This window comes from Piliocolobus tephrosceles, chromosome 4 (genome assembly GCF_002776525.5).
Source record: "Piliocolobus tephrosceles isolate RC106 chromosome 4, ASM277652v3, whole genome shotgun sequence".
NCBI classification, from domain to species: Eukaryota; Metazoa; Chordata; class Mammalia; order Primates; family Cercopithecidae; genus Piliocolobus; species Piliocolobus tephrosceles.
The window spans coordinates 153,665,850-153,737,938 of NC_045437.1; the positions used below are offsets into that span (position 1 = coordinate 153,665,850).

The 72,089-nt window shown below is 38.5% G+C and overlaps 1 protein-coding gene and 1 long non-coding RNA gene across 4 annotated transcripts; one reads left to right on the forward strand and one right to left on the reverse strand.

Annotated features, from left to right (window-relative positions):
- Positions 1-4,907: 4,907 nt before the first annotated feature.
- Positions 4,908-55,237, reverse strand: SMAD5 (SMAD family member 5). 3 transcript variants are annotated; one of them, XM_023195710.1, is made up of 9 exons: positions 55,102-55,237; positions 40,675-40,749; positions 35,400-35,483; positions 33,987-34,558; positions 26,657-26,908; positions 24,353-24,472; positions 14,925-15,146; positions 12,950-13,206; positions 5,433-10,290 (listed from the first exon to the last, which is right to left on the reverse strand). In XM_023195710.1, exons 4-9 carry the CDS (start codon positions 34,387-34,389, stop codon positions 10,147-10,149), a joined length of 1,398 nt encoding a protein of 465 aa, XP_023051478.1. In that variant the 5' UTR covers positions 34,390-34,558; positions 35,400-35,483; positions 40,675-40,749; positions 55,102-55,237; the 3' UTR covers positions 5,433-10,146. The 3 variants fall into 3 exon arrangements, with proteins under 3 accessions (XP_023051466.1, XP_023051478.1, XP_023051472.1); XM_023195698.1 differs by lacking the exons at positions 35,400-35,483; positions 40,675-40,749 and having other exon boundaries at positions 4,908-10,290; XM_023195704.1 differs by lacking the exons at positions 35,400-35,483; positions 40,675-40,749 and having other exon boundaries at positions 55,106-55,237.
- Positions 53,182-58,560, forward strand: LOC111528859. The gene is made up of 2 exons (XR_002727179.1): positions 53,182-54,714; positions 58,292-58,560. It is a non-coding gene; the product is annotated as an uncharacterized LOC111528859 (long non-coding RNA).
- Positions 58,561-72,089: the final 13,529 nt, after the last annotated feature.

Below are 72,089 nucleotides of genomic sequence, written 5' to 3' on the forward strand. Positions count from 1 at the left end.
TCATGTCTCCAGTTAAATGTTTCTTCCTCAAAAAGGGCTTGCCTAAATCCTCAGGTAAGATTATATCCTCTCAAAACCCCATATTGCCTCCCCAATCACAGCTACTAAATAACTGCATAATTAGTGGCCCAATGCTTCTTCCCACTAGTAAGTTGTATAACAGAGAACAGGGACATCATCTGTCCTGTTCACTGCTGTTTTCTCAATGCCTAGCATAGTTTTAAACAGAAAATAGGCAATAAATATTTATTGAATGAAATATAGTGGGAAAACAGAGCTAGAGGTTAAAGTAAATTTGAAAGGTGTATTTACATCTAAGCACGTATCTTTTGATTTTCCACCTTAAACTAACCTTGTATCAGGTGAAATACTGAGTTGAACATTCCTTTATTGATTGGTCTTCCAAGTGGCTAGTTTCCTAGGGGTGGTAATCCAAAGTTGTTAGCAACTAACATTTCCTGTCTCCACCTAGGTAACACTTCAGTTATTACTGTATCTCCTGCAGAGACTAAAGAACAAGCAATTTAAAAGTTTGTACCTTTAGCTATTTCTGCTTGAATTACTCCTTTTCCTGCAGAAAAGCACAGATCATTGCAGTAACATTCACATGCCTTCTGATTTGCCTTGAATAAGAACTGGTTAAATCACTGTTTCACATAACAACTTCCTCTTCTTCCTGGACTTTGATCAAAGATTATTTACTCAGTGAAACTTTCCCTGGCTACCATATCTAACATTATAATTCCACCTTGTTCCCCAACCCTGGTATCTTCCTTTCCTGCTTTTTTTTTTTTTTTTCTCTTTGGAACTTACTAGTAAACACACACATATATTTTATTTACCTTGTTTGGTGTCTTCATTAACCAGAATGAAGATCCTCAAGAGAAAGAATTTTTGTTTTAACCACTGTTATTCCCTCAGCCTGACATCTAACAAGCCCTCAAATATTAGTCAAATGAATGAACAAGCTCATATGGCTCAGGGCCAGAAAAAAATAAAAATATTCAGAAACACAGGAGTCTATAGTTTAAAATCTCCCTCATTTGTGGGTCTTGCTTCTCCACCCTCCGAAACTGATTAACCTAATGAACTTGGAACTACTCTGTTATAGCTTCACTTTCCATGAGGACAAGAACTATGATTCCAACTCTACTGCCTAGCATAAAGCTTGACCTGTAGTAATCACTGAATTGGCAAGTTAGTATTAATTGGGTTACAGTCCAAGCTGCTATAACAAAGCCATCCGCCACTCAAGTTTCTTTCTCACAGTACTCTTTCAGGGGTAGCACAACTGTCATCCTCATCCCTCAGCTTCCATGTCCACTTCAAGGTGCATACTCCAGATCCTGCCTTCATATCTGCATTCCAGCCAGAGAAGGAGAAAAGAGCAAGGGGTGCATTCCTCTTCCAGATATAATGCAGAAGTGGTGCCTATCACTTCTGCTAATATTCTACTGGCCAAGCTTAGTCACATGACCATACCTAGCTGAAAAGCTAGGAAATGTGGTATCCAGCTGGACATAGGTGTTCTGCAATGAAAGGGCAAATGGGCATTGGTAAGCTTACAGCAGTTTATTAAACAGACAATAAAAGGAAAGGACCTTCTTTTCATATGAACGTCATCTCTCCAGCCTTACTATTTATACATTACTAGTTTGTGCCTGCATTCTTCACCTTCACTGAATTCATTAACTTGGTCTAAACAATTCTAAGTTAATGAAAACCACATTTCACAAAATTTTATATAAACAAAAGGCAATTAGGGAAAGTCTACTGTTAATTACACTTCTGAACTAATGTTGGCAAAACTATAAAGTGGACAAAATCTAAAAAGCCCTCCAGACCCTTTGTTGTTTCTCCTTCCTGAACTTCTCCCCCTATATCACCCACACACACTCTTCAGCAAAATTAATCTTTTATTCTGAAGCACAAATATGGTTCATATATTGGTTTTGTCTGATGTTCCCACTCCCACCTAAGTGCAATGAAAGGCTTGCCCCTTATGTACAACAGTTAGGGAAGGATATTATGGAGTCTAAACCATGGCACTAAAATCACACACCAAAATTTTTAACACCCCAGCTTCTGTAAGCTCTGAAATTAAAAGTACACTTTTTGCGGTTATTTTCTCTTGTCAAGTGTATCAAGGAAACTATGCCCTGTCTACTTTCTTTGGGAAAATATTAAATGTTAACAGGTTAAAGCTCTAACTTGACTATTAATTTTGCAGGTTCTACAAGCAGCAATTCCAAGCATTTGGTAACTTTGGAGCAAAGTCCAAAAGTTCAAAGAGAAAGGATATGAGTGCTTTCTTAGCTGAATTTCCCCCTTTCTTCTCAATTATACTTTAGCCAACCCTCTCAATACCCCACCTCACATCAAACCACTTCTCAGGCATAAAGAGATCTAATAAAACATTGAGCTAGAAGCAATTCAACTAAGAAGTATATTATTACATTATTTAAAAGGTAAATTCTAAATACTTAAAAAATTCACATCTTGCTTCAGTACTCTCATTAATTCAACACATACTGGCATGCTTGCTTATATCAAGAACTGTTCTAGCAGTGGCAACACAGGTCTGTCCTCACAGATCTTACATTCCCATGAGGTAAGATAGTAATAAACAGGGTAAATAAATACATAATATGTTGGATGGTGATAAATGCTACGCAGAATGAAAAGCTTTCTTAGGTACAAAGAACTCAAGAAACACTTTGGAACCAAACCAATTTCTCTAAGAACTCTTTCAAAAAAGGAGCTAGAGCTCCATCCATAATCAGTAAAGTATCTGTGAAAGAAAGCCAAGGATCAATGTACAGTGACTACCAGAACAGGTTAGAAGGGCACACTCATAAACCTTTGCTACTGGTTTGGGGGTTTCAGTTTTTACTTTTCTCACCGTTAAAATTCTCAGCATTTATCTCAGATGAAAGTATTATTTAAAATGAAATAATGGAGGTGGCTTATTAGATGGGGAAGAGGTGATTAAGACAAAGTATAAGGATCTTTTCAAAATCCATCTCTAAACATCAATAAACTGCCTCAGAAAATCTCTCACTAGGAATTATACACACACCCACTTGATACAATATGGATAAGTCTTAACCACCAGTCTAAATCCCTCTTCCCACCTCCCATCCAACATACTTTAACATGGAGACGGTTAAGCAAGTGGCCCATAGCTCTTCTTTGTATTGCCCATTACCCTTTAAAAAAAAAAAAAAAAAAAAAAAAACTAATTTAGATAGAAAGAATAAGTTATTTTTATTTTTGCAAAGTTTATTATAACTTACAAATTCGACAAAAATCAGTAATATTTAAAACGTTAAATGGGAGGGGTGTTTTAAAAATGCTTCCTTCTTTTAATCATAAATACTATAGAGCTCTAAATAAGCACTCCCTTATAAACATTGCTGCAGCCTACTGACAACCTTAAAAATGTTTATAAAATGATACCTGCATCAAAACTGCTGTAATACAAATAGTATTAGCCACTGTCCCACCCCCTCATCACCTGAACTGTTTTGGCTACAGCAACCTGAAAACTAATTATCTTAAACCCAAGAGAAGCCAACATCCTCTTAGTGCTCACTGAACCTTCTTCTGCCAGGACAAGTGTGCTTTTTTAAAAAAATACACTTCTAAAACAACCAGTGATGTTGCTACAAAATACCTTACAAAATGTCTTTTAAGTAAAAAGACATAGGAATGAACTGATTCTCAGAAATTGGTAGGAATGTCCAATCTTTTGGCTTCCCTAGGCCACAATGAAGTATAATTATCTTGGGCCACACATAAAATACACTAACACTAACGATAGCTGATGAGCAAAAAAAAAAAAAACCAAACAAAAAAACTCGCAAAACAATCTCATGATGTTTTAAGAAAATTTACCAATTTCTGTTGGGCCATATTCAAAGCTGTCCTGGACCACATGCAGCCCATGGGTGTGGGCTGGACAAGCTCGAATACAGGAAGTCTTTTTTCTTAAAAAAAAAAAAAAAAAAAAAGGAAGGAGTGCTTTTACATTTATCCTTTTAGGGTTAAAATATGTAATTTGGTTTTTCTACATTTCTGGCAAGGGCACATGATTTTTCACCATTCCTTTTTTTTTTTTTTTTTTTTTTTTTGAGATAGAGTTTTGCTCTTGTTGCCCAGGCTGGCATGCAATGGCACGATCTTGGCTTGATGCAGCCTCCGCCTCCTGGGTTCCAGTGATTCTCCTGTCTCAGCTGGGATTACAGGTACGCGCCACCACACTACACCCGGCTAATTTTGTATTTTTAGTAGACACGGAGTTTCACCATGTCGGTCAGGCTTGTCTTGAACTCCTGACCTTAGGTGATCCACCTGCCTCAGGCACCCAAAGTGCTGGGATTACAGGCGTAAGCCACCATGCCTTGCTCACCATTCCTTTCTAATTAGAATGAGTTTGCACGTCTTCTATATGTAATTCAGAGGTTGGTGAAAGTGTGCACCACAGTGACAATGATGCAAAGTCAGTCTGTGATTTAAAATTTTTTCAAAAAAGAAGACAAAAGAAAATTAAAAATCGTAAATTCACAAAGTGGATAATCAAAGGCTGGTACACTGAGGTTAAGCAACATCAGAAGTAATTATTCTGAATTAAAGAACTAGTAGAAATGTAAAAGATAGTAATAATTTTAAGATTTGAGTTATTATGTTCTAAGTACTGTTTTAAATACTGTACTGTATTACACTTCAATTAATCGTCCCTCAAATCCTTCCTATGAAGTAGACTTTTCCTTTACAGGTCAGGCAAATGAGGCATAGAGTGGTTAAGCAACTTGTCTAAGCTATGAGGCCCATGACTCAAACGCAGGCAGGACAACTCCAGAACAAAACAAAACAAAACAAAACAAAACAAAAAAAGACACATTAAGCAAGTTTTGAGGTTTATTAAAATAAAGAATTAGCAAACAATATGCAAAAACAAAGTTCTTAAGAGTTATGGCTTTGAAAAGCACAATATAGTAAAACCTAATACATTTTTATAAGTATCAAAATAACAGAATTGAAGCATGTTGCTAGAATTTCAGCTTCTACAACATAAACAGAAGCAAAACAAATACAAATAAGCAGCAGACCTACAGTGCAGCCATCAGCTTGGTCTTCATTATCTGCATATGAAATATCTTAAGAAAATGTGGGCAGGTAGATACAAATATCAAATTTCCATGATTACAATCCTCTTCGATTTTAAAATAAGTGAATTTCAAAATACAACTTATGCCAACCATGTTAAAAAAAAAAAAAAAAAACACTTCCCTAACCATTATCTTCTAGAATTCCTATAGTTAAAATACTTTATGAATAAACCAATGCAACATTATCTCCAATGATATTAAAAGGGAAAATCTGACCCTAAAAGTTTTTTTTGTTTGTTTGTTTGTTTTTTTTTTTTTTTTACAAAGAACTTGGGATTCTTTGGCCTTACTGGAGTTTTGTTATAGCTAACACCAGTCTGTATTAATTAAGAAGGCACTATTAATGAGGGAATCTACCTGTACAAAAAATTATGTACTTTAACAGCATCTTCAAATAAACCTTTAAAGGATAATGGTTTATGATCATTTTAAGAATTTTAAGAACTGAGTTATTTGGACAAGAACCATACTAACCTTTTTCACTCTGCCATGAATGATCGAAGAATCCTCCTCTAGGATTGGATCTTTTCATAGAAAATAACTTATCACCTGTTTTACTGCAATTGCTACTAGCAATTATTATATAGCATGTGCTCTTCAAAACAGAAATAAAAATTGATGTGTGAAATCCCTTTCATTGGTTTTGATAAACCATCCAATTTGGGGCTGTCATTTCAACTATAATACAGTTGTATTTTAGGAGATAAGATAATCCAATATAACAAAGGCTTGATAAATATTGTCACTCTGTAATCAGGACATACTAAACTGCAATTCAGCAAATTCCAAAGAACTGTCCAGGTTTCTTTCCAGCAGGTTGAATTCTTTGTTTATGCAGAAGAAATGCCTTCAATTCTCACATTCGATTCATGCATCTTGTGTGGTAAGAAAAGTTAAGAATCTTACTTATATCAATGAGAAAAATGCTGCTGCTCTGGGGGACCTGAGATCAGTCCCCCAAAAGCTGCCCTAATAATATCTGATACCACCTATAAACCACCACTTAGGAAAACTCTCTCCATAAAAATCACCAAACATTTCTAAAACCACCAGGCTACCTACTACCCTAAGACACTTGCTCATCTAGCTGAACAATATAACGATGACACACATTTATATTTATACCCAAGAGAATTAGGTGAGGATTTAACTAGTAAGACAAAGAAGGGATCTGACATTCTTTGAAGTTAAAATATAGGTCCAAAATATAAGTCATCACAAAAGGCTGAACTCAGTAATTATCAAAAAATTCTTCCTTCCTCATGAAGTAAAAAGGGTATTTATATATTTTAAGTGGCAAAGGTGATAATGATCCAAAGTACTATTAAGCAAATGACTGGAAAAAGTATAAAGAAATAGATCTAAATTGGTACATCAGACGTTCTCTATCACAGAAGTACAGCACTTTGGTAGGTACTATCAAACTTTCTAGAGTTTCTCTGCTGTTGGTAGAATTTCATTTTTCGTATAAACTTTCTCTTCCAACAAAATACTACCACACGGGAAGGAACTGTTCCCCACAGGTACCCTCAGGTAATATGGAAGGTTTTTAACATGAACCCCAGTTCTAATCTTGACAACAGATTTCAGGTATGAGTACTTAATGATTACATCCTGAAGGATATCTTACTCTCAACTGTTATGAAAGGTATAAAATAGCTACATCCTCTATCTGTGCTATTAGATGTGGCTTGTTGAACTGTCTAGTACTCTTACTCTGGATTTCACCTCAGAAACCCAACCAATTCTATTTTTTTTAATATAGCAACAATACAATGTGAAAAATTATTTATATTCTGACACACATATTTGATATTTTGATTGACGTCTTCCTTAAATTTCCTCTTAAAAAAAAAAGGTTAATTTTAGTAGATCAATAACATGCCTACTAGTTTACATTTCACGTCAGCCAGGCAATACTGACCAGACCAATACTGACCAGATCATAAATATTATGTAGAGATGTTAAGCAACTGCATCTCTTATATCTTGCTTTTTTGCCAATCAACATCTTTTTGTTGCTTTAATTCATTAGGGAGATTTCATTCTATTCTGCTTTTTGCATTACCAAACTGGTTGCAATTTTATTATTCCCAGATTCTGTCTTTTCAGCCAGCATAAATATACTGTACATGCTATGTGATTATTCTAGTGGTGCTAGAATTTTACTATAAAACATTCTGTAGATTAAAACGTATAACCATAATTTGCTAAAATGGTTTCTTTCAGAGGTACTTTCCTTTCACTAGCCAGTTTTTAAAAATCTTACTAGCAAATTTTATTTCCTATACATAGATAAATGAAAATCCTTAGGGACTGTAAGAATAGCTGGACTGAATAAAGTTTTCATTTAAAGTCCAAGGGTGTGGAGTTGACAACTTTTAGGAGATACAACAGGCTTATAGTTCTCTGTCAAACTCTTAATTGTTAATAACTTTAGTACTATCATTCATGAGACACAACTCCTAAGAAAAAACAAAGAAAAAGCCAATCATGTAAGATCTTGTTAACTCAATACTGTGACATAATGACCCCAAATAAAAACAATTTTTAATTAACTCACAGTAGAAAACACCAATAAAACAACTCTTTAATTTCCACTAGTTTACTGCAGCCCAATGAAGTTGATTACATACATCCGTTATTCAATCGGAGTAATTTTTTCCCACAAATTTGTTCCAGAGATCGTGCCGCAAGCCTGGTAAGTAAAAGAATGATGAAAATGCCGAAGTTCTATCAAGTAAGCAAATATTCTCTCTCATGTGGCCGACAGAACTCTGGAAGAAACAGAATGCATGTCATGTAATACTTACATTTAAGGCTCAGGTGACTGTCAGAAAGTATTTCCTTTACCCAGCAAAGAACTGTGAGCTGAAACACAAATGGCAGTTCATCTGAAAGAACTAAAACCATCCACTGGCTGCACATTGAAAAAGCAATAAATAATGACACAGAAAACAAAAGAAATTGCATAATTCTTTCCTCGAAAATGCTTTTTTTTTTTTTTTTCTTCACAAGAGCAGAAAGGACAAATTGGAAAGTCAAACCAAACTAACATTTTAAACAGAAGAATGACATGACTCCATATACTTTCAAAAGGCACCAGAAAATAAAGCTTTCACTAATAGGTAAATTAGGTATTTTTTTTTTCCAAAATAATTTCTTCATTTTCATGTCATAACTAAGTGTCCATTTGACAGCTCCCGAGAAAAAAACTGGTTCAAAGTCCTTTATCCAAAGCCAAAAACATGATTGATTAAATGAATATTCATGTCTTTTCTCTCTAAAGATTGTGTTTTGGGAGACTAGCTTCCACGTAAGTACTTAAAAAACTGGAAAAAGAGCATCATTGATAAATGAGAGAAGAGTCTATATTCGTTGATGAATGAATGTTTTGTTTTGTTTTGTTTTGTTTTCTAAGACGGAGTTTCGCTCTGTCACCCAGGCTGGAGTACAGTGGTGTGATCTCGGCTCACCACAACCTCCGCCTCCCAGGTTCAAGTGATTCTTCTGCCTCAGCCTCCTGAGTAGCCGGGACTACAGGCACGTGCTACCAAGCCCGGCTAATTTTTGTATTTTTAGTAGAGACAGGGTTTCACCATATTGAGCCAGGCTGGTCTCGAACTCCTGACATTGTGATCTGCCTGCCTCGGCCTCCCAAAGTGCTGGGATTATAGGCATGAGCCACTGCGCCCAGTCGAGTGTTTTAAAATCAGCTATCCCTACATCCACTGCTGATTCATTTAGTATCAGATCAGTAGCCTCATCCTTGGGGCCCAACTGAAGAGCCTCCTACGGCCCCAGTGCATAGGTACTTGCATAGGGAGGCTGACGCAAGTAAGAGCAATGGGATTAACTACATGATTCGTCAGCCCTGGTAACACCCATAAAACTGTAGTGAATTAAAAAGGCACCTTAAGTTGGAACTATAGAATACAGTCTTATAACCTAGGTTGAAAGTAAAACAAAAACCAGAAAAAAGCATAACTTCCTACAAATGTAATCTATAAATTGCAGTGTTTAATACAAAAAAGGTACCAAGGATGTAAGGATAAGCATCTAAGTCCAAGTCACTTGAGTGTATTTTATCAAAGGTTACGCTAAAAACTGTCACCCATAAAAGTGCAAAATAAAAAGATTAATGCATGTCAAAAATAGAGTTCTTGCAACATTGTCCAAAAGCAGCAAACATAGTTGAACAAGGCTGTGCATGAACTGTCACTAGCTATAAAGTAATGCTTATGACAGATTTTGAGTAAATGACATATACTTGAGATCAGTTATTTGCAATAATTTTTTTTAAAAAAGGAAATGTTTTACAAAAGATATATAGCATGAAGTCACATTACACTGAAGAACACTTATCTGTATTAAATGTAAATTTTATGTCATCTAGAAAACTATCATTTTGCTTTTACTGAACACTACTGGTTAGAGCAGTGCATAGTGTTCCTTCAAGTAAAACTCTGTTTATAGTTTTGTTTAAGCCCCTACCATACACTTTCGCAAAACAATGAATTATATTTTAAGTTGGTGGGACAAAGAAACTGGTAAAAGTACATCTTCTGGAAGATCAAGAGTAGGAGGGAAAACTTACTCTTCACTGTATATACCCTCTTATAAGCTACTGTAACTTTTCATCATGTGATGCATTTTCAAATAAATTTAACAAATAAAAAAATTTTAGGGCAATAAAGTAAAAGCATGTTCCAGTTTAAGATCAATGCCAAATTTCTGAACTGGGGCATAATACTTACTCTGCATCTTTTACAACACTTCTGAGAGTTAATCACATGAACATGAATACAAACAAATGTAGATTCATCACAAAATACAAATGTATTGGTCACAATTATGTAGAAAAAAATAAGCTGTAATATCTGTTTTCCATGTAAGCTCACAGTATCTGTACTCAAAGTTTCTCTAAAATTAAAACAAGTCCACTAACAATATAATTGAAAAGAATACTTCTGCATTATGAAACAGACGATATGGGGTTCAGAGGGGAGCCCATCTGAGTAAGGACTTTATCCAGCCACTGAAGAGGCCCATGAAGATGAATCTCAATCCAACATGGGGTGCTGGTTACATCCTGCCGGTGATATTCTGCTCCCCAACCCTATGAAAATGAACAGATATTATCACAAATCCCTCTTTAAACTGTCAACCACTCTAAATCAATTTTACCATAACAAAAAGATAGCTTTTAACAGTACAGATATGTAGAATTTACGTAAAGAGAATAATGATCACAAAACCAGTCTTAGTATTCATCATGAAATTAAAAAGACAACAGCTACATTATTTAAAGACACATGAATTCTAAAATAATATATAATTCCCTTAACAGAAACCCTTGGAGTCAGTTATATTTCATAATTTTTTTTTAATCTTAAAAAAGTAACACAGTACAGTATCTCATAATTAAAACAAATATTTCTGCAGTGAGATACATTCTCCCTAAATGGGATAAATGCAAAATAGAAAATCACCACTAGGGCACCACAGTAATAATTACTGTAAACAAGATATATTGAAGAATGCAAAAATTGTGGGTAAAATATAAAGGAGAAACAGTGTATTTACATAGCCCCAAAGAATCTGCCTCCAAATATTTATAAATACCATTTTCTCTTAATTTCTTTATAAGACTTAATGACTATTTACAGGAAAAATTATGACAGTATTATAAGATATATAATGTGCAGAGTAAAATTTATGAATAGCACAAAGAATAAAACAAAGTAATTAAAACTCTTCAACAGCAAGGTTTTCATATTTTACATTTTAAGAATAGTACAATATTAACTCTAGGTAGATTGGGGTATGTTAAAGATAAATGTGTGGTAATTCCCAGAGAAACCACTAAAAAATGTAAAGAGATGTCACTTAAATGTTAATAAAGGAATCATATATAAAAAATAAAAATAAAACTCATAAATAGCCTTATGTAAGATCACGTCAGACTTTTTTTTTTTTTTTTTTTTGAGAAGGAGTTTCACTCTTATTGCCCAGGATGGAGTACAATGGCGCAATCTCAGCTAACTGCAACCTCTGCCTCCCAGGTTCAAACTATTCTGTCTCAGTCTCCCGAGTAGCTGGGATTACAGGCACCCACCACCATGCCTGGCTAATTTTTGTATTTTTCAGTAGAGACAGGGTTTCACCATGTTAGCCAGGCTGGTCTCGAACTCCTGATCTCAGGTGATCCACCTGCCTTGGCCTCCCAAAGTGCTGGGATTACAGGTGTGAGCCATCGCACCTGGCCCAGGTTTTTTTTTAACCAAAAATTTTTTATTTTCAAGTTGTCTGAAAATCAGATAAGGCATCACACATATTGATAAATACATGCATGTATAATTTAATGTGGCAATCACATAGTGATTATCCTTTAAGGTGGGAAATTACTGGGATGAACTGAGCTGAAACCTTTAGCCTAAAACTCCAGATAAAAATTAAAATACAAATTTTTCACTTTTATTTTCCTGGATTTATCAAGCTCTCTGGTTTACTGCTTATGATAGTCCTGGCCCAGGAAAACTGGGTGGGGGAGGGAGGGAGGTCAGGGGAGTGAAGAAGATTGGGCAGCAGAGATTAAAATAAATATGCAAAAGTCACATTACAGTACAAGAAGGGAGAAATGCCTTCAGGGTAACCAGTAAACTGATGTATACAATAGACCTACAGCAAAGTATCATGAAAACACTGGACTGGGGCTGAATACCAAAAAGAAAAAAAATCCATGCACAGCATGTGACAGGTACTCTTCTTGTGCTAAATTCTTAAGAACCATGTAGATATAGTACAGATTGGTTAAATACATGACTAAAATTCTTTTCAAATTTTAAGCACAAATCTTTGGAATGTCAATACGATTAGGTCAAGAGAATAGATGATAAACTTGAAAAGTTCCTTTGAAATTTGCAAATCCTTAATATTAAGGCTAGTGGAAAAGTAATTGTGGCTTCTGCCATTACTTTTACTAACAGTACTTAGCTAGAAATGAAATAATTTTAGTATTCTAAAGAATTCCACCAAGTCACCCTAATGAAATCTAATAATAATAATCAAAACTGTTGAACCTAAGAGCCTCAAATAGCAATTTTAATATTAAATGCTGATACGGTTTGGCTGTGTCCTTACCCAAATCTCATCTTAAATTGTAGCTCCCATAATTCCCACATGTTGTGAGAAGGAACTAGTGGGAGATAACTGAATCATGGGGGCAGTTTCTCCCATACTGCTCTCATACTGGTGAATAAAGTCTCATAAGATCTGATAGTTTTATAAGGGGTTTCCCCTTTCACTTGGCTCTCATTCTCTCTTGCCTGCCGCCATGTAAGACGTGACTTTGCTCCTTTGCCTTCTGCCATGATTGTGAGGCTTCCCCAGCCACGTGGAACTGTGAGTTCATTAAACCTCTTTTTCTTTATAAATTACCCAGTCTTGGATATGTCTATTAGCAGCATGAAAATGGACTAATACAAATGCTTTCCAGAAATTTAGTCTTTTAACCAAAATTCCTTTTAATCTCAGCCCCATTCAATATCAAAATCAGTATCAATCATGCATTTTATAACGTCTAGATTACAAAATGAAATCTTAGATTATGTAGTTAAACCGACAAATTCAATAGTTTTATTTAAAATCCTGTTAAATCAGGTCAAAAGCAATTATCAACTTTCATTTAACAAATAATTTTTTAAAATTATAACCTAAAGTCATAATATACATATTTATAGTGACTCAAATTACGTTAGAGGTCACAACTCACTTACCTTGACAAAACTCATCCGAATGGTACACATTTTGGTGAGCTCATATACTGCCTCAAACCCATGGTTGACAGACTGAGCCAGAAGCTGAGCAAACTCCTGATTGTTAAAAATTTTGAGGCTGCAGCTGCTGGGAATCTTACAGACAGTGGTGGGATGAAAGCCATGATGAAAGTTGCAGTTCCTACTCTGTACAAATATGCTGCTGTCACTGAGGCATTCCGCATACACCTCCCCACCAACATAGTACAGATGAACACCTTAAAAAGACAAGCATCACAAGAGTCAGCTTAAAGAATCAGTATAATGAAACCAAATAGACTGTATGGAGCAACGAAGTACCCATTAATCCACAGCAAACTTCCAACAGTCTTTAGACAGAAGTTACCACTAGATGGCCTTCTGCTGCCAAAGATAATCAAGAGGTTAACGTCTGCCTCCATCTACAAGAGTGAAGCCTCAAATGGGCAGCATATTAAGTTATCCATTTTTAGGTTGTTCTCTTTTTCCTTTTCCAACAATTATTTATCATCTCGATAAGAGAAAGAGAGGGCTAAAAAACCCAAACCTTCTTTTGATGAGTCCTTTCAAACAAATGCTCAGTGCTATCAACTATCATAAACAGTCATTTGACAGACTTTTGCACTCTTTGTGTTAACAAAGAGGACAGCAATACCAAAAAAAACCCCAAAGTTACATATATAATTTCAGGTCACAAGAAGAGCTTTGAAATGGCAGATTTATCTTACTTAAAATGTATATTTAAAAATATATATATTCCTTTGCAAGATGTGAGGGCAAAAAAAAAAAAAGAATTTTAAAAATACATAAATATGTGGAAATAGCTTTAACATTAAATATTCAAATTATATAACTAAAGCTAGTCACCTAGTATTTTCCCAACATATCCCTCCACCACCTCAAAACTAACCCATGAAAGAAAAGGTCCTAGAACTATATGCTGGGGAAAAAGAAAAAACTGATTCTAGAATTTCAAAATTCACAAAATAGATTTCCCTTAAATTACTTCTACCGTGATGGAAGAAAAAAAATAAAATAAATGCCTAGAAGTGAGGCACTTCGCTGAAAAAAACTAAAGCAAGTTGGCAGTAAGCTCAAAAGACAATGAGAACTTTGCTTCTCAACTTATTTTTGGCCATAGGAATTTTAAAATCACTTCTATAAGAAATTCTACACAATGATATTTATTTACCTTTTGTTCCTATTTTGGACCAAGATTCCCTCAAGTTAAAGAAGCAAAACGCAGCAAGGGGTAAAAACAAAACATCTCAAGAAATAGGCAATACACTCTACCTGGGATGGGTTTCCTTCCTGATCACTTGATGCATGAGACTTTGACATTTTATTGCAGTATGAAAAGGGCCCAGTTTGTTGTGGCAACTATCTTGCAGGACAAATTATTAATAAAACTTTATTGCCTAAATTTAAAAGATGGGAGCAGTGGTGGTGAAGCTACTGGAACATCATTCACACTAGATTTCCCATTTCTAATTCCACTCCTCTCACATCATGGTAACCCTTACAAGTCATCTCAACCCAAAATACTCCACAAATATCTTAATTATAAAATTCTAATCCTTCACCAGCATTCATACACAATATTCCACAAATATGTGTCGTGTATTTATACTGAGGCACTCTTCTAGCTACTGGAGATACTGTTGTGAACAAGGCAAGTTCCTGTACAGCTTATGTTCCAGTCAGGGTAACACTCAAAAAACAAAGTGGTAGTATGATTTCAGAAACTTAGCACTGGGAAGAAAAACTAAGCAGGACAAAAAAATGAGGGAAGATCATGTCTTTATTTGATTAACACATTCTTCAATATTGGCAACTTAACGCAGAGGCCATGTGTTAAACCTCTTTGTATGTTTCTAGCACCTTTCACAATGCATGGTTCATGGCAAGTACAACAAATGATTGAATTTGATTAAATGTAGGAAAATGACAAGATTACCTTTTCCAATATGTCGCCTAGTGTTTTCAATTGTCGAATTACGATTAACGTTTGACAACAAACCCAAGCAGAATCTACTTTTGTTATTTGAAGGATCTGTGAATCCATCTACTAACACACTAGTAGAAGATGCATGAAAAGCTTCTCCAACACGATTGTTTAATTCATAGTAGACTATTGAACACCAATGTTTAGGCTCTTCATAGGCAACAGGCTGAACATCTGTGAACAAACCAGACAGAGAAAAAGTTTAATAAATATCAGAAACTTAGATTGTCCATGTATTTATCTTTTAACCCAACCCAAGTATTACATGAAAAAGAAAATTTTCAGATATTTCACAAGTCTCACTGTCCTTCCTAGCTGTGAATCTATACCCAAAAACAGGCACTAGAAATCGGCTTGAATATGACAATTTAAAAAATTATAGAAATACCAGGATTGGCAATAGTCTTAGCTTGCTCGGGCTATAAAATACCGTAAGGCTGAGTGGCTTAAACAACAAATTTATTTCTCACAGGTCTGGGGGCTGGGAAGTCCAAGATCAAGGTGCCAGAAGATTTGGTAACTAGAGAGGACCTGCTTTCTGGCTTGCAGACAGCTGCCTTCTCACTGTGTGCTCATATGGCCCCTCCTCAGTGCACGCTCTTAGAGAAAGATCTGTTTCTTTTCCTCTTCTTATAAGGGAACTAATCTCATTATGACAATCCCACTCTCAAGCCTAATTATTTCCATCTTCAAATACCATCACACTGGGAGTTAGGACTTCAACATATGAATTTTAGGGAGATTCAACATGGTCCATTAGCATTCCACCCCAGCAACCCAAAATTCACATCCTTCTCACATGCAAAATACACACATATATTCTATCCCAACAGCCCCTGAAATCTTAACTCGTTTCTGCATCAGCTCTAATGTAAGCCCAGTATCATCTAAGTATCATCTACATAAGATACGGCTGAGACTTGAGGCAAAATTCCTTTCCAGCTGTAAACCTATGAAACCAGATAAGTTATGTGCTTCAATACTATAATGGTGGGACAGGTACAGGATAGACGTTCCCACTCCAAAATGGAAAAACAGAAAAGAAGGGAGTGATGATGGGTCAAGAAAGGTGAAAATCTAGCAAAGCAAATTCCATTAGGCCTTAAGGCTGGAGAATAAACCTCTTTGGTTTGATGTTCTACCCTCCCAACCCTCTGGGTAGAGTGAGGGGGTGCCCAGGCCTTGGTTCAATACATGAATTTTGGGAGGACACAATTCAGAACATAGCAGCAACAACATATTTTTAATTGTTTTTCTAACATAAACTAATTCGGGTTTAAATTTGAGACAAAAAGTTCTTTTTCAGAGACCTGATTTAACTCTAATCAGTATCTGTAAAATTATTTTAAACAAAAAGTTAAACTACAAAACTAAGTGAGACTCAGCAAATTAGGAATAGAGGGGAACTTACTCAGCTTGATACAGAACATCTACAGCTAATGTCATACTTAATGGTAGGAAACTAGAAGGTTTTCTGCTAAGATCAAAAACAAAGCAAAGATGCCTCCTCTCCCCCTTTTCAACATCATACTGGAAGTCCTTGCTAATGCCATAAAGAAATAAAAGGTACACAGATAGGAAAAGAGGAAATTGTCTTTGTTTGCAAAAAACATGATTGTCTATGTAAAAATAAGAAAGAACTGACCAAAAAAATTCCTGGAACTAGTAAGCATTATAGCAAGGCTGCAGGACACAAGGTTAATATGCAAAAGTTGATTGCTCTCCTATACACCAACAATAAACAAATGAAATTTAAAATAACAAAAATAATTATAATTTACATTAGCATCCCTCAAAATTAAATACTTAGGCATAAATATAAAAAAGTAGGAACATGCTCTATGAGGAAGACTACGAAACTCTGATAAAAGAGATCAAAGAAGAACTAAATAAATGCGGAAATACTGCACATTCAAGAATAAGACTCAATATTGTCAAGATGGCAGTGTTTCCCAGCTTAATCTATAGAGTAATAATACCAATCAAAATCCCTGCAAGCTATTTTTTGGGTATAGGCAAAATGATTCTTAGTTTATATGCAGAGAGGTAAAAGCCTCAAAATAGCCAACACGATATGAAAGGAGAAGAACAAAGTCAGAAGACTGACAACACTACTTGACTTTAAGACTTACTATAAAGATACAGTAATCAAGATCATGATGAAATAAAAGGACAGACAAACAGATCAAAGGAGCAGAACAGAGTTTAGAAACAGACCCAAGTAAATACAGTCAACTGGTCTTTGACAAAGGAGCAAAGGCAATGGAAGAAAAAAATAATCTTTTCAAAAAATGATACAGGAAACAACTGGACAGCTACATCAAAAAAGTAAACCTAGACTGTACCTTACACTCTTCACAAAACTGACCCAAGATGGATTACAGACCTAAATGTAAAATGCAAAACTATAAAACTCCTAGAAAATAATATAGGAGAAAATATAGAGGACTTTCGATATGATGATGCCTTTTTTAGGTACAATCCATGAAAGAAAGAATTGATAAGCTGGCCTTCATTAAAATTTAAAACTTTTGCTCGAGAAAGATACTGTCTAGAGAATGAGGAGACCAGCCACAGACTAAGAAAAAAAAAGTCTGCAAAAGATCTATCCAATAAAGGACTATAATTCAAAATACACAAAGAACTCAAAAACAATCTGATTAAAGTATGGCAAAAGATGTGAACAGGGAACCCACCACAGACTTACAGATTGGTTAAGTAAGCACGTTCAACATGTTGTGTCATTAAGGAATTGCAAATTAAAACAACAATGAGATGCTACTACACACCTATTAGAATGGCCAAAATCCAAAACAATGACAACATTAAATGTTGGTAAGGATGAGGAGCATCAGGCATTCTCATTCATAGTTGGGAATGCAAAATGATACAGCCACTTTAGAAGGCACTTTGGCAGTTTCTTACAAACCTAAACATATTCCTACCATAAAATCTAGCAATCATGCTTCTTGTTATTCAAATGAGATGAAAACTACATCCACATAAAAAATCTGCACATGAATGTTTATACCAGCTTTACTCATAATTGCTCAAACTCAGAAGCAACCAAAAGGTTCTTCAGTAGGTGAACGGATAAACAAACTGTGGTACAACCAAGACAATGAAATAGTATTTGGTGCTGTGATGGTTAGTATTGAGTGTCAAACTGATTGGATTGAAGGATGCAAAGCATTGTTTCTTGGGTGTGTCTGTGGGGCTGTGGCCAAAGGAGATTAACATTTGAGTCAGTGGACTGGGAGAGGCAGGCCCACCCTCAATTTGGGCAGGCACCATCTAAGCAGCTGCCAGAGTGGCTAGAATAAAGCAGGCAGGTAGAAGATGGAAGAGCAGACTTGTTGAGTCTTCCGGCCTTCATCTTTCTCCTGTGCTGGATGCTTCTTGTTCTCAAACATCAGACTCCAAATTCGTCAGCTTCTGGACTCTTGGACTTATACCAATGGCTTGCCAGGGGCTCTTGGGCCTCTGGCCACAGACTGAAGGCTGCACTGTTGGCTTCCCTACTTTTGAGGTTTTTGGCTCAGACTGATCCACCCCTGGACTCCTTGTTCCTTAACTTGCAGATGGCCTATCGTGGGACTTTACCTTGTGATATATGAGTCAATTCTCCTTAACAAACTCCCTTTCATATATATTACATATATCCTATTAGTTCTGTCCCTCTAGAGAACCCTAATGGAGGTGCTAAAAAGAAATGAGCTATCAAGCCATAAAAAGACATGGAGAAACTTAAATGCATATTACTAAGTGAAAGAAGCCAGTATGAAAAGGCTACATACTGTATGATTCTAACTACAACATTCTGCAAAAGGCAAAACTATAGAGACAGTAAAAAGATCAGTGGTTGCAAGGGGTTGTGGGGAAGGAGAGGTGAACAGGCAGAGCATAGATAATTTTTAAGAGGTAAAAAATGATTCTGTATGATAGCATAAGGGTGGATACGTGTGTTAAAAACCCACAGAATGTACAAAAACCAAGAACGAACCCCACTGGATAATAATCATGTGTCAATGGAAGCTTACTGACTATAACAAATGTACCACTCTGGTGAGGGATGCTGATAACAGAGGAGGCTGTGCCTGTGTGGGAGAAGAGAGTATGTGAGAATTTTCTGTACCTTCCACTTAATTTTGCTGTGAACCAAAAACTGAACTAAAAAATAAAGTCTATTTATAAAGAAAGAAAGAAAGAAAGAAAAAAAAAAACAACTAAATGAACATTATCTTTGGGTAAATAGAGGTATATGTTTAAATTTTACATGCCAGAATTGCCTACAGAAAAAGGTTTAAAAACAATATAAAATACTGGCCAAACTCATTAATATAAAAGTCAGTATCTCAATTGACACAAAGCATAGAAGAGACACTTGGAAGCTCTACATCCCAGCACCTTTCCTGGAGCTGAAATCAAGCAAAGAAATCACGGACCCTCAATTCTCTTTCAAAAAAGAAGGAATATGGCTGGGTGCGGTGGCTCACATCTGTAATCCCAGCACTTTGGGAGGCCAAGGTGGGCAGATCATCTGAGGTCAGGAGTTCAAGACCAACTTGGCCAACATGGTGAAACCCCGTCTCTATTAAAAATACAAAAATTGGCCGGGCACGGTGGCTCAAGCCTGTAATCCCAGCACTTTGGGAGGCCCAGACGGGCGGATCATGAGGTCAGGAGTTCGAGACCATCCTGGCTAACACGGTGAAACCCTGTCTCTACTAAAAAATACAAAAAGCTAGCCGGGCGAGGTGGCTGGCGCCTGTAAGTCCCAGCTACTTGGGAGGCTGAGGCAGGAGAATGGCATAAACCCAGGAGGCGGAGCTTGCAGTGAGCTGAGATCCGGCCACTGCACTCCAGCCTGGGCGACAGAGCCAAATTCCCTCTCAAAAAAAAAAAAAAAAAAAAAAAAAATTAGCCAGGTGTGGTGGCACGTGGGAGGCTGAGGCAGGAGAATTGTGAGCCGAGATTGTGCCGCCGCATTCAATGCTGGGTGGCAGAGCGAGATTCTGTCTCAAAAAAAAGGGGCAGGAATAAAATAACACCAAGGAAAACGTAAGAGTAATCACATGGTCTATGTACAAAATTTAAAATAATTGGTTAACTTTTTTTTTTTTTTTTAAGATGGAATTTCGCTCTGTCACCCATGATTGAGTGCAGTGGCACAATCTCGGCTGACTGCAACCTCCACCTCCCAGGTTCAAGTGATTCTCCAGCCTCAGCCTCCCGAGCAGGTGGGATTACAAGCACCCACCAGCATGCCTGGCTAATTTTTGTATTTTAGTAGAGATGGGATTTCACTATGTTGGCCAGGATGGTCTTGAACTCCTGAGCCTCAGGTGATCTGCTTGCCTTGGCCTCCCAAAGTGCTGGGATTACAGGAGTGAGTGAGCCACTGTGCCCAGCCAACTTTTTTTTTTAATAGAATAGTTTAACTTTTAAAACTCAATTCTGAGTTTTATATGACAAAGAATTCAGATGAGAAGAGAAGAAAATTAATCAATTCTGAGTATTCAATGGCAAAGGATGCAGATGAGAAGGAAGAGAGGAAAATAAACCAATGCAAACCCATACAGAGAAGTCTTAAGAGCTCAGATTTTAAAATTTATACATGTAGAGGCCCATAACCAAAGAAAGGTACAAATGAGTCGCAGGAAGTTATAAGACTAGCATCAGGAAGACTAGAGCCAAGAACGAGCAGAAGGTTACAGAAAAAAAAAAAAAATGCTAGACAAAACTACAAAGGCAGTTTTGGTTAAAAGGAAAAGAAGAACCAGAAAAGCACTGCCTCTGCTCAGGCAGAAGACATATTGTTGCTAACAGGTGGTTCCAGGCATTGCCATTTAACTTTGATTTTCTTTTTGTCACTTGTCAAAAAGAAAGGAGGAAATACACATAATCTGACTGAAATGAGAAGAAATTCTAGTGAAAAAAGATATCCACAAGAGTGAGAAAATGTGAGTATCAAGTTCCTCTAAAGGGACTCAGCTGTTTGGCTGACACAAATTACATTCCAATGGACATCTAACATATAACACTACCAAATGGCACTATGATCTCTGGAAAATCAGGAGAAAAGAAAAGGAAAAGGTTAAGTGGAGTAAATACAGTCCATATTTTCAAAAGGAGAATAATCATACTATTTATTATGTATGGCCTAATGTTGTGTGCCAAGATCATTACATGTATTGTCTCATTTACTCAACATATTAATAATTCCAGTGTATCATCTCTATTTATTTTATAAATGAGGAACCTCAGGCTTAGAGACTTAAAAACTACCTATATTGCAAAGCAAATAAGTAGAGAAACAGGAATTCAAATCCAGAAATTCATGTTCTATTTTATCATAAATGAAGGTAGATTTTTATGAATTATAGGCAAATTAACATAATGAGATTTCTTGATAAATTCTAGATATTATATAAACATTAACAAAACCATAAAGGGTCTGGAAATTTAACTGCTCCTAGGAATACAGAGCACTCAGTACAACACACATTCAGTATTATCACAAACATAGAAAACGCATAAAAACACATTGTTTTAAGAAACGTATAAAATAGCAGTACATATTTCTAAACTTGTGACAAACTAAGACGGTTTAGGTCTCAAAGTGGCATTAGAGCCACAATGACATCATAAAGATATAAAATTTTCATTTGTCAATTATCAAAAAAAAATACAGAACAACCCACAATGAGATATCTCTTCATATGCATTAAAATGGTCAATGTCTACAAAATAGAAAACTAGTGCTGGTGAGGATGTGAATATGGAACCTGTGTGCACTGTTGCTGAGAATATAATATGATACATCCACTGTGGAAAACAGTATGGCTATTCCTCAAAAAATTATAAATATAATTACTATGTAATCTAGTAATTGTACTTCTGGTATGTACTGAAAAGAAATGAAAGCAGGATATCAAAGAGATATGTGTATGCACATATCCACAGTAGTAGTATTCACAATAGCCAAAAAGTGAAAGCAATCCAAGTGTCTATCAATGGATGAATAAACAAAATTTGGTATATACATACAATGGAATATTACTCAGCCTTAAAAAGAGATGAAATTCTGACATTGCTACAACATGGATGAACCCTAAGGAAAAATAAGTTAGTCACAACAAATAAACAAACATTGTATGATTCCATTCATATGAAGTACTTACTTAAGGGTGGTTAAAATCATAGGGATTAGAAAGTAGAGTGGTGGTTGCGAAGGGCTGGTGGAAAGGGAGAATAGGAAATTTTTATTTAATGGGTATAGTTTCAATTTTACAAGGTGAAAAGAGCTATAGAAATGGATAGTGGTGATGGTCACACAACATTATAAATGGATTTAATGACACTGAACTGTACACTTAAAAACAGTTAAGATGGCAAACTCTATGTTATGTATAGTTTACCATAATTAAAAAAAAAAAAAAACACAGTAAGACTCCATCTCAACAACAAAAAAATTGGCCAAGCATGGTGATGCATGCCTGTAGTCCCAGCTACTCAGGATGCTAACGCAGAGGAGCACTTGAGCCCTGGAGTTTGAGGCTGCAGTGAGCTATGATCATGCCACTGCACTCCAGTCTGGACATGACAGAGCAAGACTCTGCCTCTAAAATAAATAAATAATTTAAAAATTAAAAACAAAACAAAACAACAAAAACTAGGGGGAAAAACCTTTATAGGAAAGCTTTAGTAATCAAGACTATGAGGTCTAGATACGTAAGTAAACAGAGTCCTGAAATAAACCCTGGCATTTACAGTCAATTGATTTCTGACAAAGATGTTAATTCAACAAAGAAATGATACTCTTTTCAACAAATGGTAAAGCCAACTAGATTTCTATATGCAAAAAACTTAATGTAGACATTTACCATATACCACACACAAACTTAACTCAAAAGGAACCACTGACCTAATTTAAGAGCTAAAACTATAGAACTTCTAAAATAAAACATAAAATAATATTTTCATGACCTTGGGATAAACAAAAATTTCTTGAATCCAACACCAAAAGCATAATCTAGAAATGAAAAAACTGACAAAATGGATTTCATCAAAATTTAAAGCTATTACACCTCAAAAAGACATCATTAAGAAAATGAAATCTACAGACTGAGAGAAAATATTTGCAAATCATATATCTGATAAAGGATTCATATCCAGAACATATAAAAAATTCTTACAACTCAATAAGACAACCTAATGGGCAAAAGATTTAAAATAGACACATCAAAGAAGATACATAAATGGCCAAAAAGTACATTTTTAAAAATGCTCATCATTATTCATTAAAGAAATGCAAATTAAAACCACAATAAGCACTTGACACCCACTAGAATGGCTATAATTAAAAAGTCAGACAATAACAGGTGTTAGGAGGATGTAGAGAAAATAGAACCCTCATACTTTGCTGGTGAGAATATAAAACAGTACTGCCACTTCAGAGAAGTTTTATAGTTTTCTTAAGTAGTTAAACTTACCATGTTATTCAGCAATTGCACTCCTAGATATCTATCCAAAGAAATAAAACAACATCCACAAAAAGACTTACATGCGATTTTGTTTGTTTTTTTGAGATAGAGCCCCGCTCTGTTGCTCAGACTGGAGTGCAGTGGCATTATCTCAGCTCACTGCAACCTCAGTCTCCTGGGTTCAAGTGATCCTCCTGTCTCAGCCTCCCAAATAGCTGGGATTACAGGCATCTGCCACCAAGCCCAGTTAATTTTTTATCTTTATTGTATTTTTAGTAGAGACAGGGTTTCACCATATTGGCCAGGCTGGTTTTGAACTCCGGACCTCAAGTGATCCACCCGCCTCGGCCTCCCAAAGTGCTAGGATTACAGGTGTGAGCCACTGTGCCCGGCCGCAAATGTTTATAATAATCAAAATATGGAAACAATTCAAATGCCCACTGACTGGTGAATAAATGGGATATATTCATATAAAGGAGTACGGTTCAGCAATAAAAAGGAACAAACTATTGATACAGGCTACAACATGGATGAACCTTGAAAACATGCTAAGTGAAAGAAGACTACATTATTACATGATTCCAATTATATAAAATGTTCAGAAAAGATAAAATCTACAGGTACAGAAAACAGATTAGAGGGTATGTGGAGCTGAGGATAGGAGGATAGACTGCAAATACACAGAGAAACCTTTTTAAAGAGTTATGGAAATGTTCTAAACCTAGACTGTGGTGCAAAGCTTTGTGTATTTACCAAAATCTTTGAATCATACACTTAAAACAGAAAAATTTTAAGCACATAAATTATACCTCAATAAAGCTGCTTTTAAAAAAGTAGCCAATAAGTTAAAAACAACTACTACCACAAAATAAATGAAATGAGTACTTCTCTTACCTCTGCTGGATATACTGGGCATAATCTGAGGAATCATATTATTGCTTGTATCCATAGGCTGGGAATTATCTTGACCCATCTGATCATCAGGTGGCATATAGGCAGGAGGAGGTGTATCAGCTAAGAGGAAAAAAAAAAATAGTTAAAATCTTCATTCTGCTCAAAATTATTACTCTAAAAGCTTTAGCAAATTCTTAAGATTACCAGCAAGCTTCATTACTGAACATCACACACACAAAAATGTTGGATACTATCCTAGGGCAAGGGAAAAGGAGAACAGACAGCACACCTAATAGCAATTGAAAACCTACTACAAGTCCACGTTTATTTAGCCCAGATCCCTGGTAATCCAGGATATAAGGATCAGTCCAAAAATTCACTAAAACAGAATTCAAGGTCGAGAATTTTGCCTTTATTTTTATGTGTTCAGAGAAATTGCAGCTATTACAAATCAATCTGAAGGACAGATAATCCTCATTTGGGTATATATATATACTATAGAGACACCTTTAAATTATTAAGATCAGCACATACTGTATACTGGCATTTAAAACTGGAAAGTAAAACTATGTCCTTTCAAAATTTGCCATCAATACTAACAGCAATTGTCTAATGCTTGTGCAACATCCAAACATGGCTGTTGCATCCTATTAAATGGTTAGGTAATTCACTTAGGAAACTAAATGTTAACCAGAAAATCTTTTGAGTTTCAACACTCATAGTTGAAAATTTTTGCAAAAGCTACAGCTATACTTTTTTGTCTCAGTAACTATAAATAAGAACCGAATTTGTCTTTTATCCCAATGTTTTGTACAGGATGTATTTTGACACAGAACTACAATCAGCACTGAATCTAAGATAAACTATGAAAATTTGTTTTTGAGCAAATTCCTAATAGCAAGTTAAAGAGCTGGCACTTAACTTCTCTTCAAAAGAAAAACTGTATTACCAACTGATATTTTGCTGCAGTAGAGAAATCACAAAGGATATACTGTAGGTCCTCGAATAATGTTTTGTTCAATACTGTTTTGTTCAGCTACATTTTGTTATGACATTGATGAGAAAAAAAATCCATTCCCAGCCAGGGACACTGTCTGTGTGAGTCTGAACATTCTCCCCATGTTTGTTTTGAGTTTTCTCTGGTTACCCTAGTTTCCTCTCACATCCCAAAGACATGCACATTAGATGAACTGGCATGCATGTCTAAACGGTCTCAGTGTGAGCGCAGGGGTATGTGAGTGCACTCTGTGATTTAATCATGTCCCTTTCAGGACTGGTTTCCACCTTGTGCTCTGAGTTGCTGGAATGCGCTCTGGCTACCTATGACCATGAATTAGAATAATTAAGTAAATAACTGTCTTAGTTGTTTTTATTGATCTTTCTTAAATATATGCACAGCTCACATTTATTTCAATGTTTAATATTAGAAGAATTTTGGGCCTTTATTTATAAATTTAGTGATATTTTTGTGACCAGAAATATACCACAAGAACTTAACGCTTGTTTATATCAACTAGCCTATGATAAAACTGGCTTTGTAATACGCTGTTTCAGTTAAAGTCATAGTTTCCAAGAAGTTATTAATGACATTAAGTGAGGACTTACTGTACTTACATATGCAGCTATTACAAATCAGCAGTAGGTGTTCAAATATTTGACAGTGACATAATGATATGTCCATATATGACATGCCATTAACAAAATTTAGGAACTTCACAAAATCTACTTATCTTTCTCCAGTGAAATCAGTTCATCAGTTATCTAACTAAAGATAACCAGGATTCATTTTAAACTTCTAAAGTCTTAAATAATTTGAAAAGCCACACAGTAAAGTTGAAAGAACATAGACTTTAGAGTTAGACAAACCTGGGTCTGAACCTCTAGTTCTTAGCTCTACCCTAGGTAAGGTACTTAAAAGCTTAAAATTTACTTTAGAATTTCTTTTTCCATCTGTAAAACAGGAATATCTATCTCACATAGTCATTCTGAAGATTAAATTTAATGCCACAGTTTTCATCACAGTATCAGTTATATAAAAGACAATAAATGGTACTGAGTGTCATAAAATATAAGAAAATATTTAAGTCAAATAGGGCTACTTCCATTTTTTTAAACATATGGTACTTGGCAAAATAAAATCTAAACTCTTCTGGAAATCAAACAATTACCTAAAAAATAAAGAGTCAGAAACAGCTATACCTTGGCATGTAACAGTTCACCCCGAGGGCCCACAGTAGGAATAATTGTGATTGTCAGGATTTTTTTTTTTTTTTTTTTTTTGGTATCAATAAAATAAAGTCTTACCTGGGAGCTGAAATGGACTTCCTGGTCCAGAACTTGCTGGGGAGTTGGGATATGTGCTGCTAGCAGGAGAAGGGGGATAAGGGCTGTTTGGAGATAAGGGAAAAGGAGTGTTGTTGGGCTGGTGGAAAGAATCTGGAAACGTGGCATTCTGTGGCATGTGTGGTTCATTGTGGCTCAGGTTCCTAAACTGAACCAGAAGGCTGTGTTGTGGATTGAATTCATTATGACGAGGCACTAATACTGGAGGTAAGACTGAAAAACAAAAATCAAAAGTCATTTGTCAGGAATGACTAAACATATGACCCATCCACACTAAGGGGTTGGTAGAAAGGATTCATGTAAAGCTAAAACTGTAAACCTATTAAAACAATTTAATTTTAGAAAGGGTTGTTTCATAGAGCTCTGAATCTCTATTTAGATAATAACCGAATCTAAAACTCTGTAAGTATTTAGCCTGCATAAGGTACCCTGGAAGACAGAAAATCCAGAAAAAGATACCATACTCCTGTCCTATGAGATAAAGGATATTAAAAAACAACCATAAAACAGAGAATTTAGCACAACGGGAGTTAAACAGAGGTGATGTTCCCAGTTAGCAGAGAATCAAACAAAATACTGTAAGAAAAAAACATACCTGACTGAACCTTAAAGATACAGGAGGATTTCACAGGGGAGTGCTGGGGCTGGGAAGAGGTAGAAGAGGAAGGTGGCAGAGGAGATGAGAAAATCAGCTGGCCTACGTACTGAACAAGGAGTTAAGACTACAGAGTGAAGTTGGAACCTGTTATGTGAATGCCCTAAAAACGTCCACATCTCCAATTATGAACACTTTGATCTTTCTTAGTTTGAAAGATCTCATGTTTTACGTTGCTCAGCATGGTTTTCCATACTGAAAATGGTAATACGCTCTAGGTAAAAGCCTTCCAATCAAAAGCAGTCTTCTAAATATGACAATGAAAATACACACAACAAAGTCTAAACATTTTTAACAGATACATTTTTAAGAGATAAACTTTATTCAAATATTCACTTTCTCTAAAGACACAAGTGACCAATCACATTCAAATATCTGATTACCTTTCCCTACAGGAAACTGAAACAAACCTGATTCTTCAAACATTTACAATTCATCTCATTAACAACTGTCCTGTATCTGTCAATGTAATTTCACTTAGAAAAATCTCAACTTGATTCCATTATCATTCAGCATCAACCAAATGAGTGTTTTTAAGCTACCTAAGTCATACTTCACCTCCCTGAAGTAGGGATGTACCCAACGATTCAGTGTTTCTGTTAAGTCAGTATTTGTGCTATTTTTGTCTATTGTTTCATTTCATTCTACCACATTAGTATACTAAATATGTGGTTGACATCTGACTACAATTGTTTTGTTCTACTGTGTGTTAACAACTGCTATTCCCCTTACAGAACAATGAGGCAGCTGCCATTGGAGAGGAGGGCATTAGGCAGCAAGAATTTCTACATATAGCAGGCTAGCAATCTGAGAGACTTAGTGAGATAACTACTCAGGAATTCAGTTCAGTATGAATTTCTTTGCTTCTTTTTTTTTAGAAGCATGCTAAAATTACTGGTTTCTTTTATTTGTACATTATCTATGCACATGATTTTAAAAAATTATTTTATATTCATCCAAAATAATGTTAATATGTGGACAGTTTAAAAAAAGACATGCTACTAGAGATTACAACAAAAACTGCAATTCCTAGCCCCCTCCCATATACTGTTTCTATAGAAAACAAATTTAAACTCTTAGCCATCTCTTACAACATTTACTTTGTGTACTGCTAAATAGTATGCTTATATTGCTACTATTAGTCAAGATATTATTTGTAGACTTGCTCTTAGGGCAAATGAGGCAGCTTTCTTATATTATTCTGTCCCACTCCCATCTCCAAAATAGAGTTAAATATAACATTTTGCTTAAATCAATAGCCAGTATTCATATATATGTAATCCATTGCTGAACCAAGTGTACTATGAGTCTACTTTTTCTTGAATAGTGTTTTCACTACAGTTAACCATTGCCTTGTTTCTTCATTTAAGTACATTCCACTAATATTTCCAGAATTCCAACAAATCTGTTAAATGCCTATCATTACTATTTCTTGGATATAACAAATCATCAAATAATGTATTCACTCCATGTTTTCCCTTAGATCTTCCATCTTTTTTTTTTTTTTTTGAGACGGAGTCTCGCTCTGTTGCCCAGGCTGGAGTGCACTGGCACGATCTCTGCTCACTGCAAGCTCCACCTCCCAGGTTCACGTCATTCTCCTGCCTCAGCCTCCCGAGTAGCTGGGACTACAGGCGCCTGCCAACACGCCCGGCTAATTTTTTGTATTTTTAGTAGAGATGGGGTTTCACCATATTAGCCAGGATGGTCTCGATCTCCTGACCTAGTGATCCGCCCATCTCGGCCTCCCAAAGTGCTGGGATTACAGGCGTGAGCCACTGCACCAGACCGGGATCTTCCATCTTTTTGTTCCAACCTATGCTGGTTACTGCTCAAGTCTCCTACAAGTCTGAAATCCTTGGACTTCCCTTCTCTGCTGCTGGATCACATTTCCTGGACTTCATCCTCTATTAGTGTCCCAAGAGAAAGTAAAAAGTTAAATTTTCTTGACTTCCTGCATGTATAAAAATCTTATTTTTTTTGCTTGTCTGCAGGCAGATAATATTTCCTCCTGAATTTTGAGGGCACGACTTTACTTTCTTCTAAATCCAGAACTGCATTGAGAAATCCAATACTCTGATTTCTAGTCCTTTATATGTTTCCTGTCTTTCTGGAAGTTTACAGAATTTTTTTTTTTTTAATCTATGATACACTAAAATATCATGTGGGGCTTCTTTTATCCTTTGTTCTGATTATTTGGTCACTGAGCCCTTTCAATTTTCAGTTTGGGGAATTGTTTGATATTATTTCTCGGAAAATTTTCTCTCTGCCATCTTCCTCAATGCTCTATTTCCAGAATATATTATTCTATTAGAATTGATATTTAATTTGAAACTGATTCTGGGCCACTTAATGTTTTAACAAGTACTTTCTAATGTACCAACTCATCTAATCCTCATAACAACCAATTATGTAGGTAGTATTATTCCCATTTTACAATGAGTAAACTAAATCTCAGAAAGGTTAAGGCCTGAGGTAGTATTTGGTAAAACCAGGATTCAAATCCAGAAAGCCTGGCTCCAGAACCCACAGTCCTAATCACTAGACAATACTGTCTATTAGATCAGGGGTCCCTAAACACCCCCCTAGTTCATGACCTCTTACGAACCAGGCCATACAGCAGGAGGTGATGGTGAGTGAGAGTGAGCGAAGCTTCATCTGTATTTCCAGCCATTCCCCATTGCTCTCATTACCACCTGAACTCCACCTCCTGTCAGATCAGTGGCAGCATGATATTCTCATAGGAAAGCAAATCCTTTTTTTTTTTTTTTTTAAATTATACTTTAAGTTCTAGGGTATATGTGCATAACGTGCAGGTTTGTCACATAAGTATACTTGTGCCATGTTGGTGTGCTGCACCCATCAACTCGTCAGCACCCATCAATTCATCATTTATATCATGTATAACTCCCCAATGCAATCCTTCCCCCCTCCCCCCTCCCCATGATAGGCCCCAGTGTGTGATGTTCCCCTTCCCGAGTCCAAGTGATCTCAATGTTCAGTTCCCACCTATGAGTGAGAACATGCGGTGTTTGGTTTTCTCTTCTTGTGATAGTTTGCTAAGAATGATGGTTTCCAGCTGCATCCATGTCCCTACAAAGGACGCAAACTCATCCTTTTTTATGGCTGCATAGTATTCCATGGTGTATACGTGCCACATTTTCTTAATGCTATTGCCAACTGCACATGTGAGGGATCTAGGTTGTGCGTTCCTTATGAGAATCTCAAGCCTGATGATCTGTCACTGTCTCCCATCACCCCTGGATGAGACAACCTAGCTTCAGGTAAACAAGCTCAGGGCTCCCGTTAATTTGACATTATGGTGAACTGTATAATTATTTCATTACATATTACAATGTAATAATAATAGAAATAAAGTGCACAATAAATATAATGTGCTTGAATCATCCCAAAACCATCCCCCAACCTGTTCAATGAAAAGACTGTCTTCCAAGAAACTGGACCCTGGCGCCAAAAAGCTTAGGGAGCACTGTATTCAACTAAACACCTAGGGCCACCTAGGTTGGCCCTCTATTTTTCTTATGTTCATTATCTCTTTCCAACTATCCTCCATCTTTTTATCTTTTTGCAAAACTTACTCTACTACATTATAACTGTGTGAGTGTGCCTAAGTTACTTCCAAGTCTTCATTTCCTTATCTATAAACCTGTAAGTAAACTGAAAGGGGTGTAAAATGTCAGTACCCTTTTCTAACCCCATGAAGGAATCACTATTCCATCAGTGCTCAATAAATATTAATTGCTATCACTGTTACTACTACCACTACCACCACCTTCTACTACTTTATTAATAATGGTAATATGAAGTGATCCATTCTGCGTCATAGCTGCTTAATCATGGGGGGGTCAGCAAGCTAATCCAGCTGGGTAATCTGTCCCTTCCCCCAAGATGTTTGGACTCAGAGCAAAACATGAGGTCTCTATAGTCTCTTTCCAATAGACATGAAATTTTCAGTTATTTAAAAGCATCAGAGCTATGCCCCAGTCTTTTCTATAGAATGCATCATAGCTGAGAAAAATGTATACAAAAAATAAGACACTTCCATTGGCTGGTTGATTATTAGTCACACTTTGGCTATAGGGGAATACATAAAATTCCTAGACTTACTCCTAGCAAACAGCAAGCTTGGGAGTTTCTCAGCCTATACTTCTCTATTAAATCCTCATATCTTCCTTTCTTCATCAATTCCTTCAGGTATCAGCTCTCCTTGGACTCAGTAAGAAAATGAGAATCACATCATACCAACTGTCTAAAGTCACTCTAAAGCTCTTAAGTTGAACTTTCCCAGATAGCATAATCACTGCTATCTGCGATCCTTTCTACTAGTCTCCACATCCAATGTTATTTTCAGTCTTTTTACCACACTGGGTTTATATTACCTCCATGTGAAACCCAGATAGACTCTAAGGTGACCACCATGATTCCCACCTCCAGGTATTCAAACCATTGGGTAATTCTCCCTGCTTGAGTATGAGTATGACCTATCACTTCCTTCTAACCAACTGAATACAGCAACGGTGACAGGGTGTGTATGATTACATTCCATAAGAATATAATGCCCTTCTTGCCAGAAGACCCTTTCTTTCTTACTGGCTTTGAAGAAGCTATCATGAATGTGAACTAGCTATAAAGAAGGCTATGTGAAAGCAACTGAATCTGTCAATAATCACATGGGCTTGGAAGCAGATCCTTCCCTAACTGAGCTTCTGATAAGACCTCGGCCCTAACCAACACCTTGATTACAGTGCCTTGCAAAGGACCCAGCTAAGTGTAAGTGGACTCCTCACCCAAAGAAACTGTGAGGTAATAAACATGCATTGTGCTAAGCCATTAAGTTTGTGGCAATATGTCATGCAGCAATAGATGACTAACACACTCAGCTAGTAGCTCAGCTTATACCATTCATTACAAAAAAATATTTACTGAACATCACCTACCAAGTGCCAGATAACAATATACTATTCTAAGCACTAAGGATAGAGTAATGAATGAAATAGAGGAAGACTCTGCTCATGTCAGTCAATAAACAAAATAAATATCTAATACAGAGTCAATTAGTGATGGGGATATTTGAGCAAGGACTGAATGGAATGAGAAAATGTGCCATGGAAAGATTCTGGGGGAGAATAAGTAAACAGCAAGAGTTAAAGCCTGGAAACAGGAGTATGTCAAGTCCAACGAACACAGAACTCTGAGGATAGGTCATACAGAGTCTTACAGAAATCTCTTAAGTGTGACAGCCTTGAAAGTGTTTTCAGTAGGAACTGACATGATTTAGTATGTTTTTAAAAAATCATTCTGGCTGTCGCGTAGAAAACACAATGGGTTAAGGGGAAGAATAGACACAGAAAGACCAATTAGGACACTACTTAAGGTAAGTGATGATGATGATGTACTGCACTAAAGTAGTGGCGTCAGAAATGATGAGAGGTGACACTATCAAGATATATTTTGAAGGTGCAGCAAACAGCATTTGCTCATATTTTAAATACAGGACTTAAGTAAGAAAAATAAAAGATGAACTTGTGGTTTACGGCATTAGCAATTACATGAATGCTGTTGCCATTCACTTCAACAGGGAAAACCAGAGGAAAAAACTGAAGTTTTGCTTAGATATATTACATTTGGTATGTTTAATAAATATTCAAGTGGAAGTGTCAAGTAGGCTACTGGATACAACAGTCTAAAACTCAAGGGAGAAGTTGACTTGACTTCAAAATGTGAGCATCAGCTTATAGACAATCTTAAGACATGTGACAGCATGAAAGCACATAAAGAAAGAATACAAATGGAGAAAGGGTCCATGGACTGACTCCTGTGGAAACAGCAGAATACGCCAGCAAAGAGGGACAAGAACAGTCAGTGAGGTAGGAAGACCAGGGTAGCATACTGTCTTAGGGGCCAAACATAGAAAAAGTTTTGAGTAGGATGGAAGGAGATCAACTGTATCAAATGCAGTTGAACGGACAGTAAGGTAAGATTGAAAAATTACCCCTTGACCTATAAAAAGGCAGTCACTAGTGATCTTGACAAGTTAAATGGTAGGAAAGAGACTAACTAGAGAGGTCACAAGAAAAAAATGAAACATAAAGATAATATAAATGGAGAATCCTCTAAAAGGACCAGTGGAAATAGTGCAGTGATTGGGGTTGGGTTATGTGAATAAGGTGAAAAGCAGAATTTTTTTTAAGTTTTATTTTAGGATGGGTAGTATCATGGCATGCCTGTATGCTATCAGAAATACTGTGGTAGAAACGGAAAATAATGCTGGAGAGAAGGATGATAACTGTAGAAACAAAGTTCTTTATTCGACAAAAAGGCATGGGACATAGTACACACTTGGAGCTTAGGCTTTAAATAAAACTGAGACAGGTCATCCACAGGAAAAGGCAGAGTAGATATATGGGTGCTTACAGTGAATAATGAATTGCATCACCTGCATATAAACAGCTAAACTCAAAATCCAATAGTCTTTCCAAGATTAGAATATTTAAGATGGAAACACAAAGCTAATATGACATTTTCATTACTAAATCTAGATACATGCATATCAGGAAGAGAGGTTTTTTGTTTTTGTTTTTGTTTTTCTAAATTCTTCTTAGGAGTAAGACCTACCTGGACTCTCCACTCTCTTATAGTGGTATGGGTTGATACAAACTTCTTTTTGCTTAGATCCAAAAGGAAATTCACAAATATCCAATGGCTTTAGCTCATGATGACTCTGCAAATCCGGCCAGCGCCAAACACGACAATATATAACATGGGGTAAGCCTTTTCTGTGAGAAACCTGCAGGCGTCCATCTAAAGATCTGGGAATAGTGACACATTTACTCGGCTGTCCTGGACTGCTCAAGGCTTTCTCCAGTTCCTCCATGGCACCCTTTTTCTTTTTTAGCTTCTTCACCAAAGCATCAACTGCCTTTTCTGCCCATTTCTCCTCCTCATCACCTTGTTTCCAGCCCAACAATCGCTTTACTGCTGGACTAGTAAAAGAAAACAAGCTGGCCATTGACGTCATTTGATACAAATCTTCAGAGACCTTCCTGTAACTCAAAGTCACTGGCTACTGAAAGAACAGATCACAGGTGAAACGTCATACACAGGTCCTAAGCGGAAGTTCCAATTAAAAAGGGAGGAGTGACATTTATCTTCACAAATGCCATATGCTTCTTTCATTGGGTCGAGTCCTGAAAGAGAAAGGGGGAAAGGATCCTAGTTTAAAGCAATTCAATTTATATACATTTAAATTAATATAATTGAAAGGTATATTATTATTAAATAAGAACAGAAAAGCATTACAAAGTAAACAAAAAATTGATAAATTTTCTCCAAAAGTTCTGTGACCACTCAATTCCTTCTCCATAATATGAACAAGTAAGACACTGGCAATGTCAAATGATAACCAAAAGCAAAACCAGGTTGCTCTACCTCCTATGTATTATCCAAAAATAGCTTCTGGACTCCCTTTGATTAGGCCACTAAACCCTAAAACACTCTTCTAAAATTTGATTCGGAAGTACTTTTATTCACTGAAATCCATGTTACATGCTACGTCAGTTTTGCACATGATTATGTACTGATCTGAATAGAAGTCTTAAAAGAAATCCAGCTCTTCTCTAACGTCATTATTCTCTTTAAAAAATGTTTCCCAGACTGAGAAGGTTTGGACAAAAACCATGATACTACTGAAGTCACATAATTAGATGCAGATTGTATTCATGGTTGTATAAGATGTACCAAACCCTGAAATAAATCATTAGAACTGCTAGTAAAATGGCAAGTATCTATTTTTAAAACTAAGTATGTTGAATAAATTTAAAGAGAATAAATTCACTTTAAAAGGGTCAGTTTCTAATTTTATAATTCCTATTGGCTTATTTTAAGTGATATTTTAAGCATATTGGTTAATGAGCCTGCTCCAGGTAAACCACTGTTCTGCACCATTAAGAAGTTCCTGATGATGACAGGAGGAAGTGACAGGCACTCCACTGGTAAGAGCTGGTAAAAACCAGGCTCAGTGGTGCACACCTATAATCCCAGTTACTCGGGAGAATCACTTGAGCCCAGGAATTCTATCACATCCAGTCTGAGCAATATAGTGAGATCCTATCTCTAAATAAAGAATAAAAAGAATGTGTAAGATCTCCTGCAGATCACTACACAGCCAACCACAGACAATAAATACCTATTGAAGTAACAAGAATAATGTTTGGAAAAACAGTGTAACAAAAGATGCTTCCTTTCTTGTGCCTAAAATTGCCAAATGCTATAGATCTGTCTTTGAAAAATTCTAGCAACATTATTATTCTGGACTGGGTTGTGTCTTCCCAGCAAAGTATATATGTGCTCAGTTAAAGCCCAGACAGTAACATAAAGTAAATAAAGATAATGTAAACACACAGAGTAAATTAAAACTGACATACACTCAACAAATAATTATTGATTCTTTGTTACGTCTCATGTATTGTGAATAGCCATGATGGGGCTTTTTAAAAAAAGTTACGCCAAATAGGGTTTAATCTCAACAGTCAATAAATTGATTCATTCAAAATATACTTACTGAGAGCCTACTAAAGTACCAGACACAGTTCTGGATGCTGACCAACTACTGGCAGCTATCCAGTCTGCTATGCTGGAACCATGGTGGGGAAGGGTACAGGGAAGTAAAGATATCCTCCTTATGTATGGATATGCCTTGTGCCTTGTCTTGCCCAGCCCTATATAGGATGATTTTTGCTAGGCAAACAAAACTGGCCACATTAAACTAGAGAAATAATAACAAAGAGAATGAAAGCATAATTGTCACTGACAGGTCACAGAGTATACAGTGTTATGTACTAAACGACCTATAAGAAGAGCTGACCTCAGTTGCCTCTACATCAAGGATGTATGGTAAAATCCATGTGGGTCAGGAAGTAAAACCATGGTTTGGTTGTCTGAGATGAGATGGGAAATGTCAAAGGCAAAGGCATACAAACAAACAAACAAACAAACAAAAAAAAATATATATATATATATGTATATATAGGCAGACACGAACAGAGCATTTCCTAGGCTAGATAAGAGACAGGCCTGGCTGACTGATACCTTATTCATGAACACTAGAATACAATGGGGAGCTAGATAGGGTGGTGTACATATGTGTGACAGAGTATGTGTATGAGCAACAGAGAAACAGTTAAGGAAGAGGGAGGAAAAAAAGAAAGGAGCTTCAAGACCAGAATTCAGAATACAATATCATACATGATCAGGCCCTTGGCTTCTCCTTACTCATTTCTTAACCATTATCCTACCTAATTGCATTTAACCACACTTGACTTCTTTCCATTTCTCAAGTATTCTAAGGTTATTTCTACCTGAGGTCTTCGCATCTGATGTTCCCTCCCCTGAAATTCTCTTCTCCTGTAACTTAACGCAGTATACTCACTCAAATTAATTCAGTTGTTCAAAGGTCACCTCCTGAAAGAGGAATTCCCTGACCACTTGATTGAAAATAGCATGGCAGCCCATTCTCACAACATTCGCTACCCCGACCCTGTTCGTTTTTTATAGCATTTACCCTAATCTGATATTACATTATCAATTTTGTTTATTTACTTTTTGTTTTCCCCAATGAAATATTAGTATGCAGGTAGTCTCATCTGCCCTCAAAACCACTGGATGCCCTGGACCTAGAATAGTGTCCGTTTATCAAATAAATGAGTAAAAAAAGCAACTTGTAAAAATATATATATACCTTTCTAAGGATGTCTATATCAAACTTAAAACAAAAAAAAATTGTATTTATTGGTATCTATGATATGAAAGAATAAAAATATGCCTGGAAATGAAACACACCAGACTCAGCCTCCCAAGTTGATGGCATTAAAGGCTTGAGCCACTGTGCCCACCAGATTCTGTTCTTTACTAGTATCACTTTTTCAAAGCCTATTAACTTTTCTGTAAAATAGAGATGATGGTTCCTAAGTCACAGAAATGTTGAAGTAATAAATAATGTCTATCTAACACAAGCTTTACAAACTCAACCGTACTATTCAAACATGAATTATAATCATTAGTATTCAGAAAGAAGAAGAACAAAGACTTAAGAGACTGGCTAGATCTAATCCTAATCCAACCTTGCCCACTACTCTTCCACTATACACACCTTTTGATCCAATCCAAATCCCTGCCCCTCTGCCCATCTGTGTCTTCCAAGAGAAATCTTAGTCATTCTTAATGATGGGCTCCAATCTATCCCCCTTTTGTGAAGACTTCCTTTACCACCCCTTGCTGAAGAGGCTACAGTCATTGAATATTTATAATAAAAACTAATTAATAAGACACAAATAATATCCTAACTTCCCAAATACAGTACAAAATCCTCCTAAGAAGTAGTCTTCAGCACCTGGACCATTCCATGTGCCATAACACACACTATGATACTTAATGAATGGTCACTGATTTTTCTATTAACTGTACCTTGAAATTAGAGATAACTTCAAATTTTAAACCCACGTTGACTAAGATAATGATAAAATGAGAATTCTACCCACAGAATTAAAAACACTCATAAGGCAGCTTTGTCAGTAGAGATGGTGGTAAACTCCACTGGGAAAAGGTCATGACTGGAGATACAAGTTTAGTCAGGTAAAGATGAGAAACAGATTTAAGGTTTTGCACAAAGAGCTGAAACAAATATATATATATATATATGTTTTCAACAGTGAAAAGAACAGTAAGTAAACACTTAAATATTAGGAAGCATTCACTGTTAGGAAAGAGTTTCCTAATGAGTTACTGATAATGCATTATTAAAAAGATAGAACTAGATACAATGGTACTGCAAAAGATTAAACATATGGGAGAGTTTAAAGAGAATGTAAACAAAGAAAAGGCCAGTGAGTTTGGTGAATGGGAATGCCACTAAATTTCAAGAGATTAGTTTCAAAAAGAACAACAGGTGTCAGTTTTAAAAAGCTAGAACTCTTACTAGTAAAACTAGCACAGGGAGAGGAGCAAATCTCACACTCAACTCTTTAAATATGGAATGACTAAAAAATTTAGCACTTTTGATGAAATTATTTCTAAAAATGTTTTCTATACTTCCCAAACTGGTAAAGTGGTATGTGCAAGCTACCCAAGTACTCATTATCTACGTCTCAACTTACAAAGTCACAAAAGGAAAAAAAACTCATCATAAAAATTAACTAGTGAAGAGTCAAAAGATCTGAAAAGATCCTTCACAAAAGAGGACATTAAAATAGCCACTGGATGGGAAAATGGGCTCAATATCATTAGTTATCACATGAATGCAAAAAGAAAACAAAAACTACCACAGTAAAATCTCACTTGGTACCTACCAGAATGGCTACACTTAAAAAAAAAAAAAAAAAAAAAAAAAAAGATTAACTGTTCATGATAATACAGAACTGGAACTCTCATATGTTGACAGTAGGAATACACATTAGTCCAGTCACTTTAGAAAACTGTTTGACAGTATCCACTAATGCTAAACATAGATCCCTATGACCCAGCAATTCCATTCCTAGGTATATATCCAACAGAAATGAGTGTTGTGTCTACCAAAAGACAAGTACCTGTTCCTAACAACTTTATTTATAATAGCCCCAAACTGGAACCCAAATATTCATCAGCAGTAGAGCAGGTAAATACTGGTAATAAATTCATAAAATGGAATACTTCACAGCTACAGAAAGAACTAGTATATGTAAAATATGGAGAATTCTCATATATTCTGAGGGAAAGATTACACAACATTTAAAAACAGGCAAAACTACCCTATGCCATCAAGGCCAGAAGAGTACTAAAAGGGTCATGAGACAGCCTTCTAGGGAGCTAGAAATTTTCCTTATTTTGATCTGGGTGATGATGACAGGCATATGTAGAAGATGACTTCTACAGATGACTTCTGCATATGTAGAAGATGAACTACATATGCAGAAGTTCATTAAGTTATACACTTAAAATTTGTGTGCTTTACTATATGATTATTTCAATTTTTAAAAATATTTTAGGCCGGGCGCGGTGGCTCAAGCCTGTAATCCCAGCACTTTGGGAGGCCGAGTCGGGCGGATCACGAGGTCAGGAGATTGAGACCATTCTGGATAACACAGTGAAACCCCGTCTCTACTAAAAAAATACAAAAAACCAGCCGGCGAGGTGGCGGGCGCCTGTAGTCCCAGCTACTCGGGAGGCTGACGCAGGAGAATGGCATGAACCCGGGAGGCGGAGCTTGCAGTGAGCTGAGATCCGGCCACTGCACTCCAGCCTGGGCGACACAGCGAGACTCCGCCTCAAAATAAAGAAATAAATAAATAAAAATAAAAATATTTTTAAAACATACTTGTGACTGATCACTTATAAAATCAGTCCCTATTCACAAGTGTCTCCCTCACCATAATGGCTCATGAACCATGAGTGAGACTACAGATTTTGCAAAAATTCCAAGATTTCCAAAGTTTATAAAAATGATGGCAAACAATGTAGGATCTAGGATTTAATTTTACTCCACTTACAAGTTAGTCTGTTACTGTCTTCTGGATGTTGCCAAAGGACATGAGGATCCTGGGTTAGAGACTCAGTTACTCAGGGGACAGCAAGCAGCATAAGCATCAACATATTTGAGGTTTCGTTTGTCCCCAAGACCCATGGGGATAAAGTGATGTCTTGTATAGTTTTGCCTGTTTGTAAATGTCGTACAGAAGGAATAACATGTAATCTTTCCTTCAGTATTATAAGATTCTCCATGTTTTCTATGTATTAGTTTGTGCTTTTTTGTAGTCTTGATGCATGGATGAGGAACACTGAGCTTGGAGATCTACCACTTTTATAGTAATCAGTAAGCAAGACATTCTTTGTTGGGGGGGTGGGTAAGAAAAGTTTGACTACCAAAGAATTAACAGAGGTCCTTGGAAAAATGTATATACATTTTTATATTTCTGCAAAAAAAAACAACTTAAAGCTAATGCCACTAATGTCAAATTAAAGACTGTCATATCATGATACTTAATTATTTTGTGGGAAAAATTGTGTATCCATTCACACTTGATCCATTATTTGTTCATTATAATAATTTATGCATGTTTACAGTTACTATAAGCTAATGTTTTCCTAGAATTTTAGTTTCATTTTTCAAGATAAAATCAGACCTTTTACTCACCACTTAGTATAAAATGGTGGTCTACAATTTTCAGTGGTTTCATTTTAAATGGAATTCTCCATAGAAGGCATAAAACATGGGCTGCATTGTTACTGACTAAAGAAACAGAGGGGCATGAATGATCTTAAAAGGCTACTTAACAGAGGCAGATGTCTGGACATTTTACTTTCTTAGAATATAGCAACAGGTACTTCAGTAATTTCAACAGCTTCCTTTCTAAAACAAAATCAATTGCTTAAGCAAAGGAATCATAATATTCCTTTGATAATGGTAATAATAATAATAAACCACTAACATTTATTGAGCACTCACTATGCTAAGTACTGTTAAGGACTTTACATTTAGAAACCAAAAATCATTAAATTTCAAAACAGCCATATAAAATAAATTCCATTATTCTCATTTTACAGATGAGAAAACAGGCAAACGGAAATTAAATGCAACTTGCTTAATTATACAGATAGCAAGAAACAGAGCTGAGAATTGAACCCTGGCAGTCCAGCTGCAAAATCTATATTCCTAACCACTGTACACACTGCCTCCTAAAAAGAAAGCCGCCTGCCAAGGAATTTTCTTCCCTTAAAGGTCTCTAATTGTTCTCCATATTCCTTTGACTTCTCCAAAACATTCAAATTGTTAAATATTATCATAAGATTGTACAGTTTAAGAGATCAAGAATAATCCAGCTTAATTTGCGCATTTTCAAACTTATTTTTATACCACTTAATATATGTCATCAACCTATCAACTTTAACCCAACCTTTTCAGGTTTGTGCTAGGTCAATCAGCAGGAATGAAAGGTTTATCTATATGCTTACTACCACTGCATAAAAATATATTTTTTTTATGGTGGTCTTACTCCAAAGCCTTTCTAATTATCATTAGGACATTTTTAGCACACTTATCACTAGAACACAATGATCTCAGAAATGATGAGACAATGTACCACTTTTTAAAAAATGTTTTTCCTTAAAAAATATTTTTCCTAAGTATACTCACCTATAATCATACCACTAACATATGGTATGCTTATATTTGTTTCCTCTGCATATATATAGTCTTGCCCACAACTGCCCATAACAGGATATACCATGATACTACTTGGTATTCTGCATTTTCCATTTAACACCACAAGCATTTGCTCTTCCCTCACCCCAATATATAGATTTTTTTAAATGCCTTTAATGGTGCAATCATATTTCACTCATCTATTTTCTTAATATTTAACACCTAGGTTTCTGAAGGAACTAAACCACCTATAGTAAAAGTAAAATTGCTAAACTGAGATTAAAACTTCTTTATAGTACCCATATAATGGATGCATTTTGTCCTATAGTCTTTTCTGCAGACTATACCATATTCAAAATAACACCTTGGTCCACAATTTGAAATAAAACAATCAGAGAGCTTGGGTTACAGCAATAGATTTACTTTAGTATCCTCACATAAGTACTCAGTTATGAAAAAATTTCTCATTATGTATACAAAAAATAAAATACGTTCTGATTTGCATATATTAGCACATGCTACACGAGCCACAAGTGAAGCTGCAATACCTCCGAAAATTTTATGAGTCTCTTTCCTGAAAAGTTGATTTAATTTTTCATGCCCTCTTTGCCTTTCACAAAATAAAACAAATTTAGAAACACTGAGAACACCCATCTTCAATTTAAATCAGCTATGTGTCTAACACCCCATTTCTACATCATCTCTACACTTACTCCAGTAATAGAGAAAAATCCCAAAAGACTGTATTTAGCAACTACAGTCTTTACACATTACAGATTACTGGACAGCTAAATTTTGGTCCTCTATACTCCTTTTCTAAATGCTTTCAGAGTCTACTGAGGCACAAATATACATAATAACCAGTGCTAAACTTAAGCTCCCTCTTATTATAGCCTTATATATACAACACATATTTACTGAGTGCCTATAAAAGGCAAGGCACTAAGCTAGATAATAAACAGTTGAAATATAAATCAGATCCAGACTAACTCTAAATAGTTACAAATTAACAGAACAACTGAAATGTGCCCATATCTATCTACGATACACAGTGCAGAATGGAGTTGACCTAAAGATGTAAAGGCTGCTAAAAGGAAGTCAGGATATGACCTTCTGGGGAGAAGGATGAAGGGAGACAATATTATCTTAAGCATAAAAACTATGTCTTTCACAAAGTAATATTTTATTTACCAGGATAAGGAGCTATAGCACCTGATTTGAAGCCTAATAAACTTGGGTTCAAATTCTAGATCTAGCACTTACACCCAAAATCTCCATTTCTTCCTATTTTGTATCATGAATACCATAGCCCTAAAAGGTTCCGAGAATTAAGTGAGAAACACTTAACTCAGTACATTGTGCATACTCAATAAAGGGCAACTGTAGTTATTACTGTTGTAATAATCATGAACATTGTCACTATCAGGCTGAGGACTTTAAATAAATGGTTGGACTCCTTTATTTCAACAAACATACAGTCATGTACTTTAAGAGTCTGCATTATTTTATGAACCCTGAAGGAAGAAAAAGCTGCAAATTGAACAGCTTAATGCTTTCTTTTTTTGGGGGGGGGGGGGGGGGGGGGGTGGTGTCTTGCTCTGTCGCCCAGGCTGGAGCGCTGTGGCGAGATCTCGGCTCACTGCAAGCTCCGCCTCCCGGGTTCATGCCATTCTCCTGCCTCAGCCTCCCGAGTATAGCTGGGACTACAGGCCCCTGCCACTACGACCGGCTAATTTTTTGTATTTTTAGTAGAGATGGGGTTTCACCGTGTTAGCCAGGATGGTCTGGATCTCCTGACCTCGTGATCCGCCCACCTCGGCTTCCCAAAGTGCCCGGATTACAAGCGTGAGCCACCGCGCCCGGCCAATGCTTTCTTATCACTTGAAATTTTTCTTCACAGTATCATCCTTCTGCCATCAACAATGTAAGTATGAAGAATGTTCTGACATTGCTCCAGGACCATCTTTCAAGCCACTGACAACCATCCTGCAAATTTTGATACTGGTGCCTGTTTGGTGTTCCTAGAGCATGTAAATGAAGACGTGAAAACAACAACTAAGAAAATATTTTAAGTGGCAATTACTCAACACGAGAAGTTAAAACAATGTCCACACTGAGACTGAAATGACAGCAAGAGAAACAGCAAGTCAGAGCTATGCCTGTACAATGACAACTAGATCAAAACTGCCACCTGGCCAAAAGCAATACTCACACGCCATTAACTGTACGACAGTTACCGTTACGTTATGAGGTGAAAAACAAAAGTACATCTTAGAAGAAATACGGTGGCTTTTTCTTTTTTCCTCTCTCAAAGTCCTTTCTGATGTTCCCCATCACTTGCCACCAGTATCTGTCATTCAACCCCCTTCCTTTGTTCTCATTCTTTTAACTCTTTTTTTTTCTTTTCTCTTTCTGTATTTCTCATAGCTTCTCCTATATTCCTCAGTGTTGCTTTTGGAGAAACTTGACAAATTACCTAAAGAAAATAAACTTTCCTTCTGTCTCAAAAAGAACCTAATTAGCATAGAATACATGACTTGTATCCTTGGCACTTTCAGGTGCTCCAGGGCTTTCTTACTTCTGAGTTCTCTAGTAAGTCAAGGGAAGATGCATTTGACAGTCCACATAGGTGAAATAATGCCCTAGACAATCTGGCTTTTGAGCAGATTCTATTTGCACCTCTGTAATCCTCATCTTGAGTCACCTAACATACCTATCCTAAAGTACACCAGTGGGAATAATATATATTAATATATACCAATATAGTAAGATATATTAATATATATCTAAAGATATAGAGGTAATATATTTAGTTACTAAGAAAACCAAAAAGTCAATAGGCCTCAAAGAACTTAAATCATCAAGCTATTTTCTTTTGCAATAAACCTCCATAGAAACCTATTAGTAAACCAGTTGTTTATAAATGTTAGTCTTATTTCAATAACATAATCAGGGACAGAAGACAAATTCTGCTTTCTCTTTTTTGCTCTTACTAGGGCCGTATTAAACCAAGCTTTCAGAACGTTAAGTGTCAAACAGCCTTTTCTTTAAAAGCCAAGCCTTGTTACAATAATTCAGAATGGGCTAACCATGAGCATCATAAAAGAAAAACACAAACTAAACTGAACAGTGTCCATGAAACCTTTCAGGGAAATTTCTACTTCTAGCTTGAAAACCAGAGAATCCCCCAAAATCTAAATCTAAAATCCCATTAGGAAACCCACAGGACAATTTGTGTTAGGTGAGACAGTCAATTTTCATAAAAACTGCCGTATGAATGAATGGAATTAAATCTGAGTGATCAAACACTTTCAGACTCAGATAATGAACCCATTATCTGCTATTATCTTGGCCTTTCATAGTATACCTCTGGTTTATGAGGTATTTAGAGTACATACATGGAACAGAAAGAACAGTATAACTGGAAAGTGGAAGAAGAGAAAAGCTCAAGGAAAAAAGGAATAAATACGTAGATTTTGAGGATCATATGAATTGGAGAGATGAACTCTAAATGATACTAGACAGAGGAGATAATTGATTTACTCAAAATTTATTGGATGCCCACTAGTGTATGTCAGGAATACTCCATGCTAGGAACTCAGGCTTAAAAGACACTACCCGTAATCTCTGTAAGATCTTAGAGAGTAATAGAAAAAAGAACAGGTGCTATAAAGAATTTCATATGCCATTTAACCTATCACTTAGTTTTATCCTAGATTTATTTACATATGATAGCCAACAGAAATAGAGCATTAAAATTGAGTTTAAAAAAATGTACACCAAGCACAGAGAGCCAATAATTGAACAGACAGGAATGTATGCTACTTCTTATACTAGAAACTGGAGGGACTTAACAGCTATGAACCCATTATCTGCTATTATCTTGGCCTTTCATAGTATACCTTTGGTTTATGAAGACTTGACTTGATAATACCCTTTTATGGATGTATTTTGTCATTTCTTAGAGAAATGACCTCAAAGCTAGAAAGAAAACCAAGGTAATAATATTTAGAAATTCCTGTGTATGTGAGGTTCCCTGATTCTTCTGAAAAACTGCAACCGCTGATTGAACAACACAGAATGTCACTAGTAAATCAAAAGAGATGCAGTGGTACCTCAGCCATAAATGAAAACCTTATAAAATTATGGTATCTCATGAATTATAAATGAACCTATCACATTACAAAACACACACACACCTCACCCTTCTTTCAGCTCAAGCATCCCTTCTTCGGGGAAGTCTTCCCAAACCGTCCTGGCAAGAAGTCCCCCTCTTCTATGCTTACTGCATCACATACTCCTACTTTGTAGCACTTACCACACCTATGTTTTTACATTTACCTTTCCAGTCTGTCCCCACAAGAATGTAAATTCCACAAGAAGAACTGTATCTGATTTCACTCATCATTGTAAGCCTAGTGATACATATGCTCAATAAATATTTGTCTAATGAAAGAAAGGGGATGTGATATTAGCTCTGGTGGTGGGGTTAGGTGTACTTTTCACTTTCTGCTTCATCCAATTCTACATTTTTTAAAGTAAACCTATGTCTTGTAGAGTCAGAGGAAAAACAGGTTTCAAAACTAAAGTGCAGATATACCTCAGCCATATTATGAACCCTTACTAAAGAGAGGATTCACATTATCATGAGTCATTCATGCTTCAAAACAATTCGCTCTAATATACTTGGGGTGATACAAATTTGGAGGTTGAAACTAAGAAAAATCAAATCAGAAACGGTACAAATACTTCCGTAACTATCATAAAGTACACCTACTTCTTTAAGTACATGTGCATTAACTGACTCAGCAGCTATAATAGCCATGATCGTTAAACACTTATTGAGCACCTACTATCTAGCAGACACTGTAGGATATGCGGGGGTTTATCAGGACCGGGCAGGGGTGAAGGAATAAATAAATGAGACCTTTTTCTAAGTCCCATACAAAGGTACTATGTGAGTGAACAGTGGGAATAGCAAAAATGCAAACAGGACAGAATCTCCCTTCACAGAATAACGTAGCACGACAGATATCAAACTATACCCCTATATGTAAGCGTGAACAGTGGGAATAGCAAAAATGCAAACAGGACAGAATCTCCCTTCACAGAATAACGTAGCACGACAGATATCAAACTATACCCCTATACGTAAGCACAATGAGATACATTCAAGTTATTACAGAAACACAGAGAGACAAAGGAAGGGCATGTAATCCAGATATCTAGCACTTTTCACAGTGTGTCCTCTTACTACAAATGAGTTGTTGCTCCTCAAAACAATGAAATAAAACTCCAGAAGCATTATTCCCGCTCCCAATAAATATTAGTAAGAATTCATTCTTCAAAAGCATTTATCTTCCTATACTGGAATGTCTTTTGAACCTCAGATATTACAAATGCCATTTTCTGCTTATACCACTTTTCTTAATCCCTGGCCACTAATATTTAGCTCTATCATTATTTAAGTCTCAGCTTTAGGTCTCATCCCAGATACCTTCCCTGATCACCCTGTAATCCTATATAAAGTAGATTTTCCCTAATCTCTAATCCAATACTATGTTCATTTTATCACAGTATTAACTGATTCACAATAATTTGTTCATTTACTTTATTTCTGTCTCTCACACTAGAATATAATCTTTAAAAAACAGTACCGCATACATTACAATAACTTGTTAAATTCATTCAAGTCATTCATCCAAAAGAGTATTTATTAAGGTAGCATTTTAGGAGCTGGGAATATAGAAGTTAATAAAAGGGATCAAAACACTTGTCCTCGTTTAGCTTACATACCAGCAGGAGGAGGCCAACAAGATATAGTAAACAGTATGTTTGTTAGGTGAAAAGTGCTATAGAGAAAAATTAAAACAGGAGAAGGTGGGCAAGAAGTCCTGGAGGAAAGGTGTAATTTTAAACAGGGTGGCTGGGCTGGGTCTCACCAAGACAGTGCCAAATGAGTTGAAATTTTAAGGATATAAAAGAGTGAGCCAACAGGCATGTATCTGGGGGAAAACCATTACAGGTAAAGGCAACAGGCAATGCAAAGATCCTAAGGCAGGAGCATGTCTGGCATACTTAAGGAGTTAGAAGACCAGTATACCCTGAGAACACAGTGTACAAGGGGGAAAAGGTAAGGAGTGGGGTCAAAGAGGTACCAGAGAGCCAGAATGGCCATGCTGGATATAAAGGCTTTAGCTTTTACAGTAGTCTAACGAAACTGAGGACTCAGTGGAGAGCTCTGAGAACAGACATGATAGTTCTCAACTTACATTATTAAAGAATTATCCTGGGCCGAGGTGGGCAGATTACCTGAGGTCAGGAGTTCAAGACCAGCCTGGCCAACATGGTGAAACTCCATCTCTACGAAAAATACAAAAATTAGCCAGGTGTGGTGGCATATGCCTGTAATCGCAGCTACTTGGAAGGCTGGAAGGAGAATCGCTTGAGCCCAGAGGAGGCAGAGGTTGCAGTGAGCCACTGCACTCTAGTCTGGCCGACAGAGTGAGACTTTGTCTCAAAAAAAAATAAAACAAATAACAGTTATCCTGGGCCAGGTGTGGTGGCTCACGCCTGTAATCCCAGTACTTTGGAAGGCCGAGGCAGGAAGATCACTTGAGCTCAGGGCGTGAGCTCAAGTGGGTTTGAGCCTAGCCTGGGCAACATAGTAAAACTACGTCTCAACAACAAAAAAAAAAAATTAAAATACATTTAAAAATTAGCCAGGTGCCGTGGCACATGCCTGTGATCCCAGCTATTTGGGAGGCTGAGGTGGGAGGATCACTTGAGCCCAGGAGGTCAAGGTAGCAGTGAGCCAAGATCGCGCCACTGCACTGCAGCCTGGGTGACAGTGCAAGACTCTGTCTCAAAATAAATAAACAAATAAATCCTGGCTGGTATGTTGAGAATAAGCAGGAGGAGGGATGGACAGCAATGATAAGAGCAGAGAGACCAGTTCAGAGATGCAGTAATCTAGGGGAGGAGGGAAAGATGACGATGGCTTAGACCAGGGTGACAGCAGTGGGGTGGTGAGCAGCAGACATATGAAAGACAGAAGCTTCCTGATGAAGGAGATCATGGGGTGCGTGAGAACAAAGGAGTTCACAATGATTCCAAGGTATCAGTCTGGACAATTGGAAGAATGGGGTTTGACATCAACTGATTTGGAAAATGCAGATAAGAAAGCTAAAGGAAGATTCAGGGTTAAGTTTTATACACATTAACCATACAATAAAATGTTGGTAAGCTTCACAAGGCTTCTATTTCAAATGAATTCATGTTAAATCAATAACCCAAAGGTCCCGTTCTTACCTCAGGTCATGGAAGTACTACATCCTGACCAACTTTCATAATAAACACCCACACAAACTGACTTCAATACCTTCCCCAAAACACACATACATCCAGACACACATACAGACATAAAGACACACACACACACACACACACACAGAGCTCATATCCAGATCTCTAAAGTAAATTCACAGAAACAACTCCTTCACTTTCTGCTCCAACATCTCTATGACTGCTTCAATCTGAAATAAAAAGGCAAGCAAACCAATTCCCCAAATTTTCCTCAACACTATTGGCCAAAACAAAATCTCCTGAGCACATCATCCCATGAAAATAAATGCCCATATGGGTCGCAACCCATCGTATTCTAATTCAAACCTGTATAAAAGAATCGGATATGGGTTTTTAAATAAACAAATTCCTTAGAACCAGCCCTCAAAATTCAGATTCACTAGGCTTGGCAGAGGGCCTTATCGCCCACATTTTTAACAAGAATCTCGTACCACGCAGCAGGCTTGAGAACCAAGGTGCTCAAGATCCCCTGCAATGGAAGAAAGGACACTTGCATACATACAACCTAAGGGTAACTTTTGGGGGCAGGGGGGATGTGGGGGTAAAGCTTTAAAAATCTCTTACCCTTGTGGTTCTAATTATCAACAGTATTCACCAAGTGTCAGCAAGTAGACAACCACCACCATCGCTGTCAAACCATCCCTAGATCCAGGTATACAACTGTTACAAAATTTGTAAGCCACATTCACAACTGCACGCAGAGAGGAAAAGGAAACCAAAAGCATGTCTGCTCACAGCTCTTCTAGATTCAGAAATCCTATTCTTTACAGGAACATCTACAAGAAAGACAGGATACAATTACATGGGCGCCAAAATTATTTTCACAGAGAAACATTTAAATCACCACTTTCCTCAACTGTGGCTCCCGATTTCCAAAGACATCAGAAGTTCTCATAGCCGATTTCAAAGCCCTTCAGGAGCTGAACTCATGATTCCCAATACTTCTCACTGCACAATCTTCTTGCCTATTCTCTCTGTGCCCACAGAATTCTCTACTTTATTATCTCCCACAGCCAGACTTTGCCCAGTTTTTAATCATTCTTTAAGCTTCACCTGCTCCCCTAAGTCCCCTAATTAAACAGACCCTGATCTAAATGTATCACTCACCCTCACAGAGCCTGCAAGATTTCCTACATTGCTACCAGATGTGTTTGAGTATGCTTGTACAGGCGTGTAGGCACAGGAACAGACACAGAGCTGGTCAATCTTTGTAGTGATTTCCTTTAAATTATAAAACCATCAAATGCAGATACCAAATCATGACTGTAAAATGTGTCTCTGGAGCACAAAGAGCTAACCTGTGTACACGACATATATTACAGTGCATTATGAAGATGTTCTCCAGATAGTTCATGTGCACCCAGAGTTCAAGTTCCCTGCTTAGAAGAAAAGGGAATAAACATGGCACTGGCTACCTTTTCAGCTCTAGTGTCACCATTCACTTAACTTACACTTTCAACTCCAAAGAATAAGAAATGGTCAATGAGTAAAGTAGACAAGTGGGCAGAAGATGTGACTAAGAAGAATAGAAGAAGACTGGCTTTTAAATATTTTTGCAGAACTCCCTCTTCCTGGGAACACACAAACCAGAATAACTAGATCTCAAGTTATACAGCCTACCAGATAGGATCCTAGGCAGATCCTAACACATCATGAAAACAAAACTGAACAAAACAAAACTTGCCTTGAAAACACCAGCCATATTCTGAGATCATAGTTAAATTTGAAAAATGTAAGACTCCTCCCAAGACTCCAGTTGCTATGCTCAGAGAAAAGGTGGGAATGGGACACTAGTTTTTAAATATTATTTTCAGTATAACAAAACAACATATATGGGTATCGAAAGAAAAAAACCCTGCTAAAATCTTAACACGTCAAGTCATTTTCAAACTTCTATAGAGTACCAGCCTATAAATTACATATACGCTATAGGAAGAGATGAGGGGGGATCCCAAAAAATTCAAGAGCAAAACCTATTTACAAAATGTATGTTAATAACTAGCTTCCAAAAGTGAATTACAATTATAGTATTGCACATACAGAACTGACTTAATAAAGAACTCCTGCTGCAAAATATCATCTCAACCAAGTTAGGATACAGTAAAAGGAGAAAGAAAAGTCACTGAAAACACCACTCTACTAGAATTGGGCCCAAAACTTCCCCACCTAGCTGCCCAAGGCAAAAAAAAAAAAAAAGTAAATGAAGAGCCCAGTCAGGCACAGTGGCTCACATCTATAATCCCAGCACTTTGGGAGGCCATGGCAGGCAGATCACTTGAGGTCAGAAGTTCGAGACCAGCCAGGCCAACATGGTGAAACCCCATCTCTACTAAAAATATAAAAAATTAGCTGGGTGTGGTGGTGGGTGCCCATAATCCCAGCTACTCCGGAGGCTGAGGCAGGAGAATCACTTGAACCCAGGAGGCAGGACTGCAGTGAGTCAAGGCCACATTACTGAATCCCAGCCTGGGCTACAGAGAGAGACACTCTCAAATAAATAGCCCAGAACTAGCTGATAATTTATGAAAAACCTAAGAACTCTGTAATTACCCCATCTTTCCAAGTTGGAAAACAACAAAGGCTGTTAGAATATGAAGGTGGCCTATGAGATTAGTCTTAACAATCTAGTTTTTAACAATTCTTCCAAAAGAGTTCTAAATCTTGACCTCCCATTTAGTAAACGTACTTCTCAGATTCAGAGTTCTGGTTAGAGGTAAATAGTGTATGACGACACCAATGAACTGCAAATTCCGATGACTATTATTCTATCAACTTCAGAAGTGGAAAAAACAAAGTATGTTAGGAGTTCAAGACCAGCCTGGCCAACATGGTGAAACCCCGTCTCTACTAAAAATACAAAAATTAGCCGTGAGTGGTGGCAGGCACCTGTAATCCCAGCTACTTGGGAGGCTGAGGCAGGAAAATTGCTCCAACCCAGAAGGCAGAGGTTGTAGTGAGCCAAGATCGTGCCTCTGGACTCCAGACTGGGTGACAGAGCAAGACTCCGTCGGGCAGGGGGAAGACACGGGTCAGCTTCCAGGGGTCCTTCATCATCTGTTTTGATGGGAAAGCACCCTATATTGCACCCCAGCTTCCTTGGGCCCTACCTTCCCAGGTATTCTTTTCTCTAGAATATCCAGACTGGTAGAGATAAGAATCATTCCTCAGACTACTAGTATCCCTTATAAAAGGGAATCTTACTCAATGACTTTGACCTTATGAGTAGACTGGCAAACCACAGCATATAAGCTGCTTGTAACACCTGAAGAAATAAACTATTTGCCTTCTTCTTTGTGCTTAGTGTACACAGAGAGAGACAGACAGATACAAGGAACATAGACCCTCTAGAAATAAAAATAGAGAAGACTGATAAACCAAGAGAATAGACACCTATATCATCAAGTGTACTCAAGTCAGCTCTGAAATTCACCCAGATGTGTGGCTCATTGCCTAGACCAACATATACCTCTGGTAATAATAAACACTGATATGTCATAAACAAAAAGTTTCCTTAACTCTACAAAGTATTAGTAATATTAAAATTTACAAATACAAAGAATATATATGAAATAGATTTTTTTAGATGGTTTTTCAATTTAAGTTACTGTATTAAGAAATGAAAAACTGGTATTTTACTGCCTAGTTTTCAAAACACTAAAATCTTTAATTTGACCAAGTTACAAATCTGTTTTCAGTAGAGGGAGAAAACACACTGCCTCCGTTCAATGCAAAGGACAAAAAAGATCATCATTGCAAATCATAATGTTTGGGTTCATGATGAAAACAGGAAACAGACAGGCTGCCCAGGTATAATTATGGTTGTAGTCTAATGTGCCTTCAGGTTCAGCCAAGAATTAAAACCCAGTGAAGAGGGTAAGCAGAATTTACTTGCCTCTACTTTGCTACAGAATGCAACTTTTAATAATACTCCCAGCAACATGTTACATAACCGACAGTAAACAACAATCTGATTCAAACCTCATTAGTAACAACATTCTGCCACTGTCTCCCACTGAAATTAATAGCTGACTTTGCCAGAGGGGAAAGAAATGCAACACATTATCAATCTACCCATTTCTGTGGCGCCTACCACAGTGAACCAGACACGCAGATAATACTACCAGATCTGTACAGAACCTACGAAAATATTTTATTCTTTTTTTCCAGTTTGCTGCTCTCTTCCTCCTTTTAACTAGACCATATCATGTGGATGCCTTTAAAACCTGAGAGAAAAGTCAGTTGAGAAGGTTAATCTAACTTTTCTTATTTCAGCTATGATCTGAAAGGAATGCACAAAATGATGAATGAGATATTTTTAACAAAGGTACATGGGTAAATTAACAGCAGCAATGCCAAAAAGACTGAGGGAGCAGCAATGTGGAGAGGGAAGGAAAGGAAGATGTATAAGAACAATCATACAAATAATCATCAAAATTAAACTTTATAAATGTAAACACAATATCTACAAGCTTTATGAAGATTAAGTTTTGTTAAATTGTCTCTTCTAAGTTTTGTATTTTTACAATTTTCACCGTAGAGAAAAAAATATTAATAGTTACCAAAGGAATAAAAGATTAAAATAATTTGTTACACATCTGCAGATAGCTCCTTATGGAATTTGGAACACTAATTTCATGACGATATTTGGATCAATAAATGTGAAACTGTCACACTGAGTGGAGGTACTGTTTTCCCCACAACGGACACTACTGCATTGGCATCTAGCAGAAATTGTAAGTTATTTGGAATGTTACTAAACCTACTAGGACTAAGGTTTTCAAACTTTCGTCTTTCAAATTAAAATTAAAAACTAATTCACTCGGGGCAATTCAGGTATTCTGCGGAAATTCAAGTACTCTAGTTTTAAATACGAATTTTAAAAAACGCAACCCAAGTATCCTTTCCTCTCAACTTCTGTGAGGCCAAGCCACAACCTCCACCTATCCAATCTTTGCTGCTAGATAAGAACTCTTTTGGTAGTGCTAGGCAACAGGCATGATGTGACAAACCGAGACATCAAAACTTTTCCACAGAAAGATAAAGTAAACAAGATATACTTAGCACCACACCCATTTAAATGCACAAGCAGCCAAAATTGCCTCTTCCCCCCGCAACACCACCCCCCCAAAGCTCCAGTTAGTCAGGAAACATTGTCTTTACAATCAAGATAAAGATCTGGCTCAGGGTGTTCAGCCATTCCTCACCTACAGGCTAGCCTAAGCTCCATTCTCCAATGCCATCACCACCAGAATTGGAACATTCTGTTAGGAAGCCGTCAAACGTCCAAATACCCCGACTATCCTCGCCCGAGTTCTGCAACCAAAAAATCTGTTTTGGCTACTGAGCATGCTCAGACTTAAGAAGGGCGCGCCACATGGGAGTTTTCAAAGCTTAGGCTCCAAACTCCACGTAGTAACAGCAGCTGAAAGGGGGAGAGGGGAAAAGGGGAGGGGAAGAGACTGGAATATTAATTTAAGCCCTGATATTAAAGTATGGGAACCGGCCAGCGGCTGAATATGATGACGGCAAAAAGACGCTGCTTTGGCATTCTCTTTGCAGCACAGAGTTTACATGAAGTAGAAGAAATCCTTGCAGTAGTGCAAACTGACATGGCAAGGGGCGGAAACCAGGTCTAACCACCAGCTGATTGCAGGAGCCGGTCACAACTGCCCAGAGTGTAATTCCCACCAACAAGCGCGGATCCTTATCTTTGAAACACAAAGCGACGGCAGCACGGATTCATCGAGCCATTGGACAACTTTGCAGTGCAGCAGCCCAGGCTGCCCGAGAACCGCAGTCCTATCAGGGGTGTGTACCGAGGGTGGTACATCAGACGAGTTAGGAAAGCAAACCGCTCCCCAGGACAGAGCGGGGTCAGGGGGTCCCCTCCAGGGCGTCCCAGACGCCTCCCTCCAAAGTCTGGGCGGTAACGGCGGGGCTGGGACAAGGGCCAGCCCCGGCCCCGCCTCAGGACGCCCCGGCCAGCCGGCGAGGCCTCCGCAGCCGCTGGGCCGCACCGTGTCCGCCAGCCGGGACCCCGGCAGGCCAGGACTCGGCCTACCTCCCGCCCGACAGGCCCCGAATCGTTTCCGTTCCGTCCGCGGCCGAACGCCCCCGCCTCCGCCCGAGTCCGCCTGGGAAGAGCCCGCAGCCCCTGGTTCCGTTCGCCCGCGCGTGCCGGGGACCCTCACTCACTCACGGGCCGGCTGGGCGCGCTCTCCCAACGCCGTCGCTGCGTTTCTCCTCGCTGCAACTTTATTAGCAGCTCGGGCGCGGGACACGCGCACGGCGCCCGCTCGCCCAGGACCCGGATGAGGGAGGGAGGGAAAGGGAGCCCGGGAGGACGCCCGCTGGGGTCGGCGCATGCGCGCCAGAGGACGACTGACCGCTGCGGGACCGAGGGAGGGGTGTCTTGCCCCGGCGGCTGAAAGAAGCTTGCGCGCCTGGCTCCGCGCCGGCCAACGCCGACTTCCGATCAGCTGGAGGCCTTCGCGTCGATGGCCAGGCCTGGGAATGGGAGTCAGATAGCTCCCACCACCACCACAGTAGCCGCTAGTAGCTTCCACAAACCAAATCAGCATACATTGTAATAAATTAAGTAATTGTCCTTGATACAGACAACTGGAGATTTTCTGTCATATACAAAGTGTAAACAAAAACATCTTCAGATACTGCTTAGCTACTTTTATTGATTTGTAATACAAATCTGAATGAAGAATCGTCTTTCTGTGCAAAGTAGCTTCAAACCATGTTTCTGAGCATCTTACAGCTTCTACTAGATGCAGCACTGAAACCCCTCCCACGAAGCAATCCTGGAACCCTTGAGGGCCTATGGAAATGGAGCGAGTGCCCACCCTGGAGTTGCAGGAGTGGGACTGTCCATACACTGGATTGCAACCCCAGTTATTCAAGACACATTCCCTCTCCACCTCCTTGTGAGGAGGGAGATCCCGTGGGGACCCAGCCCCTGGACAGGTGGGGCCACTGAGGTGCAGAGATGCCATCCATAGGCTTATATACACCACCCCATCTCCTGGATTCTCTTTTCTTAGTAATTGGAGCTCTTCTCAATGCTTTTTCCTCCAAATTTCCAAAACTGTCAGCATTTCCCAGAACATAATATTGGTACATATTATAGCAAACCCGCTTTGAAGAGTGCTAGTAAGAAAAAGCTTTTGAATATTTTTGTTTTTATTTTAAAAGGTCAATACTGGCTCTCCAATGTTCTATTATAGGTTTTCTTTTTAAAATAAGTAAAAATCAAAATCGGAGTCATTTTGGAATCCTCTTTCACACCCTGATCCAATCCATCAGGAAATTCTACTAACTCTTCAAACTATATCTTAAATCTGACCATTTCTCACACCTCAATGCCACCTCCATGGCCTGAGCCAGGGTCATCTCATCTGACACACAAATGCCTCGGCTGCTATTTTGCTCCAGGCTCTAGAAGTTTATTTCCATGGAGAAGAAACTAAATAAATGTTCCAGAAGTCTCTGCATTAGGGGTGGCCATCTCAAATGGTGACAGAGGCCTAGTAAAAGAGTAAAGGGGAAGTGGGGGAAGAGACCAGAGAGCGAGTGTCTAGTTCCAGAGACCAAAGGGGTCACTGCCATTTCATTCCAGCCAACTGTTACCATAGGGAAATGTGGGAATAAGGGCCCAGTGTTGGCAGATATTCTGATTTTTCAAGCAAAGCTGGGAATTTAGATTTTTATGTGAAAATCTCAATTATATCTGTTTAGCAACTTCTTTCTATTTTTCTCTCTCTTTGCCTGTCTCCTTCCCGCCACCCCCCACCCTCCTGCCCCCTTCCTCTCACTCTGTTAGACATTCTGGAGGCCAGCTACATGCAAGCCAAACAAAACAAATCCATGGTCCCGATTTAGCCTACTGGCCACCAGTTTGCAATTTCAGGTCTCCATCTTAAACTTCTTTACTACATCATAAACTTTGAGAAAGTAAAGTCTGTGTACTTTAACTCTTTGTCACACTCACTGATTATTTGTTGTTAATTCAGAAGTTTCCAGCCCTTGGAAGGCAAATATTTCTGGAGCCTGCATGGGTTTACAACTCCCAGAAGTGCATATAATCCTGCCTTGGAGGATACGGTTTGTTTTTTTTTTTTTTCCCAGAACTGGTGTTTGCAGAGTGCTTTGTTGAACATTATAGAACATAACAATTTGGTTTAAATATTTTGTATGGTAGAGATACTCCTCACTTCAAACAGCCAGTAAAATCCTTCCCAAAACAAATTATTTGCTGTTTTGCAGTCACTGTACATATGTCAGAAGAATTTGTGATTACAAGATTCCTTTTCATAATCACATATGTAATCTCATAGCCAACAGTTTTGCTTCCTAAGTTATGTGTCCACATACTGATCAAATCAACCAGAGACTCCAACCTCTCCAAATTGCTGTTTGAGCTCAGCTTAGGTCTAAAGTTGGAAGAGATAACATAGAAGGGAGGACTGGAGATTTTAGTACCAAACCAGCAGCCTTCTGAAGGTCTAAGAAATTACCTAGACCTCAAAGGCTATAGAAAATCAGAGGGATCACTAAATATCTATATAGTCAAAAACATTATAAAATAGCAAATGAATAGGCATCCCAGAACCATAAGAATGAAGTAAGGAAGTCCCTGTTTTTGGCAATCAAATGGGATCTAAGAACAAATGTAGAACAGGATGATCTGAACAGATCGACATAGTCAGTGGGACATCAAAATAGACAAATTGCTTCTTTCGTTCAGCCATTCACCTGATCAAGAAGACCAGATAAAAGCAACTCCAATACTCAATTTTACTTTACTTGTAGAGAAACCCATTTCTGTACAATTTAGGCCTATAATTCTCAACCAGGGGTGACTGCACCCCCAGGAGACATTTGGCAATGTTTGAAGATGTTCTTGGTTGTCACAACTAGGAGGGCAGTGCTACTAGCATCTAGGGAGTGGAGGCCAGAGACACTCCTGAACACCCTACAATGCACAGGACAGCCTCCTTCTACCAAAAATTAGTCAACCCAAAACATCAGTTTTACTATGGTTGAGAAACCCTGATTTAAATCCCAAATAGTTTTTCTTGGGTTGGGTTGATGTTTATGGAAGAAATGATCCTTTCCTTTGAATTTTTTCAATAATCTTTATATTATCAATTTGATGTAGAGAACTAGCCTAAATGTTTAGCCCATGACCTACTCCCACCTTGAGTTTTTCAGGTCTAAGAAAGAGGCAACTTTTGGTAAAGGTGAGACAATATATGGAAGATGAAGAACTGGAATAATTTACAAATATTATCGTATTTTTTATTTTAAAATGTGTGGTAATTGAGGCAAATTGGTTTTGGTTTGAAAATCTTTAATAAATATGTTAATTTCATAGTTTGCTGTAACTCAGAAAGCTTTGCCTATATGACTACTGCATACCCTACTGGGAGAATTGGAAGAATGTGATGATGTTAGGAGTCACCCACCATAGAAGCATGAGTGAATGACATCCCAGAGATCTGCAAAGGATCCTGGTAGCCACTTCAAAGACTTTTTCTCCCTTCCTCAGACAATCATGGCAAATGGACATCAGAGGAAGAAATAGCGAAGTTTGTATGACTCCTCCAGCACAGTCCTCGGAAACAATAAAGCTTCCTTTCCAAATTCTGAGAATTCTATGTTATTCTTTAATTGACAGACTGCCCACTGCACCCAATTCTTAATATTGGAAATAGTGCAGAAACCAGAACTCAACTGAGGAGTTCTGAGATGAGTGAGGTTCCAAGGACATGATGTGCAGAGGCACACCCCACAATCCAGAAAGAAAAAATTCATCATGTTTGTCAGAAGAGCTTTCATGTCAGTCTTTAACAGAATGAGCCAAGCTTCCAGGCTGACCAGAGAATATGCAAAAGTAATTTTATCCAATATTTGAAAGGAGTTTTTTTCCAGTAAAATTTTGGTGTTCTGGTGTGAAACGGTTCCCTTATAATCCACAGACCCTTTATTTTCATAACTCAGAAGTTGAGATCATAATGTATTGAAAAAAGAAAAAGTAAAAGAATGACAGCTGCCTCCACTCAAAGCACAGGAATCTGGCAGCCACGGACTCCTTGAAGCTTCAGGGATGGATGTCAGAGAATCCGTGACCCCACCCCCGGGAATTAATGTGCACATTTTTGTGTATATACCTACATACAAATTTTCTGCAGAAAAAACCTATAGCTTTCATCAGATTCTCAAAGGTTTCCTGACCTGCACATGTTTGCAGATGCTTAAGACGGTGGTTACTTTACACGTGGTATAAGTTTAATGTGTCCATTTTAAGGTATCTTTTCTTCTCTTTTTCAGAGCAACATAATTAGGAGATTCCTCTCTAGGGAAGGCAGCTTAATGTAGAGTGTAGAAACCTGGTTTGCCTGTCTCCAGCCATCTGCCACATTAAAGAAGGCCTCCTATGGCTGGAATCCAAGACACAAAATTAAAAGGGTTGCTTGCACCCAGAGTCATAAAACAAAGAGGCTTTCTGAAGCAGGCCTTGGAGCGAACACTCATTTCTTCCTGACTTAAACAGCATCTGTTTCTCCTGATGGCGAACACCCCCCAAGTTAACTCGAATAACCTCCGGGGTTCTACCTTCTCAGTTTTCATCTCAGAGACATAGTCTCAGATGAGCCAAACCACATGTGTACCCCACCACAAATCCAGAGCAGCAGGTGAAAATCTGAAAGTGTTATGGAATTGAGGAGAGGGGAAAGAGATGAAAACTTCATGTTCTCTAGGAAGCTCTTTAACTACACGAAGTCTTAATCATGAGAACTCTGATGCCAGACTTCTTCGTTTGAACACTCACTATCTCACTACCTGTTTGACTATGCACAAGTTTCTTAACCCAATCTCTGCCTCAGGTTCCTCATCTGTAAAATGGGTATAACTGTAGTATCAACTTAACAGAATTATGAGGATTACATGCATACAGACTTGTAAAGTTCTTAGAACAGTTTCTGACACATAGTAAGTGCTATACAGGTGTTTATTTTAAAAAACACATGTATTCTCCTGATATGCCAGCAATTTCTAAGAATGAACTGGCAAATCTATTTGTCACATAAAATGTGTATTCATTTTACAGTACAATAAACTCTCTTCTCTTCATACTCCAATAGGTAATCTTATTCACTCCCAGGCCTCTAGTACCATCTGTTATAGATAATTCCCAAATTTCTGGTTCCACCTTGAACATGGCTAATGAATGCCAGACCCGTAAGTTCAACTACCCTCTTACCATCTCTACCAGACTGCAGTAGTTTGGATTTTGTCTGCCCCGATACCTCCCAATCCTCTTTTTCCTGCTTCCTTTGTGATATCATTTCCTTACTATATTAACTACAGTACAAGATACCTTACCCCAGAGATGGGCACATGACCCAGGAGGGTTATCATAGTGCCCCAGCTACCCAGGTCAGTGTGATTGGTTGATAAATGGACATACGACATAAGCAAAATAACAGTATCATCTTTTAAACTGATATATGGATGTTGAGAGAGAAAAGTCCTTCTTTTTACTATCATTGCTAAGCTAAGGGTGACTCTGAGGCTGCCTGAAGCTATCTCACCACCATATGGAGGCAGTTTGCTTGAAAACGAAGCCAAAAGAGAGAAACAGATCAAAGAAACAGAAGCTAAGTCAAATCCTTGACAAACATTTTTGAGTCCCTGGATCCAGCTGTACTTGAAGCTCTGAAGATCCTCCTTAGACTTCCCAATTACATTCACCAGTATATTCTGCTTTTGCTTAAGCCGGTTACATTTCTACCACTTGTGATTCCTGTCATCAGCAGTCTCACTGGATTTATCAGGTGAAAATTTGAACGCCTAATTTTTATCCTCTCTCCCCAACCTGTTCCTGCTCCAGTCTTCCCCATACCAATAAATGGCAGTTCCACTCATGTAGTTGTTCAAGCCATACCTAGCTGTCATAATAGAAGATTGGATTATAGGTCTTTAACCCTCAATCTCTCCCTGTTGTGGAATTACACATTCATACCCTTTGCCATGCAGTATCTTCCACTGGAGAAGGTGAAATATGCTTCCTTGCTCATTTGAAATTGAATTTGGTCTTTTGTGCTTTTGCCACCTGCCATTTAGAAGAACAGACTCCAGGTAGCCACTGGTCAAAGGAAGATGAAAATACACATGGAGCAGAGTGGATCCCAACCCACAGTCCAGAGCCTAGCTCAACAGACCTGCAAGCCTGAAGCACGGCTACCCAAGCTGATTCACAGACCCAAGAGTAAGAAAAAGTAATATCTGTTGTTGTACACCATGGAGATTCTAGGTTTGTTTGTTATGAAGCAATAGCCAACTAAAAACATTCTTCACTTATGTTGTCTCACCCTCATTTACTTATTCATTTATTAAATTAATGCCCTTATTCAATAAGGCAATAAATATTTATTGAATACCTAATATGTATCAAGAATGTTTGGGGCATCAGGAATAAAACATTAAACAAAACAGAAAAAAGTTAAAGCTGTAATAAACAGATTATTAATAGTGAGAAAACAAATAAAACTTAATACGTCCCACGGTAAAAAGTACCTGGTAGAAAAATAAAACCATGAATGGAGATTGAGGGAGAGAGTGCTGGGATGAGAAAGGATGGCTGCTGTTAGATGGAACAGCCAGAGTTAAATAGGGCTGCCCTTTCACTTTCAATCCAGTGCCAAGTCTTATCAGTTTTACCTTCAAACCATAGCTCAAATCCATCCACTTCTCTCTATGTCTATTATCTACAGAAAGTCCCAGGTCATAGTCCAAGTCACCCTTATTTCTCACCTGGACTATCTTCTGCCTCCACTCAGCCTCACTCTACGCCCTCTATCACCCAACAGCTATTCCATGTTGAAAATATAAATAAGATTATGGTTATTGTCACAGTAAAGCTCTTCAAGATCTTCCCATTGCACTTCCTATCAAATCCCAACTTCCTCCCCGACTTTCTCCACATGGACCCTAACCTGAGTGATATGATCCCTGCCATGGCCCGCTTCTCACAGGTGCCTTGCTCACACTGACCTTCTTTCTGTTCCTCACGTATCACAAATTCTTCCCCAGATTAGGATCATTGTATGTGTGGTCACCTTGCTTGTTCTATCTCTCCACCTTGGAAGCTTCTGAAATGTTTTGCCTGCCACTTTTGACTCTTCTTGCTCCTTCTCATCAAACGTGGGTCTCAACTTCAATGTCAATTTCTTGCAAAGGCCTTCCCTGGCCATGTCTGCGTTCCCCACTGCACCCTACCTAGACTGGGTGCCCCCATCATATGCTGCCAAAGCATCCAGCTCTTTCCCTGCTGGGACTCACCTCCCACATGTCATGACTTGATCAAAGTCTGTATTCCCCACTATAATTAAGCTCCTCTTCACAACTGTCCTCAACACGTAGATCAGGGCCTCATGTGCTGTAGGCCTTCAATAAAAGGGCATTGAATTTTCTACTTCAATTTTGGTCTTATGTGTGCTCCTAGTTAAAATTACTTTGCTCCCATTTAATTTTTCTAAATTTCCTATTCAAATATTAGTATGTAAGAGGGTGTGACTCTCTCCATCTCCCAAGCAGAAACTCAGCCCTTAAAGTTATCATTCATTCATTCAATTATTCATTCAATATAAAAATATTTATATAGTACCTACTCCATGCTTGGCACTGTGTCAAGCCCTGAGAATACAAAGGTGAATTATACTTTCCCTACCCTAGTAAAGCTAACAGTCTCCTGGGGGATGTTTTGTTGTCTTCTGTCTTCAAAATCCATGAACACTGGTTGAAAGACTCCCAGACTAAAAATCAAAAATGTATCCTTTCAAAGCTGTAAGCCTACGTATTCTCAGTGGAGGAGACTCTGCTTACCTTTAAGGAACTGCTTGTTTTGTAAAAAGCTCCCACCTATAATAGACCATTTAATTATGAAAAATGTAAAACAAAGAGCTTTTTCCGAAATAGAGTTTTTAGCACTGAAGGGTTAACTATTTAGTCTGATCATTGAAAAGGCTGTTACAAGTAAAGTTGCATCCCACTCAACTACATTATCTGAAATGTTTCATTGCTAAGTATGGATTTTTTAAAAATTGCTTTATAGTTTTTACACAAATAATGCATGTTTATTGGGAAAATTCAAATTGTAGCAAAAAGTTCAAAAAAGGTAAAATTTACTTAAAATCCCATGAATCAGAAATGACCATGGTCAATACATTGATGGAACATCTTACAAGACATCTCTTTATGCACACACACATACACACACACGCACACACACATAAATAGCTGATACTGATTAAGCACTTACTTTATGCAAAGTACAGAGCGACACGCCTTTTATATTTGACAAAATGCTACAATAACCTTACCATGTAGTCATAATGACCAACATTATCATTCTCCTTTTTATAAAGGAAGAAACTAAGGCAAAAGCCATTAAAGAACTAGCTGCTGTGAATGCATATATTCCTACAGCTGTGTGGGTTTCCAACTCTCAGAAATGTTTTTAACCTGCCTTGGAAGCTGCCTTTTTTAAGAAATTCGTGTTTGCAAAATGCTTTGTTGATCATTAAAGGATATAAGAGAATTTGTTTGAAATATTTTGTACACGAAGCCCGTTTCTTTGTTACATTCTGTAAAATCTTGCATTCTTTGCTTTCTACAGCTCAGTCCCTTCCAACCTCTCCTAGTATCTCCTATACCTTTTCCTTGCCATTAAACCGGTGTTTTTGCTGTCCCCACTGCTTGCATCTCCCACCTGGCCATCATGTTGCCATTGGCCCAGCTTTACTTTTATAGTAATCACTAAACGAGATGTCCCTTCCTGTAGCCAGTGCTACCTTTCCTTCCCAGGCCACCTTACATTTCTCCTCCTCCTTCATGATCTGGCTGATTCTCAAAGATCTTTTCTTGATGCTTGATGTTCTGGGAGGTGCGTAGAAAGGAAAAGAGATGCACAATGTTGAAATGGAAAGAGGTAAGGGGTTTCCCAGTCATTTTACAGATAAGAAAATGGAGGTTCAGAAAAGTGAAGTCCCTTCCTGAGTTTATACACATAGCGATGAAACTAGAATTCAAATCCAAGTGAATCTAACTCTCAAGCTCTTGCTCTAATCATGACACAATACCTCCTGCTCTCTTGACTCACTCTTTTTTTTTTTTTTTTTTTTTTTTTTTTTGAGATGGAGTCTCGCTCTGTCACCCAGGCTGGAGTGCAGTGGCCGGATCTCAGCTCAATGCAAGCTCCGCCTCCCGGGTTTACCCCATTCTCCTGCCTCAGCCTCCGAGTAGCTGGGACTACAGGTGCCTGCCACCTCGCCCGGCTAGTTTTTTGTATTTTTTTAGTAGAGACGGGGTTTCACCGTGTTAGCCAGGATGGTCTCGATCTCCTGACCTCGTGATCTGCCCATCTCAGCCTCCCAAATTGCTGGGATTACAGGCTTGAGCCACCGCGCCCGGCCGACTCACTCTTTTTGAGATGCAGAATCATTCTAAACTTTTGCACTCTAACAAAAATGGTACTTATGAATCCTGTGATCAATGTCAGGGAACCACAATACTCTGTAAACCAAGCTGAGAAAACAATAGGTTACTAAGTAAGAGAATGAATAAATAAATGTGTCAATGTGCACAACTGCAATTTCTAACCTGAATTTGTATTGGGTGATGGTGAAGTCATACACAGAAAGTAAGCCACAAAACTGTATTTATTCTAACAGCCAGGTAAGGGCCCTGAGCAAGCTCAAAAGGCCCTGAGTGAATGGAGTTAGTGTTTCGACATGTTTATCTTGAAGTGTAGTGAAACCTATTCATTCTATTTGTATAATGACTAATGCTTCTGTGGATGTATCATTTACAATATGGTGGCATTACTAATGCACCACATTAGAGGTGATTTAAACTGTTGAATCAAATCAGTTAAGCTCTTCTAAGTCAACTCTAGCTACCCACCTCATGTGGTGTAAGGTTTCCATTGCAGAGAGGGACCATGCTAAGCAGTCCAGGCATGTTGATCTCATCTGTATTGCCTCCACAGACCTGCTTTTATAGAGCACTGTTGCATTGTGTACTGAAAACTAAATTTCAAACGTTTTAAAAAGAGAGTAGAAAGTCAACAAAGTCCTCTACTTCAAATGTGTCACAGATGGAGCAGAAAGAGCCCCCTGCCAGGTCATTCTGTCAGAAATGAGAATTTGTATGACTTCTGAGCTCCAAAGTGGTCTTGGCTATAATGTCTCTGAGGTCAGAGCAAAAACCATCTGGGGACTGCTTCTGGCTTCTAGGACCATTGGAAAGAAGTCTGTTCTCATATAAGAGTAAATATTTACTTTACCTGCTTATGATTGCTAGATGAGTTTCCATTATATGCTAGGAATTATAAGGTAAGAAATTATTGTATACATTTCTCTATTTATTTATGAAAAACAAGGATATTCAGTGGAAAAGAATATGCACCTCTCCCAGTGAACCTCTTTCCCCATCTCTTCCTTCGGTCAGTTTTCTGTCCTAATCTGTAGTATCATGATTACAACTCCCTTTTTGATTCATTTATTCATTCAACAAACATTTGCTGAGTACCTGTTATGTGCCAGGCCCTGGGGAATGGCCCTATCGAGTAAAAACAGTCAAAGCCTCTGCTCTCAGGGAATAAAATCAAGTCAGGGAGACAGACATAAATCACTTAATCTCTAGTTTGCCTAAATAAGATGATCCCAAACACCCTTTTTATTTTTCTGATCAGCGTTGGCTGAGCTAACTTTTTAAACTGTATTTTTTTCTCTCTTTCTACTCATCTCATCATCAATACCTGGAGTTCATTTTTTGAGGCCTATAACCAGCCTCAGAGAAACAGATATTCTCATGGCTTGCTTGTTGTCTTTGTAACATTGACACAGCCACAGACAAATTGGAGTAACGAGGCAGCCAGACACCCAAACACCTACATCTACATTGACTCTTGAAGGATTTAGCACCTAGGGTGCTGATGATTCCCATGATTCATAAGCAAGTCATGTCATCATTGAGCTGTGACATTTCACTTTGAAGACTCCAACAGTTCTAGAACTACTAGGATGTGATAAACAATTTAATCAGCAGGCTAATCCCCTATAGCTAAATTGCACAGGAAATCAGACGGTAGACATAGGTTGTATGCTGAGTAGTTTGTGACTACTACCTTTATTTTATGTTAATTTTTTTTTGAGAAACAGGGTCCTGCTGCATCACCCAGGCTGGAGTGCAGTGGCGTAATCACAGTTCACTGAAATCTCAACTTTCCAGGCTTCAGGGATCCTCCCACCTCGACCTCCCAAATTGCTGGGATTACAGGCATGATCCATTGTGCCTGGCCTGGCTGCTACCTTTAAAGGCTTTTAGCACTCTTAAGTAGGAAGCCTTAAAAAGTGCCTTAATGAAGTCCTTTTCTCCACCGCACACATGAAGACAAACATATGAAGAGAAACTCATTCCTCATCCTTATACTTGTTTTCTTCTTACTCCTTATAATGGAAAGGAAGGGGTGAACACAAGTTAGCAGTGGTAGAAGAGGCATTTTGTAAGGACACATGAGAGTGTGAGATGACAAAGAACATAGTTTCCCTGACCATAAAGACACACTTTATAGTATCCATCTACTGAGGCTGGGTAGTCCAGCAGTTGGGGATCGAGCCAGCCCTAGAGTGGCCCTTCTTCTCTTTTTGGAACTTTTACAGAACTCTTTGTAGTTAGTTGTCTCAAAAGAAACTCCTAAGTTTGCCATTACCCAAAGTGAAGCACCCCTATTGGTTAGAAGTTCATGCCAAGCCTCCTTAGAAAGCATTGGTTTATCTCACATCCAGCCCTTTTGCAATTTGGTAGGGACATCAGTCCTCATCTAGGCCATTATGGACAGAGCTACGGGGTTGCTACCACTCGAACCACACGGCATAAGCCAAAATCACTGATCCAGGAACAAAGTGCCTCAGGTCACTTTCCTGATGACTATGGGCATGGTAGACGCCATGGGCTTCCTGGACTCCAACACTGCCAGCCCAGCACACAAAGTGAGGGCTGGGGATCTGCCCGGCATGACTGCCTTTCCCTGTACAAGACATTCCGTGATTCATGCATCCACCCAAACACTCACACTTTTACAGACAGTCTACTATGTGGCAGGCTTTGTGACAGGCCTGTCCCTGCTCACACAGATCATATAACCTAGCAGGAGGAATGGGTAATAATTGGATAACCACACTGTATCAAAAGGAGCATGGGCTGCCAATAGACAGAACCAAAGGACAATGTGGGCTGCTCTGACACGTAGGTGCTTGAGGTGAGACCTAGTGGTTGAACAGGACCTCATGAAGTGATGGAAAAATCTGGGTGGGGATGAGAGTGGAGGAAGCCTTGTAGGCAGAGGGAATAGTGTACACGGAGACCCCAACAACATGGCGGAACACGGCGGTGACAATGAGAACTGAGGAAAAACTAATGTGTTGGACAGAGAAAGCCAGGGGGAGATGGGCCTGGAGAGGGGGTCAGGACAACCCATGTAGGCCATGGGTGGCATTTTGGAATTATCCTAATGGTGCCTCACATGTCAGGGCTGTTTACTGGATTCTTCTGGGCCTCAGGCAGTTGCCTTCATAGTGAGGGGGAAGGCTAGAGGTATCAGGGAAGAGTTGGAGGTACAGAGGGGAAGGAGTTAGGAAGACGGAGTTGCTCAAAGGACAAGCTCTCCCCCAGCATTTCAGCAGCATCAGCCCTATCTCACATGTGACTCCGACCCCAGGCTAGCTGGGGACCATTCTGCCACCCCAAATTTACCACAGCTGATACTCCCAAAACCTTGCACAGCTCCCTGTTGTGCCACAGGCTAAGAACTGTAAGGACCAAGTTCCCAGCCCACATGCATACCTGCTACCATGAAGGGCAAGAATGAGAAGGAAGGTCAGAGGCACTGAGAAGGCACATCTAGGGCACACAGACCCCACGGGAGGACTGAGACCCACATGCTACTTTTACCTTCCAGCAGGTGTTAGATGTCCCTTCCCTTCGGGGGGCCCTTCCATGACTCCTGGATGAAAAGACAGCCTGAAACACCTGTGGGAAGATTCACTGCACCTGGAATTATTTCTGTAATGTGGGGTAGGGGTTGGGACGTGTCTGTCCAATTCTTTGCTGTGGTGCCTGGCACATACTAGCACATAGTCTACCCACAGTAAATGTTTGTTAATTGAATTATAAATGCAAAACATGTGAAAGACCCTTTCATTTTCTCTTACTACCTTGAGAGAAAAACCCGGGAAGAACACTCCAAATTAACAGTGAAAACCATCCTACTTCTTGTGCTCAGAGTTAGGTAGATGAGTCCATTATAAATGCTTTGAATGGGTAGAGAAGTTCTGGACTAAAATGGGGCTCCTGCAGACTTTGCTCTCATTTACCTATAAGACATTGATTTTCGTTTTGGTTTGAGTTTTTTGTTGTTGTTTTAACTATGGAGACTTCGTTTATTTTGCCCAGGCCAGTGCTTTGGTAAAGGTTAGAGTCCAGAGAAGTTTTCACTGTGCAGATGAATCTCTTGGTCCTTTGTGTTTATGTATTTGTGTGCATGTGTGTGTATATGTGTGTGTGTCTGTGCATGTATGTGTCTGTGCACCAGTGTGTCTGTCTATGGGGTCTTCTCCTCTCTAGTAACCTACGAAGGCCCCAGGTCTGGCTCACCAATCAGGAGTAACAGATTTGGTCCAAGGCCATAGGGAGAATTATGTAGATGTTCCCTTATGAAACACTGTGAAGAGTGTTTTACTCACCTCTGGACCTGGAGGAAAATCCCGGCTCTGGAGCCCCAATTTAAATAACAGTAGGGATAAAGGGCCCCTGTTTAATGGGGCTGTCCCCTAAAAAGACAAGAAAAAAAATGTGTTCATTTGCCTGCTCTTTTCCTGCAACCAGGACCTGGAGACTGAATCTAGGATGGGGCCAGGTTTCCCTCACCCTCTCTGCATGGGGAAGGGGGCCTTGGTGCTCTGCCTACCTGCCAATTGCTCTCTCCTGGCCCTCGAGAGGGTGGAGCCCTATTGCTGTGTGCAGAGCCTTGGGTGCTTTTGCACATGTACATTTTTCTGGTGAGAGAACCCTTTGTCTGTCATAAGGGATTATGATCCCCAAGAAGCTAAGAACTTCTTATCTTTATCAAGGGTATTCTTTACATTTTATCTCATCTTCCAGAACTCCAGCTGAGCATGACCTTATTTCTCTTTGATCATCTCAGAACCCCCACAAAGAGAGCTGGCACACAGTGGCCCACCAAATCCATGAATGGAGGTGACAAAGTAGGAAACTCCCTGTGGGGATAAAAGGTGGCTCTGTCTGGGAGAATACCTGTCCCTCTTTGAAGGAGAATTCACAACTAGTTCTGCTAGGAGCTTTCCACATCCAAGCCAAAGCTCTGCACTGTTTGGCCAAAAAGCTCCAGGATTCTAGTACCAGGAGAGCATCTTCAGATATCCACAGCATCCTTCCTTGTCCCAGGCAGCATGATGGATCCTGGTTCTGCTGGGAGATTGGCAATTGAGGAAGAAGTGGAGAGAAAGGGGCAGGATGTGAGGTGGGGAGTTGAGGGTCTGCTGCTCCTTTTCCAGGGTGGGGGAAATTGAGCAAGTCCTTCCCATTTCCCTCCCATGTACTCACAGCCTCCAACCGGGGGAGTCTGGTCAGAGGGGCCTTTGAGTTTGACGCCAGACAAAGAAAATAAAATGGTGACGTGAAGCATTGAGCCGAGGACGGGGACTATGTGAGGAAAGGGGAAGTTAGGGATTCATGGAACGAGTGTGAGGAGGGCCTTGCCTGGCAAACAGGAGGCTGCATGTTGGGAGGAGGTGGGATCAGAAAGGGGTGTTCAGAGTCAACAAGCAGGAAGGAGTTGGGGTCTGCGAGAGCAGCAGGAAGGCTGGCTCCCTGGCAGAGAGAGAGAAGTCTCCAGGCTTTGAGCTGAGAGCTCTTTGGGTTGAAGAGGGAAAGGGTCTGGGTGTCTGAGCCCATGGGCAATGACCTAGGTTTCCTGAGGAAGGAAGAGGGCCCAGGAGTCCGGATGAAGAGTATGCAGTATTGAACCAGACAGCTGGCATTTTAGATTCCCATCCAGTAAAAATGACAAAGATTAAACCAGATGACCCAGTGTGCATTTCTGTCATGTTGATTTCAAATCCTTAATTTCTCATCATTTTTTAATGAGCAGGCATTTGAGTCACTCCAACTGTTAGTTTCTCCCTTAGTAAAGAACTGAATAGTTTAGTAAAGGAAAGTTTCCAGCCTTCCAAGGAATCCTTTAGTCTTGATAAGTTCACCCTCCATCTGTTTCCAAGTAAGATATGCAGAGGCTGTGTGTGTGTGTGTGTGTGTGTGTGCGCGCGTGCAGGGGGCAGTGGTCATGGTAGTCATACCTATTTTCATAGAATAATTCAATTCTCTTTCTCATTGCCCCCTTCCCACCTCTGTCCTCTTCTCTCCATTCTTCCTGTTGCCCCTAACTCACAGCACCATCCTCTCTGGCTAGAGGGTCTACGAGAGCCTCCTCCATCTCTTCCTGACCCTTTCCATTCATCTTCCACACAGTAGGCAGAATGACATTTTCTTCTTTATTTTTTTCTTTTGAGATGGAGTCTCACTTTGTCACCCAGGTTGAAGTGCAATGGCGTGATCGCGACTCACTGCAACCTCTGCCTCCCAGGTTCAAGCAATTCATCTGTCTCAGCCTCCTGAGTAGCTGGGATTACAGTTGCATGCCACCACACCCAGCTAATTTTGGTATTTTTAGTAGAGATGGGGTTTCACCATATTGGTCAGGCTGGTCTCAAACTCCTGACCTCAGGTGATCCACCTGCCTTGGCCTCCCAAAGTGCTGGGACTGCAGGCATGAGCCACCACACTTGGCCCAGAGTGATGTTTTCAAACTGCTAATATAATCCTGTCAAATCCCCATCCCCTCCCAGATTCAAACCCTTCAAAAGTCTTCCCTTGGCTTTTAGGATAAAGGGCATCCTTCGCTTCTCCCCAGCTTTCAAGCCTCAATTCTTCCTCCCTCTTCCATGCTCTGCATCCCGCCACACTGGCCTTCTCTTGGCTCCTTGCAGGGCACATTCTCCCTCCCCCATCTTGGACTATATACTTCCCCTACCATCCACTCCTACTCACCTTTCAGATCTCTGCATAGCTTCCTTAAGAAAAAGCCTTTCAGGATTTCTCAGTCTCAAGTGGCTCCTGCCTTCTAGGTTCCCAGATAACTTTTTTTTCAGACCACATCTCTCCCTTCACTATTATACATTCAGCATGGGGATTATGTGATCACAGGTCGCTTCCCTTGGTAAACTGTAAGCTTTATGAAGTTGGATATTCCTGCTGATGCTCATCATTGTACTTCTGGAAGCTAGCATGGGGCTTGGTCCCCAGCAGGTACTCAAGAAATATATATCAAGCAAATAAATGAATGAGGGCATTCAGCAACTACTTATTTATTCATTTATTTATCCAACAAAAATTTTATTGAGGGCCTACTCGGTGCCAGACTCTGGGCTAGGTGCTGTGTATTCCATAGCGAATGTAACAGACAAGATCCCCATCTTCAAGGAACATACAGTCTAGTCAGAAAAAGATATATACCTTCTTTAAGGAAGTAGTATTTGAGATGACAACCAAAGCAAGAGTAAAATTAGCCAGGCCGAGAAAGGAGGGGAAAGAATTTCAGGAAAAGGGACAGCATATAGGCAGGCTGAAGGTCTTGAAAAGTTCAAAGAGTTCGAAGAAATGAAAGAAGGCTGACATGGTTGAAAAGAAAGGGTGAGCAAAGGGGAACACAGTAGGAGATGAGTCCAGAGAGTTAGAATTACACTCTTGCAGGTGTCAGAGAATGTGGAGGGGAGTTTGTACTTGCTCCTACATGCAATGGGAAAAAACTGGAAGGTGCAAGTGAGCTGGGGGTGGGGTGACGTGAGCTGTTCACGCTGGCTGTTGGGCTGAGAATGGATTGCAAAGGGCAAACATGGAAGTGGGTGACTAGTTAGGAAGTTATTGGAGTTGTCCAGGCAAGAGAATAGTCACTTGCTTTGAACCAGGATGGTGACAGTGGAGATAGACAGGAAGGCAAATTAAAGAAGAATTTTCAAAGTAGGGTTAGT

Bases quoted from the DNA above. Each gene is read 5' to 3' on its own strand.
- SMAD5 (XM_023195698.1), bottom strand. From the start codon at position 34,389: ATGACGTCAATGGCCAGCTTGTTTTCTTTTACTAGTCCAGCAGTAAAG. The intron at 26,909-33,986 runs GTAGGTCTTACT...TTTGTTTTTCAG, and splicing joins TAAGAGAGTGGAGAGTCCAG to TCTTACCTCCAGTATTAGTG. The intron at 13,207-14,924 runs GTAATCTTGTCA...TGTCTTTTTAAG, and splicing joins TAGGCGACATATTGGAAAAG to GTGTTCATCTGTACTATGTT.